This window comes from Alosa pseudoharengus, unplaced genomic scaffold, assembly GCF_046254945.1.
Source record: "Alosa pseudoharengus isolate Yale_2024_CS ecotype anadromous, Long Island Sound unplaced genomic scaffold, YU_APseudo_1.1 YU_APseudo_1.1_scf_13, whole genome shotgun sequence".
NCBI classification, from domain to species: Eukaryota; Metazoa; Chordata; class Actinopteri; order Clupeiformes; family Clupeidae; genus Alosa; species Alosa pseudoharengus.
In genome coordinates this window covers 32,165,185-32,237,273 of record NW_027468598.1, presented here as the reverse complement: position 1 = coordinate 32,237,273, position 72,089 = coordinate 32,165,185, and the positions used below count along the sequence as shown (strand labels likewise).

Sequence of the window (72,089 nt, the reverse complement as noted above, 5' to 3'; positions counted from 1 at the left end):
ACAGAGGTCTTCACGGTCATAAACCCTGCAGGTCCATTCAGAGGTGGAGAGGTCTCGTCAGGGAGTCACAGTGGCGGACCATCAGGGCCTTCACCTAACTATTTTCAAACGGATGAAAAAAAATTGTGTCTTTAATAACATTTTACTTTATAATTTATTATTTGCTTCTGCTTTTCCTTCCTGATCGTTCTTGACTACTACCAAATCCTAAACCAAAACCGCGTTCCGCTATGTGATCTGATTGACAGATTGTGTGAACAAATAGTGAAGGCGTGCGATACATTTTTATCCAATCGCATGTCTTCCCTTGTTAAGGCCCGCATCAGGCCTTCACAAGGAATCACTGCGTTTTCGGTACCTAAGCAACCATTAGAAATCATATGTTTGGATTCGGGTTGATTGATGGCTACATCTGACTGATTAGTCAATCAAATCGACCTATTATGGCAAGGTAGGCAGGACTGACTGCAGTTGGGCCTGCAATGTTCGAAAAGAATACCCGGAACCGTTCATCACAAATTTTGACTTGTGGAACTTCATGGGTATCTTCTGTCAGTCAGACTGATATTCACTGGAAAAGTATGTCACACTGACATGGCTATGGTTATAGTTATGGACAGTATATTGACCATTTTTGTTTTAAAAAATATGTATTGATAAGCCTTCATTAAGCAAAATTATATAATGTAACGTTAACGTTACAGTGTCAACTGGACTACATGTTAGCAAGATGCACATAACGTCAGCTAGCTCTGCACGTAGCTGGTCAGTAGCCTATGCAGGAATTGGTAAGTTTTGTTTCATGTTTATTTGATAACATAGACTTGTAATACACAGGGGCGCCTTAATACCACCTGAGGCCCCTGGGCTATATGTTTTTAAGGCCCCCCCAAACCGCAAATATTAATTATGATACCTGACCCGCGATCTGACCCGCCTATTTACATAACGTGCGCTTTTGGTTGATATAGCCTAACATGCAGTGTAGCCTATCATTATTGAGCCTATGTAAAACCTTTACATGAACAGGAACAGAAAGCCCTCCTTAATCACGTCAGCCTACCCATGACATCGCTTATCAAAAAGGCTAGCCTACTGCACGAAAACAACAGCGTTGAACTTTTACAACACTAGCCTATAGGCTAAGTTAAAAGATGGGTTACACATATGGACGTTTCAAGCCTTTCAAAAGTGCATGTTTGTCGTGTCTATATACGTGATTATATTGGCTACCTTATGCATTATCACTACACGTTAACAATCAGAAAACATAACATATGATAGTATTTGTGCGAATGGGTTAGCACAAACTTGGCTTTTGGTGAACGGAGATGCAGATCACTAATTCATTTCATGTTCACTCCAGTGAGACAAGTGAAATAGGCCTACATGTTTTTAAAGCCGTTTCATTGCCAGGCCTTCTGTTTTCATGGACAGTTACAGGAATCCACGTCATTCGTTTATCGTTGCTTCAATCCAACCCACGTTATCTCCATAGTTTGTAAGTTTGTCAGTCAATTTCAGCCTAACTCCTCTACTACACCCGTTGGGATTTATTACATTTTGTTACATTTTGTTACACTTTAGAAGAGAAGACACAGGGGGCCTCTGCATCGATGTCATTGTAGAGCAGTGCGATGTGCTCAATTATGTAGGCTAGCTCCAGAGTAGGCTAATGACTGACGCCGCGAATACGGACACGGCCGTTTATTATTATTGATTATCATTATTATTATTAGGAGGCCCCTTATTGGTCTAGGCCCCTGAAGCCCAGGTAAGCCCCTGCATTAAGGCGCCAGTGGTAATACATGCTTGTAATCTGGCCCTTTTTTATATAAAAAAAAATGTTTTTGTGCTGCTTGGAAACCGCAGTGCTTGGTTACTACTAGATGCTACAGTAGCTTGAAGTTGTGTGTGAGTTGATGTGACTTTGGTGAAGCTGTCTGGATTGGCATCTGTGTGAAAATTGTCATTTGCCTTGGTTTTCCTGCCCTGCTAGTCAGTCTGACTTTTTATATATCTACGTTTTGTGGACATTATTGGTGAAATCCATGGCCATCAGACATTCTGAAATAGCCAACAAGCAGTAGTAGCAGCATAGGGCAATACATTAAGACACTGTCTTGTTAAGACACTTTCTCATAAATACGTTTGGCAAACAGGATAGCCTACTGTAGTTCCACATTAGCTTTTGAGTAATCACAGCAGCAGCACAACGTAAAACGGTTGCACTGTAACGTTAACGTTAAAACTACAGCTAAGGAGAGCCCTACAAACAGTCTGAAGCAAGTTTGCTGATGTCAGATTAAACTATTAAATGATTTGGACACATCATTGTAGACCTGTGACAGTGCCATATGTGCGTGCAAGTCATGAACATAAGTTGGGCAATTGATAGCCTAAATATTTCAAAATAGTCTGCACAAACCCATACTTGAGCGCACTTGGTGTTCACTTTCAATATGACATGGACTAAATTGCACGTCTTCACCGGACAGTAGCAGACAGCAGATTGTAATGAATATAGGTGGTATCGGAACTCCCCCTATTACCGTCGGTCCCGTATTTCCGCCGTCTTACGTGTATGTGTTCTATACAAACCAAGACGGCGGACTCCTAAAGAAACGCAACCACCCACACCATAAGTGTATCTAAATTAGCTATGTACAAAAATGAAATTTTACCGTGAATCGAAGAGCTGTAAACAGTGTTGTAAGGCTGCGTGTACACAACCGCTTGGAGCTCCAGTGGAATTTTAATTTCATGATGAGAATTCTCGATCTAACCGTTCATGTGCCGTTGAAACGGCGTAAATAGGCGACCCATCAGGCCAGCACTATAACTCCGAGCGTGGTAAACAAAATCGGATATTTCAGGCAGTAAATGCTCCCGTTAAGAACCAAACCAGATTTTGTTCAAATCTACACACCTATGGCTACTAAAAAAAAGGTAAGGTTAATTTAGCAAATGTTATTTTGAAGTGTTAAAAAACATTGTTGTTTTAGAATTTCTGAACAAAAGTGGTGATAATTGGGGGTGTTACGATAAATAAGCAGCTAGCAGCCTATTCACTTTTCGGATAAGGATGATGGCCGGGTAATAAAGATCTAAGCAATGCGGAATTCAGCTCTAACGAAGATTCTAGAGTGCTACACAGATTTGCGTAAGAAAGAGAAACCTTTTCCCCCCACCGTGAAATGCTGGGAAATTGCACATTTTAACGCTAAAATCTTCGGGGGTATCCCCCGTGGAACGCCCCCCTATTATTATTTTTTGTCAAAAAATAGTCATCATTGAAGGCCTAACCACTGAACGCACGGTCCGCCACTGGCGAGTCACAATGTCACACACACATACACACACATACACACCTGGAGTCAGTCTTCTGCATAGGCGCTCAAACGAGTGCAAGCCTGACTCATTTTACCCTCCGTCGCCCCATTGACTGAAGAGGGCAGCTAAGCAGAGCAACTGGCAGATGAAGGGTCTTTAAGTAATAATAATGAAAAGCCGTGGTCCTCACCCTCTATGCCCTCTATGCCCTGATATGCCCCTGATGCAGCATTTTCTAGCACATACATACAGTATGTAGTACCAGCCAGGTTAGGACTGGTAGTGCACCAGAGAGAGGTTTCAGGGCTTATGTTCCAATTATCATTTACATCCCAAGGATTTTATCTAGCAATTACCATTCACATGGTTGGATATGAATTGTATGAGAGTTATTGCAGTATTGATCTACAGACGAGCGAACATCAGAACATCCCAACTTGATGGTTTTTTCATTAATGTTTTACTGGCGCTACAGATTTTACAGGCAACAATCTAATTTGCAGGCCAGCTCTCTTCAGCTGTAATCTCAACATTATGTCATGGACCAAGTTCCAACATAATCCAATTTTGCTACAATGTGGTTCCTTCCAAAATAATAAATGATTTAGAGAGCAATCTCAGCCAAGTATTGGAGTAGCATCAAAGTAAATGTGGGATCACTTAGTTGTTGCTGGGGTACAGAGTTATATTTAGAAATTAATTTGAAAAGTAATACTCCGAGGCTGATTTGGGGTTAAAGCGTAACCCCAGCAAAAGGCTCTGAGCACCTCATAGAGTTTGGCTTTGAAAACGTGACCAGTATGAGAGCAGTTTCAGGAGGTATTCACCGCACCCCAATCCTCTGCTTTTGCAAAGTACCGCACCACAGTGTGAGAGCAGTTTAAGGAGGTATTCACCGCACCCCAATCCTCTGCTTTTGCAAAGTACCGCACCACAGTGTGAGAACAGTTTAAGGAGGTATTCACCGCACCCCAATCCTCTGATTTTGCAAAGTACCGCACCATATTCTAGAACAGCGTTTCTCAAACTTTTTCAGACGAAGGACCACTTAACCAATAAAAAAGAAACGAACGGACCACCTAAAATGTCAGAGGATTCATATGATTTAAACTGGCATATCTTACATAGGCAGTGTTGCAGAACTGTTTGGATTTACATACAAGTTAGTTCAATATTGCAAACAATTCATCTATATTATATTTTACCACGTCTCCTCGCGGACCACTTGGGATAGCTTGCGAACCACCAGTGGTCCCCGGACCACACTTTGAGAAATACTGTTCTAGAACATTCTCAAAGGGAAACATAGGATGGGAGCTACAGCTGTTGCCATCCTGCATTCTCACGGCACTTCCAACAAAGCCAAGTCTCCCATCTTTTAGTCATTGTTCAGCCAGATTATAACACGATATGCAGACAGCCTTCTAGATATCCATGCTGTGTGGTTGTCAAGAAACATCAACAAACCATTCGATTGGTAGGTGATGGCCATACTCAATAATGCCCTCTGCAATTTTGTTGTGGTTTTACGTAAGGTTGTTGATATTTGTGTTCAACAGCCAATCAAAATGACAACCCTCCCTCTCATGCTTGTGTGCCACCGTATTGATTATCTGGAATTGGCCACAGCTTGGCCTATGTGACTGAGGACTGGCTGCCACTCTGTTTTCAATTCATACACAGAGGGCTGCAAACAAACACCACCGTTTTTGTTGACTGCACAGATAGCACTACTGCACCTTGCAGAGCAATTAGCTGGATTTGTGTCAGGGGTTTATAATCACAGACCTAATTATATACATAGTAATACAGAAAATAAGGTAGTTCCAATGTAAGTCAATATTATTTTGCCACTAAAGCTAACCAAGAAACGCTTTCCTTGAAACCTTAAATCTTGCAAAAGTGATCGAAACAAGCTTTAACTACACAGAACATAGGGCTATGGCATATCACATTGCATAACGTTTATCGTAATCATTCTTGTTTATGGTAAGAGTTTTTCATTGCATCATACTGTATCATAGTTGCATGGCTTTGTGTGCAGTTTGTTGTTTCCAAATGCAAAACAGTGCCTATGTGCATTCATTTTGTCCAGAGCTGTGAGTCTTTTTTCAATAGAACACAACTAACATGTATATGTTAATTTTATATAACTATATACATTTTTCTACATGATTTTATTATATCAAATTTATCATTATATTGCATATCATGCCATTCAATAACAAAGTGGGTTCCAAAGATGTCTTTTCCTAGATTAGCTTTTCTTTCTTTTTCTTTTTAAAATGGTTCTGTTCCGGTTCCTCTGTGGTTCTTCTGTTTTCATGGTCTTCAGCTCAGGATTCCAGCCAAAACCAGAGCGTAGCCAAGCAAGCTCTCTCTATTGGTTTAGCTCCTGCAGAGTTATCCCTTCCTCAAGGCACCATTACATGTTTATGTGCCTTTAAACTTCCATCGTTAAACTTGGTTATTAATTATACTGACTGCGTGCTGAAAGTATAAATCTTATTTCTACTTTTTCCTATGTTCACACAACAATACTGTGTAGGTGTGAATATACTGACAGATAGCACTTGTGTTGAGGCATCAATAATATTTTGGCTGTATTGATAAATGTAGCTTCTACATTAGTTAGTCCAAATGGGTGTATTCAAGTGTTCATTTACTCAAACCCTCTTGGGCTGAACTGAGAAAATACGAGAGTTCATAGTAAATAGGTAAACAAATAAGTATTAAAAAGTAGCTTTACCGGTTGACTGAACCATATGCAACTTTAGTGTTATGGTTTGCCTTGGAAAGCATTTCTCCTTGTTCAGTCTGCTAGAAAATAAAGATGAGCCCTTGAAGTAAACACACATTTTTGTGTCTGATATTGAATTGAACATATTTTTCAATTCTCTCAAAACATTGCCTTTCCCTTTTCTCACAAGAGCCAGGCAGCCTAGTGTGTTTGTACTCCTGATAATGACGACAGGAATTTTCAGGTATCAGGAACTTTTAAGACTCAGACATTAAACGGTTCCTGTTGGGAGTTATTCAATTATCCTTGGCCCGCTGCCAAATAAAGGATCCACATATAGGAACTAATACCTTACTGCAACGCATAACTCTCCCTGGTAGGTTGGGTAATTGAGTAAGGTGTTGCCCTGCTGATGATGTGATTTTCTACAGGGTTTCTTATCCACTTAAGGTCTCTGTGATTCACCAGCAGGGCCTGCCTACCAGGAAGCCAGAGAAGGAGAGAATCAAAGCCTGCCTGCTCTCGTGTGAGTTAGAGGGGGACTTGGGTTTTGCTTTTTATTTGCTTTGAAGCACAGGGGGGGGGGGGGCTTTCTCAAAGACCATAAACAAAATGGGGGGGGTGGACTAAGCTGGTCCAGGAGCAGTGCAAGATTATATCAGTGGGCTTCTCCTGTGATGGGTGCTTCACCTGAAGGTACTTCAGATCAGCTCAGTAAACACACACACACACACACATGCACATACAGTATACACTCACCCAGATATATGTACACACACACACACACACACACAGATACATAAACACACAAACACGCACACACACACACACACACACACACACACAGATACATAAACATACAAACAAGCACGCACGCACGCACGCACACACACACACACACACACACACAGATACATAAACACACAAACACGCACACACACACACACACACACACACAGATACATAAACATACAAACAAGCACGCACGCACGCACGCACACACACACACACACACACACACACACACACACACACACACACACACACACACACATACATACATACACTGATACACACACATATACAGAAGTATTACATCAGACAGATCAAGACTGTATAAACCTCCCACAAGTCCTCTGCCATAAGCCCAGTAGCGGTTTTTGGCATGGGCGAAGCGGGCAGCTGCCTTGGGCAGCATTTTTTCACGACACATGGGTGGCGGCACAAGCACTTGAAAAAAAATAAAAAAAATATTAAAAAAAATAAAAATTTTAACAGCTTTTTTAGAATGTACAGAGTCTTTCACAAAATCCAAGCAAAAAAAAGCCAAACAAGTTACATTTAGCTGCAAATACGGCCGCTTCGGACCATTTACTGAACTCCGGTTAAGTGATGTAGATATGATGTTCCCTAGCTCCCTACACACTTGGGGGGGGGGGGGTGGGGGTGGGTAGGCGGTTGGTCGCCCAGGGCATCATACAACGTCATACATGGACATGATCTGCTGGTTGTTCTGGTTCATTGTGGACATGATCTGCAGCAACTTATGACGTGAGGTGATGAATTTCTATAGTAAAACTCACTTTACACATGAAAACCGCTAGGATTACAAAACTGACAGCCTTAAAGGAACACGCCACCCAAAATCAGTAGTAATATATGTTCTTACCTTAACTTTCACGAGTTGAGTCATACCTCTCCCGCGCCGGTAGGTGCACTCAAACGCTCTGTCGCGCGGCGCGAATGTGTTAGCATGTTGCTATGCTAGCGGGCTCTGCCGTGGCCGTAGAGAGAGGAACATAGCAGTAATCAAACACCTCCACGTTTTCCCTACTTAAATACAGTTGCACGAGTAGTTGATAAAAATGTGTACGTCACACAACATGAAACGTGGCGATTTTCCAAGCGAATAAACAGGAGAACTACAATGTGTGGCGCAATAGCACTTGGGAGTACTTCGACCTAGCGTGGTAATATTATTAACACCTAATTGTAGATCCTATCCACCACAGAGTTTAGAATCCATGCTGGATCGACCCTCAGCCTCTCCCTCCCCTCTGAGCGAGAGAGGCACACACACTAGAGATGCGCTGATGGGCTATTATTTCAACCATAACTGCATAGCAAAACTTATCATCCATCAGCCATCCATCAGCACCAAAGTTTGTTGACCAATTTTCAAAACTGCACCCGCCCACCATCCGTTGGTTGTTTTAATGTAGGCTATATGGGTGATGCAGCGCTGCTGACGTGAGGCTAGAAAGCCCTTGCCTGTTCTAGAAAGACTGATCTAATGCAGCAAATATATTAAAAGGCAAAAGTCGTACATTGGCTAGGCCTATCCCCAGAATATCAGCAGCAAACTCAGTCTCTGTCGCGCAAAACAGTCTCCAAATAAAACGCACATCGGCATGTTGCCTATTCTGCCAGCTTGTGACAATATATCGTCCAAAATGCTTGATTGCATTGCATTCTCCACATTTTTAGCTAAATTTTCATGTACCACATCAGCATTTTTGTTCAGTGAATCTTTTGTAAATTGCTTTACAATTACCGTCAAGGTAAGAACATATATTACTGATTTTGGGTGGCGTGTTCCTTTAAGAAGAATGGTTTTCTATTGTTTATTGTTTTTTTTATTTTTTTCTCTTTCTTGAAACTCTTTTTTTATTATCTGGTTTGATTGTTTGATTGTTGCCATAGATTTTAGTTATCGGTTTCGGTCTCTGAAGTGGTGAGCATTGTCCGACTCTACCCCTGGAGCTCCAGTCTGTGCTCAGCTGAGCTCTGAGGTTATTGATTGGTTTTGAGGTTATCTGAGTTCCTGTGTCACAAGTGATTGATTGTATTTGTAATCATTATGGCGAACCTGATCCCCCAGGCTAGCTGGATCACGTTCAGTGTGAGTCTGCAAGATGCTCTGCTATCTCCAAATTTACAGTGTCATTCATTCACATCATTCACAGTGGACACCGCAGGGATGAAATATTCCCTTTTTTGATTGGATGACATCTGTCCAATTTGTTCGTGTGGGGAAAAATAAAAATGATGTCCTTAGAACACCATTATGCCAAAAAGGTGTAAGTCTGATAATGGCCCTCAAAGTGTCTCAATATAAAATAAATAACAGCTTTGCGAGGGGGGGGGGGACTCTGCCTCTACCCTGCCCATCATTTTTCCAAATTAGAAACATCTCATTTATCTCTTGTGTTGGACTGGGTGCTAGGATTGCTTGCTAGAATACAAGCAAACTTTGAACAGAGTTATTAGATATATTGCAAGCTTAATATTGCAGGGCCATGTCTGGACTGTTTTTGTGTGGCTTGAAGCAGGTCATCAGTGGCCTCGTCCAGAAGAACGCATCACTTTGGACAGCAGGAACTTTTGTAGGATCTGGCGAGGTCAGTTGGTTGTAATGAATAGCAGACGCCACTCACGCCTCTGTAAGGTCAGCCTAGTTACTTCCTCCCTCTCTTTCCCTCTGCCTGAGACCCAACTCAGGGCTCTTATCACACACACACACACACACACACACACGCACACACACACACACACACACATACTCACACTCTCTCACACACACACACACACACACACACACACACTGATGGAGCCTGTCAACCCAATGACAGAACGAGCTGTTACCCCTCAAATGCCCCTGATGGCCAGAGCTTATTTGAGCCAGATGAACAGATGGGAATTGCCCCCCTGCCCCCAGGTGTAGTGGCAGTTTCCGGCCCAAGTTTGGCCCTGTGGCGGCTCAGCTCCGAGCCGGAGAGAGAGAGAGTTCCTCACTAGCCAGTCACAGGGCACGCATGTGGAAGTGACCTTGTCGATGGGCACTGAACAGCTTCGGTCCATTAATGGGAGGCCTGGCCAGAACACATGAATGGCCACTGAACCAGTCAACACGAAACTGGTTCTGAGCATAGACTGACTACATATACAGTCTATGGTTCTGAGGGATGCAGATTGCTAACTGCTAGCCAGTCATTCATCAAGGAGGTGGTTTACAGATTAGGACGAGAAATGAGCCTCAACAAAGCAAAACAAAAAGTGGTGCCAATTCTTTTTAGCAGATCTTTTCCTGGCTTAGATTGTTCTTCAGTATGTGTTTGCAAATGTTCACGGTGAACTCAAAACAAATGAGAAACTGATTGAAAAGGTACGTTTGGCTTTTCTGAACACACTAAATGCAGATTGGTCTACATCTCAGCGTCTGTGGATCAAGGCCGACTCCGATCCACAGTCAGCTGCACTCTGGGTATCTTGTGAATCTCAAAACCCTTCTCTCGACGCCTCTCCCCCAATTCCATCCAGGGGGAAAAGTCTATTATAGCCCTGACACATGATATGCTCAGAGGAAGCGTGTTCCATTTGATTTCAAATAAATGCAGGGAGATTGGCTCATATTTACATTTTAATAGGGGAGAGGGGGGGGAGGCAGCGAAAAGCTACCCTGATTTAACCAGTTATCCCCGAAAGGCCTCCTCTAAAGGATTGTTCGCCGTCGTCGTCTTCGTGGCACAGAAATATCTCTCCACCGCTGCGAACGCTAATTCTGCGTGGCTTATCGGGGATCCGCAGAGCAAACACACAGAGTTGAGAAATTTTCACCCAGCAGAAATTAGGAAGAGCATATTTGAGAGCAGCATCTTATTTTTGCTTCAGTGTGCTCCTCCGGGCGTTTCTTATTTTTCCTTTTTCGCACCACGCGTAAATGTCAGTTCATAGGAGCGCTCCCCCTGCACTTCACATTAGATGCGCATGTAAATATGGCTTTTTGACAATGGGCTAGGAAGCCAAAAGAGCTGGGATGCCTAATCATATTAAGACCATCGCACAGGCGCCATGCCTCCAGGTCATTAAGAAACTGTATTAGTTCATTTGCTTTCTGTTGCCAAGTTCATGACCTTACTGTTAGAGCCAAAGCGATGACCCTGATGTTAATCACATTATATTAGATGTTATTTTATTAATGCAAGATATATATGTGTGTGTGCACATGTGCCTACATGTGTGTGTGTGTGTGTGTGTGTGTGTGCATGCATTATCTCTAATAGTAAGGTTGGCCGCAAGGTTTGTTTGTGTTTATAACAATGTTAGTCCTCTCTGTTTGACCAATTAAATCTGTTGAAGGTGTCCTCAAGTTGTTCATACACTCACTGGAAGCTCTAGCTGTGGGCTTCAAATGTTTCCCCTCTAATCCTATAGCCACCATCTTGCACTTGAACATATGTAGGCTAGTCAAACTTAGAGCCAGACAGTAACGGAGTACATTTACTTGAGTACAGTACTTGAGTACAATTTTGAGGGATCTGTACTTTACTCGAGTATCATTTTTGGGGAGTACTCATGACTTTACTCAAATACATTATTGTACTCTTTACTCCACTACATTTCTATCCATAACCGTGAGTACCCGTTACTTCTTCTAAAAAAAGGGAAAAAGAAAAATCTCGGAAACCCTCAATTTGTTGTTTCCCTCTCAAATGTGATTGGATTGTGCAGGTGCCATTAATTGGGAGACAAAACCATGGACGAAACAATGGATGAAGACGCAGCAGGTCCATCCCGGGAATGTGCCAACCTGTGGCCCCACCTCGCCAGACTATTTCAATTTTCTGAACAAGTTAATGATAGATTTCGCTTTGAAGTGTTTCAATTACAAAATAGTATTTTGTATTTTAAATACGTATTTTAAATACATGTATTAGAAATACTGCCCATCCCTGGCAATATTGTAAAAAGATGAAAATGACTTGATTTTACTTCCAATTCATTTTACATTCTCCAAGGTATCAACATTAAAAATTTTCATAACTCCATGTAGGACGTTTCTGTACATAAATGTAAGCACTGTGGCAGTAGTAATGCAATATTTAGAAAATGTAGGCTACTTTTGTACTCTTGATACTCAAGTACTTTTAAAAACAAGTACTTCAGTACTTTTACTTAAGTAGACAACTGACTGTTGTACTTTTACTTGTACTTGAGTAAAATTTAGCAATGGGTATCTGTACTTTTACTCAAGTAATGAAGCTGTGTACTCTGTCCGCCTCAAACTATTGGAGATGAAAGGCATCTGCATTACACACAGTCCTGGTCAGGTTCTGAGTGTTTAGCATGTGCAATCTGGATGTCTGCATGTTTACAATGTGTGATAATAAATAAAGAAAAATAATGCCTGCCTAATTAATGGAAATGGAAATGTGTAAATGAGTGTAAATGTTTTGGGACAGGTGGGTAAATATTTAGAATGGTTCTAGGATGAAATGAGTGAGAGGATAGAGAGAGAGATGGTGATGTTAATGATGATGATGATGGTGATAGTGATGATGAAGATGATGCAGCAGAAGAGGAGGAGGATGAGAGGAGAAACTGAAAGCAGAGAAGAAGAACAGTTGTGTTCAGATGGACTTCCCATTCCCACATGGTGTTCTCACTGCTAAACTGTTCCCATTCCCACATGGCGTTCTCACTGCTAAACTTCCCATTCAACTGCTGAGTTTTATCAGACTGAAGAAAAACTGGAGATTAGACAAATGCAAATACCCCAGTGTTATTTGAGTCAAGACTCTTTCCCACACACACACACACACACACACACACACATGCACGCACACACCACTGTCTCTCCCTTTTAGTCACACCAGCTTCTTCCCCCGCCTTTAAGTGGCCGTAATCAGCTAATTAAGTGAGCGTTGATGATGTTAACAGGGGTCAGCTGAAGGATTCTTATCTCCAGTTGCCTCCTGTGGGCCCAGACACTTAATACGGTGGCAGAAAGCTGCGGCGGGTTTTCGGGCGCCTCCTCCCCTCGTGCCAGGGTGCCAGGATACCCCGCGCGCACTGCAGCAGAGAGAGAGAGAGAGAGAGACAGGCCTGGCACGGAGCGGGCGCAGGAACGGGAAATGGCGACCGCAGGGCTCGTCTCAGCTTTCTGTCCGCGTGAAGGACGCGCTAAGTTATTCATCAGCATCGGCGAGAGTGGCGCGAAAAGACAAAAGAGCAAACGTTCCGTGTGGCACCGCCACCGCTGCCAAAACCAGGCTCAGTTACATCAATTTGAGATCGCGCACCCCCCCCCCTCTTTTCTGGAGATGTGTCTTCCTTCCTCCCTTCCTTTCTCCCCTCTCTCCTCTCCTGGCTTGGCTCGTCTCTTAAAGTGCATGAATAAATATTTATGAAAATTATCAAGCACTGTCAGGCTTTACATTTCATTATCATGCTAATACCAACACTGCATGGCTGTCTCTCCACTGAATATGTGTGTGCGTGTGTGTGTGTTTGTGTGTGTGTGTGTGCAGTGGAAATTATGACTCCAGTCATGTGTTTTACATCCCTAGTGCGTAGTGTAACCTGGGTGCTGTGTAAGGTGTGTTTGAGACTGCATGGGGGTTTGGGAGAGATTCTCTCCTTCACTGAATTGGATGTTGTTTCCCTTTAGTAATTTAATGAGTTATCTGGGCAAGCATCTCACACCTACTTACAGTCAGAGAGATAGTGTGTGTGTGTGTGTGTGTGTGTGTGTGTGTCAGGCTTGGGCTGTGAAGTGAGAATTCTTTCACATTTATTGGCCTGTTGTTGTTTACTCGTACCCCCCGGACACACACACACACATACACACACACACACACATACACACAAACACACATACACACACACACACACACACACACACACACACACACACTCCTTTCACCCTCCTTTCACCCTCATCCCCATCCTCCAAAGTAGCATTGGCCCAAAGATGTAGTTGCCAAGGGAATAGAAGACAAGGGAGGCTAAATAAAAATATTTTTTTGTGTGGTCGGTTTATGAAAGCAGCAACACACACACACACACATACACACACACACACACACACACACACACACACACACACACACACACACACAGCTATATAGGAAGGTGATGTAAACAGGCTTTAAATGGCAGTAAAATAGCCCATTTGGTTCCACTGGTTTCAGTGCTGCTCTTCTCATGCTGTTGCTTATTAGCAATATGATCATACTGTCAGCAGTCAGTGCTCTTTATTTTGCTTTGACTCTTTACTGCTCTTTATTTGTTTATTTGTTTGTTTACTTATGTATTTATTCATCGGTGGGCTGTGCTCAGCGTCCAGTAGGACGAGCAGGCTGCCCATAACAAGCCTCTGGAGAGGGACGAGCACAGCCCTCCACAACACACACACACACACACACACACACACACACACACATTCCGGCTGCTAGGGCGTGCCCATCTTCACCCCCCCCATGTGTGTACGTGTGTGTGTGTACGTGTGTTTGCGTGCACGCGTGCGTGCGTGCGTGCGTATCTGTGTGCGTGCGTGTGTGTGTGTGTGCACGTAAACACAAGAGGGAGTTAATCAGAAGAGGGAGAAAAGACAGAACAGGTGCGTGCGTGCGTGCATGCGTGCGTGTGAACAGGTTGGAGGTAAAGAGATTGGGGAGTTGATGAGTCCTCATTAAACACCTGCTGCTGTTGGAGTCTGTATGTGTGGATAGGAGAGGGCTAATGAGAGAGAGACACAGAGAGACAGTGGAGGAGAGAGAGAGAGAGAGAGAAGGGGCAACACTGATTGAGCTCCCCATCAAAGTCATATGGTTACATAACCAGGGGCTGTGAATGGCACCTGTGAGAGAGAGAGAGAAAGAGAGAAGAGAGAGAGAGAGAAAGAGAGATGGTGGTGACATGATCTGGCTCGGACAAGAAAGCAAATGGACTGAAACCTGCAAGAATACGGTGATGAACAGTAAGAGAAAGATGGAGAGAGAGGGAGAGGGAATTAAAAGGAACATGGATGACAGGCAGATAATTCAAAGGCTCAGAGAGAGAGAGAGAGAGGGATGGAGAGAGAGATGAATTCTGCAACAGAGGCAGTGTCAGGGTAGAAAATGGAGACAAGTGGGGGAATAAAGAGAATGTAGGAGATGAAGAGATAAAACAATGAACCTAGAGAAGGAATTAGAACAAGAGGAAGAGGGGGTGGAGAGGGGGGGCAGAAAGATATAGGGAGAGAGAGATGGGGATAAAGAAAAAGAGAAAAATAAATGCTGGACAGACAGAGAAGAAGAGAGAGAGAGTGAAGAAAGTAAAGTAAAAGAGATAAACCAAACTACAGAGGAGTGGGAGAGCAGGAAGAAGGAGACAGACAGATAGGGTGTTTAAGAGGAGAGATCATTTCAAGGGGCGTGAATTTCATAACCGCTACGGTGCAGAAATCTGGACAAGCTTGCTAAAGGTGAGGTGATGGCCCTGGGACACCCACAGTCCATCTGACAACAATACACAGCGGGTGAAATGCATCTGAAGGCCTTCATAGTCTACATGAGTTGAAGGAAAGCTAACCCTAGCCTGGAAAAACTGGACACACAAAAAACAGGTGCACGTAATAGGGCTCTCATATCACAGAAGCTTTTCTGTGCAGGCTACCAGGGGTGACTTTTATTTATTTATTAGCAGGCCGTTTGACGGTTGAGAAGCTCGCCTGAAAAACGGGGGGGTTGAAAAGCTGAAAGAAGAGAAGGCAGGGAAGAGTATCCTTGATACACACGCACACACACACACATGCACACACACACACACACACACACACTCGCACGCACACACATACAAATACAAAAAGAAAAGCTGCATGCCTGTCAGAGCCGGGTGTTTTTTTTTGTTCCAGAATGCCGTTCTGTCCTTCTCAGGTCAAATGATGGATTGAATAATTCTCACGGGGGGGGTCTTCTGTTGGTAGAGTGCCAGGGGATCACTTGCCATTTGTTGACATTTAATAAGTAAAAAAAAAACCTTGCTGTTATATTATTTAATGAAACTTAGATTGGCTACCTTGGGATTGTGATGGAGCGGAGTGGGAGAAACAAACAGACAGAGAGAGAGAGAGAGATAGAGAGAGAAAGAGAGACACGGAGCGACAGATAAACGATTTGAAGCAGACCTCCATTTAAACGTAACATCACCATTCTTAGTTCTCAACCCTTGGGATCAAGCACGACTCAAGGACAGTGAGGAAACGCATTCTGTTTCACAGTCCTGCAGATCACGTCCAAAAACCTTGGTCAAGTAGAGGGCAAAGTAAAATATACGGTTACACTTTACTTGACAGTATTGACTGACATGACACTGTAATGAATGTGTCATAAACGTTTATGACATAACGCTTCTGTTATTAAGTGACATTCTGTTTTTGTCATAACAAGTTAGGATTAGGTTTAGGTTTAGGGTTAGAGTTAGAGTTAGAGTTAGAGTTAGAGTTAGAGTTAGAGTTAGAGTTAGGGTTAGGATTAGGATTAGGGTTAGGGTTAGGATTCATGTGTCATGATGACAGTGCCATATGTTCATGACAGTGTCATGTCACTCTTATGCTGATACTGTCAAGTAAAGTGTTACCAAATATACTTCCAAACAATGTAGAATATTTACAGACTGTGCAAAATGTGAAATGTATTGTCGAAGATGCAGGTTGGATAGTGGAGGATTTTTTTCTCTTTTCCCTAAAAATAGTGAGCTAACTTGCTGACAACGGAGAGTCTTGTCTTACAACAAACAACAGAATCCCTGGCACTAATAAAAACCAGGCTAACACAGTAACCGTTTCATTAAAGTAAAATAGTGCCAATCACATTGTTATTTTAAGCAATCCAATGCAGGTTTTTTTGCTACTGGGTTCCCCCACTCAATTGCACAGTGTATGTTACACAACAGTCATGAATACAATTTATGCCAATTTCACGTATCCCCCTGGACATGGTACATGTGGATTTGTTTACTATCCAGCAAAGCTAATCCCCGAAGACCAATGTCAACTGGGAAGGTAACATTACATGTAATATTGCACCATTGAGTGAATAAAGTCATTCATAATGGCCTGGGTTGGGGAAGAGTAAAGCTGCAAGGCTGGTTCTCCTTAGACAGGTACAGTAGGCTACAGCAGGGAGGTGCATTTTTCTCCCTTTTACAATTTAGTTTATCATCAAAAGGACCCTGCAAATGTGCTCAGGACACAGCCTTATGCTTATTATATCCTGCGGTTTTTGTATTGATGCACGACAGTCTGTGTGTGTGTGTGTGTATCAAGCAAGTGGTAAACCTCCTACAACAAGAGTCCTATGGCATTGTTTTGTTAGGAGAATAAAGCCATACAGCTCTTCTATTACCACCACCAAAACATCATCAGTAACATGAGGATTACCATGGCTACCACAACCACAACATCACCAGTAACATGAGGATTACCATGGCTACCACCACCACAACATCACCAGTAACATGAGGATTACCATGGCGATTGGGTCCCAGCACCGTGCACGGCCTGACAGACAGCACTGCGGGCCAGTGGGGGATGGCTGGAGCTCGCTGAGGGATGCAATCCATATCAGCGCAGGCCGACGGTGAACAATAGTGATGCTGAAAGCAGTGATGGCATGCAGGGAGAGGCTGGATCAGTGTGCGTCATTTAATGGATGACATGGATTTAAAGAGGAGGGCCGTACATTGCGCTGGTTTGCGGATTGATTTATTAATTTCATTAATGCTAGGATTATTTAATTTCTATAGTTTATGCGTGTATGTATTAATATAAATTGTATTGTTACTTAGGGTCCCCTTTGCAATGTAGCTTGAATGTTATTCCAAATTTTGTAAGTCGCTTTAGATAAAAGGGTCTGCTAAATTAATAAATTGTTAGGTTTTGAAATCAAATAATTGTATGTTTTTTATGTCTTATATCATAGCTAATATGTTGTATTATCTTACACCTGCCTATCACTGAAAAATAGACTTGGCTCTGAATTAGTATTCCTGAATTAATGGCTGCCTGCCATCTACAGTACATCTAAATTCTGTCTATGTGGGACTCTCTAGAGTGAAAGGACAGTGTGATAGACAAAGTGACTATGTTGGTCTCTGAAAATGTACTGTACTTGTGCACACAGAATATAGATGTAAACCAAAGCAGAGCTGCCAAGAAAATAACAACAGGAATATTGTATTTGTGTAACATTCAATACAGGAAAAACATTTAAAAAAATACATGAGAATATAATGAGAAAATATCATGACAAAAGAAGTAAGTGGAGAAGCCAATCTGTACTGCTATGGCTGAGAAGGAGAGAGAGAGAGAGGCTTCATAAATTAGAATAAATATAATTATATATTGTTCTCATACAAATTTAGAAAGGTGTGTTGTGTGACATAATACAATGTAATAAAATATCAAATGATTCTGTTTACAACAGGGATTGGGCTACTGTACTCTTTTTCATATATTTCTTTAGTATTGGTGGGATTAAAGGGGATCACAAAATAGTTTGATGGGATCTTTTTCACAATAAGCTATATAGTAACATATCAGTGAGATCATCATAAAATAAAAAAATAAACACACATTCACACACACACACACAGACACACACACACTCAAAGATCAAAGTTCACACTGTAGTGACTCTTCTTGGGGTCTTAATGCTCTTGTCGCCAAGGGAGATGAAGTAGATCGTATTATAGGGTGAGGGGACAACATCTGGCATCTGCAAAGATAAAAAAAGAGTTTAAAACAGATATTTAAAAAATTAAATCAGATTGCTCTTGCATAAAATGGGTTAATGTAGATTAGGGGAAGGGTTGTCAACATTGTTACTTCAGAGGAGTTCTTTATGGGTCCACAGTAGGTCTACAGACATCTTATGGGAGAATTACTGCTTGATGGTTGCAGGAGTTCAGTAAACATAACATCCCTACGGCCGTTACAGTGGCCTTTTGTCCTTTGACTCCTTGATCAGGATGCCAGCGCTTATGCTGCGTTCCAGACACAATTTTTAGCCCGTAAGTTACATCTTCATGTCACGACTCAAGACTTAGTAGCACTCCAGGCAAAGTCATGACAAGTCACGACAAACCCTTCTGCGGCTGTTGTTCATGTGTGTGTGACGTCAAAAACGGTAACTGGGAGTACAGCGATCAGTATGTTACGGGTTTGACTGCCATTCCAGGGCACTTTCACGGGTAGAAGGTTGTGAAAACACGGATTCCGGGTTGCCTGGAACGAGCCGTTATGTGTAGGCGTTTACTGGAGCAACACAAGAGTGCTCAGGAGTCAGGACTTAAAAGGCTTCCTCTACACAATCACAGAAGAAACCAACCCACTGGCCTACAGTATTAATTAAGAGACATAAAGAGACAACCCAAGGGTATTTACTGTAAACAATAAATTGTAAACAACGTCCAGGTACAGTTTCTAGGTTTCATTGTATTGACGCAATAAATTAATATAATGCTTCTGTGTGCTCCAATGCATCCTATACATCTTAATTCTTTATCTTGGGTGTTCTTCCTTAACTGCACTTGCCATTCTTCAGGCGGGGAGCTTTTCTGTTTCTGCTGTTTGTGACAGCCAAAGCTCCATACCACACGTCTAAAATCATTTATTTTGGAAACAGCGCATCCTCCCGAGGCCTCTCAGGCTTACGGAGAACCCGGCTGCTCAGTTCAGGAAGGATTCATCTGCACGCCTGGCACAGTGGCTCTCCGCTGCGCTCCCCACCATCACTCTGTGTGCACACGCGCTAATCCAGCGTTAGCACTGCAGCCCGAGAGAGGTCGGCTCGTCTGGCCAGAGAGTTGCCTCTGTGCTTTTGAAAAAGCCTTTTCATCAATAGTCATCCAGAGACCCCTAAAAAACACCCTTGTGGAGATCAATGGTCCAATCGATAGCCAGGTCTCGCAGCTTCTTCTGAGGGTGCTCCGTCTGAAAAGGCCGGTTTCTCATTACCAGAGTGGGTAGAGCCGCACATGTAGTCAGCTGGTCTCTGAGGTCTGGTATGGACTCTAATAACTCAAAACTCCCCTAGGACTGTTAGCACTGATTAGCTTAACTCTCTCTCTCTCTCTCTCTAGCTTCTTATTATCTCATTGTATAGCAATAAATGTACAATAATTTTTTGTAATCCCTCTGCTTCCAATGGACCACAACATCAAACAGAATAATAGACCCCTTACCTGCAGTCATTTTGGATAAATGCATTGTAAAAATTAAAAACTGCAAAATGAAATCTAATGTTATCAGTCAAGTAGTTCCACATTCTCTGTGCGACATTCAGCTGCACTGATGATCCAGAGTTAATGAATAAAGCAGTAAGACATGTTATGCTAATGACAATGAGCCCTCTGTCCACTGCACTGAAAAACACTTGAACCCAGTTCCATAGAGATTAGCATTAGCTAAGAGGAAGGAGAGGGGAACGAGAGCTGCTCCTCTGTCCCGATCCGTAGCCTAAGCGTCTACTCACGTGGCAGATGACTCGGGAGATTCATTTTCCACAACGTCATTTCCCAAAACAGTTGCTGTGCTCCGACCATCATAACTAAAATGCTGTTAAGAATCAGAGTGTCTCTATGCTATAATGATCGTTGGGGAACAACAAAGTGTTTGGGGAACTAAAAGTTGATCCAGAATTGGCCTAATGGGTCTTCAGATGCAACACGGCAACAGCACTGCGGCACTCTGAAACCTATTAATTTCAGATATACTCAAGAGAGGCGCTACATTCCTAGTGCTCTAGGTAGGGGATTTCCCATAGCGGCTAATCAACAACCAAGCCTATTTACCAACAAAAACAAAATCACCAACAAAGCAACCTTTGTGAGCTAAAAAACATCACCAACAGAGCAGTGTCCAGTGGCTGGACCGCACAACATCGGTTTGTTGTGATGGCAACAACTATTCCGCACTGAACCCAGCGGCCAGCATAGTGCTAATCGATCTGTGTCTGAAAGGGCCTCAAGTCTGGTGGATCCATGCTGTGATACCAGGGCTGAAGCCTGGCCAAATCTTTGTGTCTGGATTGGCCTTCAACCATGTGGAAAGGCTAGGAGTGGTCAGATGTGGTGGCTACCTCCTCAGTGGTGTATGCCTCCTCGGTGCTGGCAGTGGTCCTCCGACTGTGCATGCTAACACTGGACTCGGTGTCAACAAAGCCTGTTGTGTCACACAAACAAACAAACAAACAAATAAACAAACAAATCAGCTGTTGCTCAGATATAGTGGTTGAGGCGGTTACAAACAGAGCATTTATATAACTGATGTGGTAAGTAAATGTTCACTCCATATCAGGTTATAGTGGAGCAGTGGGAAGTCATATTATATACTATATACTATATACAGTATATACTATAGTTTATATTATAGAAGTATATAAGTAAGTATAAGTATATATACTCTTTTGATCCCGTGAGGGAAATTTGGTCTCTGCATTTATCCCAATCCGTGAATTAGTGAAACACACTCAGCACACAGTGAACACACAGTGAGGTGAAGCACACACTAATCCCGGCGCAGTGAGCTGCCTGCAACAACAGCGGCGCTCGGGGAGCAGTGGGGGGTTAGGTGTCTTGCTCAAGGGCATTTCAGCCGTGCCTAGTGGTCGGGGTTCGAACCGGCAACCCTCCGGTTACCAGTCCGAAGCGCTAACCAGTAGGCCACGGCTGCCCCTATATACAAAAAGATATGATATACAGTACCAAAGCAAAAATATACTGTATACACTAGAACAGGGATTCCCAAACTGTGGTACGCGTACCCCCGGTGGGGGGGGGGGGGGGGTTATAGAATGTGTTACGTTTTTATGTGTTTATGTGTCGGATGGTGGGGGTACGCGAGCCGAGTCGGAATGTAGGCGGTGGTACGCGGGGGAGAAAGTTTGGGAACCGCTGCACTAGAACAATGAAAGAGAAAACACTGTATACATATATAACAACAACAACAATGTACATATATCACACATATAGCCTCCAACACACAAGTCCCCCTGAATCTCCTAACTGGGGTAATTGGACCATATTGGAACTGACCCTCTTGCCCAGGTGCGGGGGAGCAGAGGCCACAAGGGGACTGGGCGATGCTGGGTAACGTTTAATTTCCCAGCGAATTATACACTACGCTGCGCAGGGCGAGCAGGGAGACATTGCAGGGGGAAAAGATGGCATTTCAAGAGAGGCTGTGTCAGGGTCACCATCATTAAGCCAAACTGAGATTGGCCAGGAGAGCTTCTATAGTGGCAAACACAGCAATACTCCACAAAGTTCAGACCAAAAGTATTGACAAAATGGCACCAGGAACCCGTACAAAGCGGATTGATAATAAATTATGTTAAACAGAGCGAAAGTCTGGAGCTCACAGTCAAACGCATTTTTCGATTTACTTTGACCAGACTTTTCTGGCCTTTCTATTTCAACAGTGCATATCCTTATTTGACTTTGATAAAAGCTTTGCAGTTCTTTTGACCAGGTTGTATTTCCAAACCTTTGGGCTGTGCTACAATGGCATCCTTGCGCACTAGAGAGACACATCACTTATTCTTTAAAGAACTCTTTCCTTCTCTCTCTGTTATGATGGTTGTAGTAGCTCCACCAGTGCCTTTTTGGAGACACGGCCCTTCTTTCTTCGAAGCCTTATCTGCTGTTGTGCTTCGTCATTTCATTCTGCCCATGCGGTTCCACTCACTTGAGCTGCATTCTGAAGAGTATCCAGCATTCACTCTGCCCTCTGTCTCCTCGGCAACAGAACTCTGCTGGCTCCGGTGTTGGTCTATCCTATACGAAGCAGCAGAAAGAACAAAAGAGAGAACAAAAAAAACAAGAAGCATGAGAAAATTAGAAAGGAGAGAAGAGTGCTTTCAAGTTAATTTCGTTTTTTTTTTTTTTTTTTGGGAAGTACAACATGAGCGACATGAATTGGGTCACCAAGACAAAAAACCGGGCGCCTTCTGTGAATCCTACACTGTGCACACAGACCATTTGCAGCCTTCTTTTTCTCTCACAATGCCACGGAAACTGTCCCAGTTTGGTATTGTGCATTTAAAACTGCACATTAAGCCCCTGGCATCAGTAGTAGGCAGCCTCTTTACCATGTAAATGATATTCATGACATTCTGCAAATGTAATAAACATTTCATTCGTTTTTGTCAACTCAGCGCTCACGACGTCTAATCGTGTGTTTTAATTATCGTGAACAACACACGGGCTAATGTGTGGGGTCTCCATGATGGAGAGGCTCGTGCTCGGAGAGAGCGAGCCGCACGGAGAGAGACCATGTGTTCCTCTCAAGAGCAACATGGCTGCTGATCAATAGGACGAGCACAGTTTCATTTCCTCGCTGACGTGGTTCCTTTTTTCTTCTTTCCACAGATTGTTTCACAGATGGTTAGGCACAATCTCTGGAGAGCCAGTAATGGTGTCGTTGTGCAAAACTGATCAGGGTTTTAGCTGATTAAGACTGGTTGAAATCAAGAGAGGCTTAGAGTGAGGATATCATAAGCTGTTACTGACACACTATTACTAAAGAATCAGATCTACATGGCTTAGCGTTTACTGCTGAAGGACTAGAAACAACAACAAAAAGGGTGTGTGTTTGTGTGTGTGTGTGTGTGCGCGCGCATTTGCTGGGGCAAGAGTGCTGTACTTTACATCTATGTATATACGATTATCTATGTAATAACACAAACAGTGCAGCTATTTCACCCCATTAGTTGTCTAGAGTGTAGTACAATCAAGCCCGAGCTGTCATCAAAGTAAAGTGGTTGACAATGCAAAGGGCTACCAAGCTATAGCTGTCCAGAGTATATTATGGAGAATATCAGCCATTCCTTCGGGAGTTGTGGCTGTTTATTTCTGGACTGTGCAAGGCAAGGAGCGAGAGAGGAAAAATAAACAGACTTTATACATTTCACCACTGTCATTGAGCTTGCCATTGTTTATGAAGCAAAAATAGCTACAGCTTCCAAAAATGCTATGCAGAACTCTCTAATTGATTTAAAGCATGGACACTGTGTATTTTGTTTAGCTTAGGGAGAAGTGGGGGGCTATGTTACAGTAACATGCTTCACATGTAGTGCTTCCTGTGTGTGTGTGTGTGTGGCATGTGGCATGTGGGGTCTTACCTCTCAGTCTCGGGAATAGAGGACTCTGAAAGACAGTGAAAAATGACTTTAATAAAAGGTGAAAACATACTCACACACGCACACACACACATACACACACACACACACACACACACACATACATACATGCAGAACACACTTGCACACTGAAGAAAGACACTTGAATTTTTAATGGAAGAACAGACTGATGGCTAAATGGCAAATGTGACGGACTAACTGTGTGTGTGTGTGTGTGTGTGTATGTGTGTGTGTGTGTGTGTGTGTGTGTGTGTGTGTGTTTGTGTGTGTGTGTGTTTGTGTAACATACTGCTGGAGCTGTGGAGAGAGAGGAACACACACACACACACACACACACACACACACACACACACACACAGAGGGCCCAGAGGGGTCCCATGGCGTGGAGCCAGAGAGTTGGCTCATATGAGGCGCTGAAGCTACAGCCTGAGGTCACGTCAACATGCTACAGCAAACCGCCAAGCAGGGGGCTAATGATTCTCAACAAAGAATATTGCAGCTAGAGAGAGGGGGAGGGAGAGGGGGAAAGAGGGAGAGAGGGAATGAGAGAGGGAGAGAGAGAATGAGAGAGAGGAGAGAGAGAATGAGAGAGAGAATGAGAGAGGGAGAGAGGGAATGAGAGGGAGAGAGAGAATGAGAGAGAGGAGAGTGAGGAGAGTGAGGGAGAGAGGGAATGAGAGAGAGGAGAGTGAGGGAGAGAGGGAATGAGAGAGGGAGAGAGAGAATGAGAGAGGGAGAGAGGGAATGAGAGGGAGAGGGAATGAGAGAGAGGGAGAGAGGGAATGAGAGAGGGGAGAGTGAGGGAGAGAGGGAATGAGAGAGGGAGAGAGAGAATGAGAGAGGGAGAGAGGGAATGAGAGGGAGAGGGAATGAGAGAGAGGGAGAGAGGGAATGAGAGAGGGGAGAGTGAGGGAGAGAGGGAGAGAGAGAAGGAAAAAGGGAGAGAGGGAACGAGAGGGAGAGGGAATGAGAGAGATGAGAGAAGGAGGGAGAGAGGGAGAGAAGGAATGAGAGAGATGGATAGAAGGAGGGAGAGAGGGAAACAAGAGGAAAAGGGAGAGGGAGGATGCTTGGAGTGAAGAGGAGAGAGGAAGCAAAAAATAAATGGAGAAAGGGATAGAGAGATAGGAACAGAGAGAGAGAGAGAAAAACAGAGAAAGGGATGAGAGTAGGAACAGAGAGAGAGAGATGGAAAGGGATAGAGAGTAGGAACAGAGAGAGAGAGAGAAATGGAGAAAGGGATAGAGAGTAGGAACAGAGAGAGAGATAAATGGAGAAAGGGATAGAGAGATAGGAACAGAGAGAGAGATGGAAAGACAGATATTCAGGCAGAGGGAAATAAATATAAGTGGAGGGAGCAAGAGAGAGAAATGGAGAGAGCGAGAGAGAGAGAGAGAATGAGAGGAAAAGATAAATATCAGGAATGGAGGAGAAGGCTACTGTATAACAGTGGCCCCAGATGGAGAAGCCTGAGGGCCTTATGGAAAATGCCCTCCTCAGGGTGTATGTGTGTGTGGGGAGGGGGGTGACACATCACTCTGAACCCTCGCCGCCCAAAAGTCATTAACACGAACCCAAATAATCACCACTCTCTCCATAGTTCATCAGTCAGCGAATTAACATTAAACGAAACACTACCTACCTACATGTCCGTGGGGCTTTGCCATCGCATAACCTGCGCTCGCTTCTGGTTATATGACCAACAATTGGTGGGTCTGCAAGGACTGCTTTTTTTGTAATTTTAATTAAACTATTCCAAATGAAAAATTCATGCCATCTGTTTACAGAACATGGGCTACGTTTTATTCTGATCAACTGCTTACTCTAGAATCCTTGATCGGAATGGCCATTCTTGCTTTACTTCTGCTGAGAAGATACAGCAGGCAATCCGAGAGCAGACTTTCATTCCAATTAAAATTCTAATCGGATCGGCAGTTTTATTCCGATACTGTATGTATCATTTTTATTCCGATTGAGCCATTTTTCCGATTCTAATCGGAATAAAACTGTACATGTCAACCCGCCTATTGATGACTTGACACAGGCAGATGAACAGGACAGACGGCAAACACAAGGCAGAGAGATGAATAGTGAGGGGAAAACACACCCCAATATACAGAACTAGGGAGGGGTGTTGGGGTGCACCTGTGTTAAACACACCCTAATATACAGCACTAGGGAGGGGTGTGTGTTGGGGTGCACCTGTGTTAAACACACACCCCAATATACAGCACTAGAGAGGGGTGTGTGTGTGGGTGTTGCGGTGCACCTGTGTTAAAAACAGTCCTGAGCGCGGCCCTGGATTTGGCTGTTCCCTAATCTGTCACAGAGATTACAGGACTCTAATGTGCCACTGCAGGGCACTCTATGGTTATCGCGTGCAAACAGACCCACGCAGGGCCAAGAGTGGGGGCACACGCAGAGCCCACGCATGCCTCCAAGATGGCTACCCCCACCACCACCACCACCCATCAGAACAGAAGCCTCTGAACAGCCTGTCTGAGACCCCATGTAGCCGTGGCTGAGTGTACGGCTGGTCCGGACTAGCCTGGATAATGCGGAAATAACCGGAAAGTGCCATAAAAAGAGAAGAAAGAAAAAGTTTTAATATCAGATCATAGTCTGAAACTCGCCTTTGGTGACCCACTTAAGGACGTTCTGAAATGGAACAGTGAGTGAGTGAGCAGAGCTCTCTATGTGATGAAAAGAGATTTCCATAAAGTCCTAAGTCCTAGCATGATTACCACCAGACGCCCTCTCAGATCTCAACTGAAGAATGAGAATGGTCTGGGTACCCTCTATTCACTTCTGATGTCTAACTGTACGTACACACCGCCACCGACTTGAGCTTCCAAAGATTCAGGAAGTCATTCATTTTCAATGGAAGCCGGCTTCTCTCCGTCGGCGTCGCGTTTTGGGCGTCTTGAGCGACTTGAGCGTCAAGCAGAAAGTTGAAAGTCAGTCAACTTTATGGTAATGAGCTATGACGCGGTTCAGCAACCAATGACCAGCAACCAATCGAATAGAATAAAGTATTAGGATAGAACATGATCGAACGTAAAATGATGTCACGCCAGAGCGGCCAAAGCGTCCAAAGCTTCCCTGGACTTTTTTGACAAGCGTCCTGGACAGGGCGACCAGAGCTTCTTTGGAAGCTCAAGTCGGCGGCGGTGTGTATGTACAGTAAGGGGCATAACCAGCAGTGGAATTAAACTCAAATTGCTACATTGAACTCTTACTAAAACTTTTTAGAAGTACAACAAACACATTTTTCTTGTAAACCAAGATCTTAAAAGTAATTGTTGCACTCAATTCCAAATAAATGACACGTCCATATAGTTTATCACTGACCACAGACTGACATTGCAGCTATTGGTTGTGTTGAACAGCACTGCTAACTTAACTCCTCTGTCTGTCATCATATAAAGCCCGCCCCATGCCGTTATGATTGGTTCTTATGTATGAGCTACACCAGGCGCGTAACTGAAGCGGTCCGTTCGCGTAGCGTCTGCTGCAACAATTAGCTGTCACTATAATCAATGGAAGTAGCTACACCAGACGTGATAGCGGCGCGTACATTCGAAAATGGATTTTACGCGTTGCGAACGGAGCGCTTCAGTTACGCGCCTGGTGTAGCTTATACCTTAGGTTTTGGGTGATGTGGAAAGACCTTCGATGGGAAGGTCTCCAGATGGATCTGCAGATGCTTACATGTTTGCCCAGGCTCACTCAGACAAATGGGGCCCACTCAGTCCAACACCGCTTTCCAAAATCAGATCAAAGTAAAACAAATGATGAACCAAAGCACGGAAACATATCTGAAGCACTGGGACAACCAAACCAAATTGCAACCACAATTGGAATGCTACTTATCTCTAAAAACAGATTATGAATTGGCAGAGTATCTCTTCACTGTCAAAGATATAAAGCAGAGACAGATCCTTATCAAGTACAGACTAAGTGACCACAGCATTGCCATAAAGAAAGTCTGGTAAAAAAAAAGCATGGCTTCCAAAAGAGCAGCGGACTTGTGGTCACTGAACGACTGGTGAGGTTGAGACAGAGATGCACTTTCTCCCATACAGTCCAAAGTTTCAACAGATAAGAAACATTTAACACGACAAAATACCACAGTTTAACTCCCTAAAAGATAAACCATCCAACCTATTAGGAGAATGACTGACTGCTGTATTGGCTGCACAATGCGTAACATAACATGAGAGACAGTAAGACTGACCCCAAGCCACAATAACTGACTTAACTTAATACTTCTTTATGCTTTGACAAAACTGTATGTTGTCATACTGACAAAGCAACATTACATTTGAATTAGAATTTTAGTGTAAAAAAGCTTTACAGGTACAATGTAAAAACATTAGGATACAGAGACATCAAAAGGCAAAGACATGCAGTTACTGTATTTTGTGCGCGTGATACATTATTAACTAGTCTACATTTCCTGACTGTATTAATGTTTCATTGGCACACCTTTGACACCACTTTGAAATGGCCACGCCAATGAGGCATATTTCAGTTTTGAGTTAAATGGACAAGAGAAAGAGATAGCTAGAATAAGAGAGAGAGAGAGAGAGAGAGAGAGAGAGAGAGAGAATGAAGGAGAGATAGAAAGACAGTGAGAGTACCCCACTTTGTCTTTAAACTGCTCAGGCCAATGAAGCATATTTCAATCTTGAATGTGAAGACAAAGTGCATTGAGCGAATGAAAAAAGAGACAAAAAGAGAAAGAAAGAGAGAGAGTAAGAGAGAGAGAGAGTAATAAAGATAGAGTGGCCACTGCATGAGGGCGTGGCCTGGTGAAGGTGTCTCCTCTCCCCTCCTCTCCTCTCCTTTCCTATCCTCTCCTCTACTTTCTTCTCCCTTCTCCCCTCCTCTCCTCTATTCTCCCTTCTCCTCCCATCTCCTCTCCTCCTCTCCTTTCCTCTCCTGTCCTCTCCTTACCCCTCCTCTATCCTCTCCTTCCCTCTCCTCCTCCTCTCTTCTCTCCTCAACTTTCTTCTCTCCTCTCCTCTCCTTTTCTCTTCTCTCCTCTCCTCTATCCTCCTCTCCTCTCCCCTCCTCCCCTCCCCTATCCTCTCCTCTCTTCCTCTCCTCTATCCTCTCCTCTGTCCTCTCTTCTCCTCTCCTCTCCTCTCCTCTCTTCCCCTCCTGTCTCCTCATCTCCTCTCCTCTCCTTGGCACTTGCTCCTCTATGCGTCTGCACCCCATGACCTCCCACGAGCAGTAAAGTGAGGCACCTCTCTCTCTCACTCTCTCTCCACACACACACATACACACACACACACACACACACACACACACACACACACACACACGCACACACACACACACACGCAGGCAGTTAGGCAGAACCGTGAGCAGCACTTTTCGAGTGAGTGCCCGTTTTCTGCTGACTGGGGGGCAGCAAGGCTTGCCCTTGCTGATGACTGTGTGTGTGTGTGTGTGTGTGTGTGTGTAGCTCTGACTATTCACAGTGTGTGGCCATCACAAAACCTCTTCATTATACTTTAATCATCAGCAGCAACAGCTGAGTGTTTTAAAACCGAGAATGAGACAGAGAGAGAGAGAGAGAGAGAGAGAGAGAGAGAGAAAGACAGAGTATGACAGTGGAGTAGAGAGAGTTTCAGAGAGAGAAAAAGTGTGAGAGAAAGATGAAGAGAGGTGGAGATAGAGAAAGAGAGAAAGAGAGAATGAGAGACCCAGAGAGTGATACCTTTTCTTAAGCTTCTCCTCCAGAGGTAAAGCATTATGCAGATGGTTATGAGGATTACCAGAAGCATGGCCGCCACATAGGAGACTGCTGCTATCACCGCAGTGTTGTCCTTAGCTTGAACTGCACATGGATAAAACCCACAGTAAGTGATAATACTTTAGCCTAATACTCACAGAAGATTGGTAAACACAATACTGGTGCCGCTGCTTATTTGTTCACTCAGTTCCAATTAAAGGAAGACAACAGCTTCAGGGGATGATGGCTTAAACACCTTGTATAAGTATAAGTATATATAAGTAAATATATATTCACACTTTTGATCCCATGAGTGAAATTCGGTCTCTGCATTTATCCCAATCCGTGAATTAGTGAAACACACACAGCACACAGTGAACACACAGTGAGCACACACTAACCCGGAGCAGTGAGCTGCCTGCTACAGTGGCGCTCAGGGAGCAGTGAGGGGTTAGGTGCCTTGCTCAAGGGCACTTCAGCTGTGCCTACTGGTCAGGGTTCAAACCTGCAACCCTCCGGTTACAAGTCCGAAGTGCTAACCAGTAGGCCACGGGTGATATTGTGATGTTGTGGTGCTGTGATGTTGTGGTGTTGTGAGTACCAATAAGGGAATTTGAACAGGAGAGTGTGTGGACGAAGCTGACGTTCAGTGGCCTTAGAGCACAGAGACTTGTGAAATGTCTGCTGCTTAGATTTGCTCATAGAGAACAGCAGCATTCAGGCATCCGTATACAAGACAGTGGATCGCCCTCTAGTGTATTCTTTTAGTAGTGCACAAACCTGAGACTGGTGTAGCCAAGCCTCATCTCACAAATCTCACAAATACCATTTTAAAAAATCTAAAACAAAAATCAGCCAAATTAGAGGGGGGGGGGGGTGATGACAATGCTTGTTGTATTAGACTATTAACTATATCTCAGCTATGGCCATGAGAAAAACCATCATGATAATAGTTAAAGCGTGCCATCATCGTGCCATCACCGTCTTCTGTGACGGCTTTCACAGAAAATTGTCTCCAAACTAAACATCAGTAACTTTGTACACCCTAAAGATGGAAGTTGAAGTTGAGCGCAAATTGTGCTCCCTCTTGTTCCTCTGTGCTGGGAGGACACTGACGCCATCTTGTTAGTGAGCAATCACATGTCACTGCTGAGAGGTGTTAGTGTGGTGGAGATGGATGCTCTACCATCTGGGCTGCACTGGATGGTGGTGAAAAATTATACACCGTCACATGAGAGTATTTTGTTGAAGTGACGAAACTGCGTGACGTGATCAAATGCATTTGTCTGTCTGAAAAAAGGGCCGCACTGATAACACCGTCCAGACGGAACTGGACTGAGGCGTGCCTGGACTGAGGGGTCCAGGCATGACACAGATGAGATGGATCACTGCTATTTGGCACGTGTTGGATTACATCGTGTAGTTCTGAAAAACATTTTTGTAAGGATGATGAAAGTCCATGTCCAGTTCACATTTGCTGAGCCTTGTGGGCCAGTGGGGGTTGAGGGGTCTCTAGGCTTCTGAGGAGTGTGGCTATAGGCCAGAGATACACACCCAAACATCTCTTTTAGATTCAAATTGTTTTGAAAAAAAGCTACACATTTGGTTGCAAAATCTACAATTTATTTCACCTGCCTTCTCTCTAAGTGTCCTAACTAACACCCATCCTGACCCCAGAACTCCTGAGGAGTTCTTACTGACACAGAGACTTGTGTGCTGGGGATGAGGCTTTGGCAGAGATGGGCGTTAAACCCATCTGCCCAGTGTTGGACTGTGTTGTGTAATTATTTATGCAAGTCTTGTTTTGGAGAGATTGATGATGAACGTGCCTATTGTACAAACAAAAAAGGAATGTTGCCTCAAAACCACCGCACAAGCACACATGTCTTACCAACAATGTAGCAGGGTTGACACATCTCCCACTTGACCATCTAGTTTTGAGAAGAATTGTGCCATATGGCTTGAGTTGTGTTGAATTCTATTTGATCATATTTTATTTGAATTTCCCCTAGGGATCAATAAAGTATTTATCTATCTATCTATCTATCTATTTTAAGTTGATGAAAATGGCATGAAATGGAAAAGCATTTCTCTGAGCCTCACTGACTTACCGACGCTGAGGTACGTGCTCGCGCTGAGCGGGGCAGCCATGGCGGAGATCGACACCCGGCACTCGACGCTGCCTCTGCGTCGGGCCTCCAGGACCAGGGTGCTGGTGGCGTTGTAGAGGGCCCGGGTCCGGTCCAGCTCACTGCTGGTGTTGAAGGAGTCGCGGCCAGGAGGCTGACCGTCCAGGAACCACTCCACACTGGGCTCGGGGAACCAGCCGAGGGCCACGCACTGGAACTCCACCGTCTGACCACTGGACACGGACACGTTCCCACCGGTGACCACAACACTGCCACTTTCTGGGTAAGTGGAAGAGGAAGGAGAGATGGAGGAGGAGGAGGAGGAAAGAGGGAAGAGGGAGAAAGAGAAAGAGAGGGAGATATTTAGGGTGTAGAGAAGAGAGAGAGCAAGGGAGAGAGAGAAGAAGGAGAAACTAAAAGATATAGAGAGGTGAAGTGATGGTAAAAATAGAGAGATTGAGAGAAAAGAGAGAGAGAAAGGGATCAGGGAGACAGAAAGAACAGCAAAGAGGGGCAATGGGAGAGAAACATTGAAGGAGGGAGAGGGAGGGAGGGAAGGATGGAGGAGGGGGATGGAGAAAGAGTGTAATTAATATCCACAGGCATTTCACTGCCTCTGACACTGCGCCAGGCGGGGGACGGCTGTGTTGCCCTCGGTCACCTCAGCTCTCCCTTTGCCTGCATGTGTGTTTATGCTGTGGACACTAAGCACCGTCTCCCAAGATCACACACACGAACACACATTCATACACGCACACACACATACACACACATGCGCACGCACGCACACACACCACACACACACGCACACACACAAACACACACCTTTTCATGTGGCCAGTGAAAGAAATGGTGATTGTTTTGACACGTGAAGATGGAAAACACCGGAAACTACTGCCTGTTCCCTCACAAAATTGGGCCCTACAGCTGGACTTTGCTACCGTTCATTACCGTTCCCTTCAGTTGTCAGCCCAATAGCCCTTAAGTTCTCAACCTGCTGGCTCTCTGTCTGCTCTTTGCTTCTCAACTCTTTGGTTCTCGGCTTGGTTCTCTGTCCTTTGATTCTCAGCTCTTTGGTTATCTACTTTTGAATCTCAGCCATTTATTTCCCAGCCCTTTGGTTCTCAGCCCTTTGGTTCTCAGCCCTTTAGTTCCCAGCCCTTTAGTTCTCAGCCTTTTAGTTCTTAGCCTTTTAGTTCTCAGCCCTTTGGTTCTCTGCTCCTTTGGTTCTCAGCCCTTTAGTTCCCAGCCTTTTAGTTCCCAGCCCTTTAGTTCTCAGCCTTTTAGTTCTCAGCCCTTTGGTTCTCAGCCCTTTGGTTCCCAGCCTTTTAGTTCTTAGCCTTTTAGTTCTCAGCCCTTTGGTTCTCTGCTCCTTTGGTTCTCAGCCCTTTAGTTCCCAGCCTTTTAGTTCCCAGCCCTTTAGTTCTCAGCCTTTTGGTTCTCAGCCCTTTGGTTCTCAGCCCTTTAGTTCCCAACCCTTTGGTTCTCTGCTCCTTTGGTTCTCGAGCATTCACATCTCAGCTCGATCAGTGTGGCCCGAGTGTCGCCGGAGAGCATGTGGTGATCGTGACACACCTGTGACCAACTCGGCCAGAACGAGGCTCGGTCCATTCCAGAATCAGTAGAGGTTTGGGATGCCACCTCAGTCTCTGCGGCCAAAGACAGGGGCCCGGAACTTCCCACTGTGTGTTTGTGCTGTTTTCTGTGATTCCAAACCATCTGTGTGAGTGCGTGTGTGTGCGTGCCTGCGTGCGTGCGTGCGTGCGTGCAATAGAGAGACAGAGAGAAGTATTATGATCTCTGTTCTGGTATCAGACATGACTTCATTGATTGATGTTGACTCATACCCAGGAAAGCTCTCAATCACACTTAAATGATGGATGTTGGTCATCGTGTCTCAATTGGCTTACAAGATGCCCCCCTCCCCCCTTTATTTCACCAACACGCCAATTCAAACACACGAGGAAAACGCCAACACCCGGACAAGTCGCTCCATCTGCCACAGAGACAGAGGAGCTGTGCTGGAAATTGGTATCGATGGTCTGGTAATCAGTCAAGCTTTTGTCACTATCCCCTGCAAAATTACACGTCAACTTTGATTTACTGTGCTAAACCCGGAATATTCTGAATTCATTGTCAGCTGCAGAGAGAATTTCTGTCATTCATTTCGAAATGGTTCTTTTGTCACTACTTGTGTAAAAATGTAAGTGTTTTAATTGAGAAGGATCACACAAATGTACACCAGCATTTCCCAAATGCAGAAACTCCAGAGTGTGACTGAGTTCAGTTCAGCTGTCAAGAGATGAACTCCATCGGCAAAGGAAATCCACAGCATTTCACAGTGATCGCTTTCTCTACGAGACGGTTACCCACAATTACCCACTTCATAAGCGCCCGGCCGGCCGGATGTGTGATCACTCACGTTGCGCAACGTGGGCAGGAGGGGGATGTGCTCTCTCGTCTCCTCCGACAGGCCCGGCGCTACTAAATCTGTCCTGAGACAATGTTATTGGTGGGACGTCACATTGTCATCTCTTCCTATCTGTCTCCTTCCCTTTTGTCTGGTTCCGTGTCTGTTGCAATCTCTCTCCTCCTCTTCATCTCTCTCTTTCTCTTCCTCTCTCTCTTCATCTTTCTCTCTTTCTCTCTCTACATCTCTCTTTTTCTCTTCATCTCTCTCTCTTCATCTCTCTCTCCTCCTCTACATTTATCTCCCTCTCTGTTCATCTCTCCCTCTCTTTCTCTTCATCTCTCTTTCTGCATCTCTCTCTTCATTTCTCTCATTCTCTCCATCTCTCTCTCCCCCCCCCCCCACGCCTTCTCTTTCCTAGAATGTCCTCTGTCATGCCACACCATTCTTAATTCCTGTGATCTGTCATTGGGGCGGCCTGTGGAAATTGCGCTCCTGAAGAAAAGCGTTTAATCTGCAGGAGGTATGATGGAGCACAACGGCACGCTCATATAAACAGCTCCATCCGTGCCCCCACCCCAACACCTACCCGCCCACACCCATTCATCTCACGTCCTCTCCTCCATCAGCCCATGCTGATTTACATGACGGGACAACTCCACCCTGGTCTCTTTCTGTGGAGCTGGGTAATAAGACCTAACTGCATATGTGGTTGATGTGTGTGTGTGTCTGTGTGTGTGTATGCATATATATGTGTGTGTGTGTGTGTGTGTGTGTGTGTGTGTGTGTGTGTGTGTGTGTGTGTGTATATATATGTGTGTGTGTGTGTGTGTGTGTGTGTGTGTGTGTGTGTGTGTGTGTGTGTGTGCATATATATGTGTGTGTGTGTGTGTGTGTGTGTGTGAGTAGCGTTGTGCAGCTCCGTGCAGCGCGCATGGCCGGCCGTATTTGTGGCTCTCCTCCAGCGCTCTATCTGACCTGATGCGCCACAAATCAGCGGCCAGAGTTGCTGACTGTTAACTGGAAATGCCAAGATGCACAATTAATCGGGCGGCCCTGACAGGCCTCTCAGCCACTCTGCATCCCCCGGCCGGGCCTGATCCGCCATACACCAGCCTTAATGGGAACATATGTCAGTGGGAATTTGTAGCATTGGCGATAAAGAGGAGCGCCGCATAATATATTGAAGGGGATGGGTCATTGCTTTGTTCCCAGGGTTTTTAGCTGAGCTCTGGCTTTGCGGCCAGAGGCAAATTAGTGGGATAATGATTTGGAGTAGTTCTCGCTCGGCAGGGTGGACGATGAAATTGGGGGTGCGAGGGGGTCGCACTGTCACCTTTGTCCATTGTGTCTAGCCTGTGAGATTTTGTGCCATGATTGATGTATAATTTGTGTGTGTGTGTGTGTGTGTGTGTGTGTGTTTTCTCTCATGACTATTTCTTATCAACTTTCTTTTTTCTTTTTTCCTCCATTTCTTGCGTGGGCTTTAAACGTGACAAGAGTGAGCTTCGCCAATTTCACTCTGTCCGATAGGCCTCCTTAGAGCCTAGCCCAGGGGGAAATCAAATCAAATCAAAACTACAGGCAGCGCCAGGAGAAAATCCCCCCTCAGCATGACTTTGCTGTGCGTGTGTGTGTGTTAGTGTGTGTATCAACTGATCCATAGCATGAAGTTCACCGCATCTGGCAACCTCTCACCCCTCACTCCACCTCAGCTAACTCCATCAAACTCCACCTGCAGCCACCCCCCATACACACACACATGCACACGCACGCACACGCAACCCACCACTTTCAATACCCCCCACTACACACACATATATATATATATATATCTATATATAAGTAAGTATATATACTCTTTTGATCCCGTGAGGGAAATTTGGTCTCTGAATTGGTGAAACACACTCAGCACACAGTGAGGTGAAGCACACACTAATCCCGGCGCAGTGAGCTGCCTGCAACAACAGCGGCGCTCGGGGAGCAGTGAGGGGTTAGGTGCCTTGCTCAAGGGCACTTCAGCCGTGCCTACTGGTCAGGGTTCGAACCGGCAACCATCCGGTTACAACTCCGAAGCGCTAACCAGTAGGCTACGGCTGCCCCCAACCACACACACACACGGGCCACAACCTGCAGCCACCCACCATACACACACACAGTTTAGATACTTTATTCAATTCCACATTACAAGTAAATTTTCATTAGGAATCAAATGTTTTGAATGATCAAACACACACACACACACACACACACACATTACTTTACATTTAGCAGAAACTTCTTGACCAAAGTGACTTACATATGTCAGCTATATTACAAGGGATCACATTGTCCCCAGAGCAACTCGGGGTTAAGTGCCTTGCTCAAGGGCACACCGGTGGAAGCCGGGAATTGAACCGACAACATTCAGGCTAATGCACGCAAGCACACACACACACACACACACACACACACACACACACACACACACACACACACCCCACCACCTTCAACACTTGAACATGGGCCTCCACTATTTCAATCTCTCTAACGCTTTTTATCTCCTCTCCTACTTTGGGCTTCATTCCTCTGTTCTGTTGTAGCAGACACTTTTTGCACCGCGCAGGCCGTGTAGGGAGCACTGCCCCAGCGGCCCCGTCAAGTGTGTGTTGTTTATGATTGACACTGACTGGCCAGAGAAACACCTGGGAGCCATCCTGAAGGACTTTACAAATCACCCCGGAGGTAAAGTGCTGCTCCTTGCCTGCAGTCTGTCACCCCAGCCCAGCACACGGCACAGTCTGCCACTTACTTTGACTTGTTATGCTGCCCCCTTATTTTCTGAGAGAGAGAGAGAGAGAGAGAGAGGAGGGGGGAGAGAGAGAGGGAGGTGGGAGACTTTTTATGCTGCCCCCATCTTTTCTGAGAGAGAGAGAGAGAGAGAGAGAGTGGATGGGTGAGAGAGAGAGGGAGAAAGAGAGAGAGGGAGGAGGGAGACTTTTTATGCTGCCCCCTTCTTTTCTGTCACAGGAACTTTTTTAACAACTCTACATCAGCATGGAGGCTCTATTCTGGCCATTTGCAAAGTTAGAAGTTATGATTGATGGCCTGAGAGAGAGAGAGAGAGAGAGGAGGGGGGAGAGATAGAGAGAGAGGGAAAAAGAGAGGGAGGAAGAGAGAGAGAGAGGGAGAAAGGAAGAGAGAGAGAGGAAGAGAGAAAGATAGGGGGAGAGATAGATAGAGAGAGAGAAGAAGAGAGGGAGAGAGAGAGGAAGAGAGAGAGAGAGAGAGAGAGAGAGAGAGAGGAAGAGAGAGGGAGAGAATTGGCCGGGGAGCGTCTGAAGGACAGCGCAGCTCAAGGTTGGCCTCACGGCCACTCTCTGCCTGTCCCTCACGCTGGCGAGACAGAGAGAGCAGCTGCCCACCCCCAGGGGTGTTTATGGCGGTGCCCAATCGATACCTGTCCAGGCATCCCGGGCGCTGGCATCAACAATGTCATATGCCCCAGCGAGAGGCACCCCTTGCACAGTCAGTGGGGCTAATGAATGCCCCTGGCTGAGGAACACCCTGGTCGATAGGTGCACCTAAATCAGCTACAGTGTGGGGGGAAATAAGCCGGCCCAACACACACACACATATACACACATAAACGCACGCACACACACACACACACACACACACACAAATACTGTACACACATACACACACACACACACACACACACACACACACACACACACACACACACACACACACACACACACACACTTCTGTGAAAAACGAACCTATAGCATGCATGTTTCAATGCATGTTTCAGGTGGTACCACATCAAGAAGTCTGTGTTAGTTCACCCCCACAAACTGACTTTGGCTTTAGATTCATTTCTAGTTATACCCAGAGGTGGACAGAGTACACAGCTTCATTACTTGAGTAAAAGTACAGATACCCATTGCTAAATTTGACTCAAGCACAAGTAAAAGTACAACAGTCAGATGTCTACTTAAGTAAAAGTACTGAAGTACTTGTTTTTAAAAGTACTTGAGTATTAAGAGTACATTTTCTAAATATTGCATTACTACTGCTACAGTGCTTACATTTATGTACAGAAACGTCCTACATGGAGTTATGAAAAATGTTAATGTTAATACTTTGGAGAATGTAAAAGGAATTGAAAGTAAAATCAAGTCATTTTCATCTTTTTACCATGTTGCCAGGGATAGGCAGTATTTCTAATACATGTATATAAAATACGTATTTCAAATACAAAATACTATTTTGTAATTGAAACACAGCGAAAAACTATCATTAACTTGTTCAGAAAATTGAAATAGTCTGGCGAGGTGGGGCCACGGGTTGGCACATTCCCGGGATGGACCTGCTGCGTCTTCATCCATTGTTTCGTCCATGGTTTCGTCTATTATCTAAATCTGACCATGGAGTTGACTTTGGTGGAAAGCTGAAGGTGATTGCTGATAGGCTGTCCCAATCAGTGGCACCTGCACAATCCAATCACGTTTGAGAGGGAAACAACAAATTGAGGGTTTCCGAGATTTTTCTTTTTTCCTTTTTTTTAGAAGAAGTAACGGGTACTCATGGTTATGGATAGAAATGTAGTGGAGTAAAGAGTACAATATTTGCCTCTCAAATGTACTTAAGTAAAGTCATGAGTACTCCCCAAAAATGATACTCGAGTAAAGTACAGATCCCTCAAAATTGTACTCAAGTACTGTACTCAAGTAAATGTACTCCGTTACTGTCCGGCTCTGGTTATACCGCAGATATGTGAACATTTCATATACAATACTTACATGTGGACAACCACTGATCCTACCAGTCTACCAGCCAGACAACCAATTAATCAACCAATCAACCAACCAACCAATCAATCCATCTTTCAACACATCCATCCTTTAATCAATCTATGGCTTACCAACAATCGTATCTTAAATATAGTAACGTACCAAAACCATTTGATTTTGAGTGTGTGCGTGTGTGTGCGTGTCTGTGTGTGTGTGTGCATTAATTCATGTGTGGGTGTGTGTGTGTGTCTCTCTGTGTGTGTGTGTGTGTGTGTGTGTGTGTGTTTATGTGTCTGTACAGTGTGTGCAGGTGTGTGTGTGTTTGTGTGTATGTATGTGTGTGTGTGCGTGCGCGCATGTGTGTGTATTTAGTGTATTTATTGTTTAACTGTATAGTAGAGAGTACTATAAACTGATGTAAACGATGAGGAGCAGACCTTGGATAGTAGAGAGTAATATAAAGTGATGTAAACGATGAGGAGCAGACCAGTAGAGAGTAATATAAAGTGATATAAACGATGAGGAGCAGACCAGTAGAGAGTAATATAAAGTGATATAAACGATGAGGAGCAGACCTTGGATATGCAACTCAGCTGCCATTAGTAGTCCACCCAGAGTTTCACAGACGACCCGGTGGGGTTGCGCTGAGTTGCTGCGGATGACCCTCTCCATGACCAGCTCCCAGCAGGACGTCTGGGCCGTGGAACAGTTTACTGCCTTGTACAACGTGGTGTTTGTGGGACCGTTCCCCGCTGAGACGACCATCACTGAAGCGTCATCCAGACGCCATATCATGATGGTCCACGGTTCGGTTGTGCTGCAGTTGAAGCGGGCCGATTGGCCAGTGAGCACCGCCAAGGATCTGGGCTCCAGAACCATCTCCAACTGACGCAGTGAAGAGGAGGAAGAGAAGGAAGAGGAGGAGGAAGATGCATCCTGACCTGGGACACACACACACAGTCAGAGGTCAGTGAAAAATGGTGTGATGATGATGATGATGATATGAATGTAGACAGGCAGGCAATAGTAACTGGACAATAATGTGGATAACAAAAGCCTAATTTTAACAAATACAATATTATGCTCAGACCATAAAATATTTAGAGGCTAAATAGTGAAATGTTAGGGCATTTCAGTGATTAGGTAATAAAAACTGCAGTGACTCAGTGTGAAAGGTAACCAGCCCTCCCAAGAACTGAGATGACTGCAATGTCTAAACTAGGCTGAGCTGAAGGCAGACCATAAACCGGTGGGGTGTTTAAAAACAATATTAAAAACAAGTGGACTCCCGCTAACCAGGCGCGCCAACACATCTGTGTGCCCGGGAGGAGTCGTAGAAACACCTCACAGGGTGCAGCCATCTGGTGTGTGTGAGACTTCAGCCGAGATAGACGCCCCGCAAATACAAGTTTAGTAATAGAGAACTAGATGCTTCTTTTTAACAGAGCAGTAGCCCACAGGACCCCTCCGTTTACCTGACCGGGCCAAAGGAAAGTAATCTTAGTTTTAGGCCACTAGACATTCTTAGTTTGATAACATGTTTTGATAACAAGTCTATCAAATGCCTATGCCTAATATACAGTATAATTACAGCATTGATAATTTGGTGATATGGTAATTTTTTTTATGCAAATTCTGGTGTCATTGAGTAGCAGTTTAATATACTGGAATGGTTAATGTTCTGATATACCGGTATACACTAAGTTATACAGTACAGTCAGTGACTACTGGTGTAGTAGTGTAGACTACCGTGTCCTACTGGTTAGCACTTCGGACTTGGAACTGGAGGGTTGCCGATTCGAACCCCGACCAGTAGGCCCGGCTGAAGTGCCCTTGAGCAAGGCACCTAACCCCTCACTGCTCCCTGAGCGCCTCTGTTGTTGCAGGCAGCTCACTGCGCCGGGATTAGTGTGTGCTTCACCTCACTGTGTGTTCACTGTGTGTTTCACTAATTCACGGATTGGGATAAATGCAGAGACCAAATTTCCCTCATGGGATCAAAAGAGTACTTACTTAAAAAAGCCTTTTCTGCCCGATTGGTTGGAAAGAATATATCTCATTTGACCTCATAACCAGAAGCATTGAGTCTGATCACATTTCTGTATGTTTTGTTATGTTCTATGTTCTGCTAGTGAATCTAGATCTCTGTGTTATGTTCTATGTTCTGCTAGTGAATCTAGATCTCTGTGTTATGTTCTATGTTCTGCTAGTGAATGTAGATCTCTGCCTTTCTAATCCCATCATGCTCAGCTCTGACTGACTGACTTGCTGCTGCTCTTGATTTATTTTTTCTCGCCGTGGGTTAATTGAACCTGAGGCGAGCTGTCACACGCTTGTCAGAGCACGGGGAAACACCTGCAAGATTGCAGGCTAGACAGGCCGCACACGCACGAGGATGAGGGAACGTGAGGATAATGAATCGCGTTCAGAGAACGCAGTAAATCTCCACCAGCTAAAGAGTGCTTTTTTTTTATCATCTATCCTCTTCATTAATAGGAACGTAAATCTAACTGTCATGCATCCCAGAAAAACTGCCTTATGTTCTCTGTAGACTTCTTTTTTTTTTAACATTTTGACATCATTGTACTAACACACATATACTGCCCTATGGTTTTAACTGCAAAGCAATTTAATACGGAGCCTGGGCCCAGGAGGGGTCATTGCAAGATGTTTTGTATACTGAGAGAATGTGTGCTCATTTTACTAAATTGTGGTGGGATTCAGTGAATAAAACATGGGAACGAAAAAAAAAAAATACTGCCAACAATAAACAAAAATCATAGCAAAGTTAGTGTAGGCCAGGAATTCACACTAAATAATATTTATTTGTGATACGTGTCTCCTTCTCTGAGTTGTAAAGTTTCAGTAATATCCTTGTTTGTTTCTTTGTTGACCAGATCAGGTGCTAATAGACATTAGCCACAGGGAGTTGGCACTGTGCTGGAGAGAGATGCTAGTGTGTGGTTTTCTCTCACCTTGAGTAGCAAATGCCAACTCTACTAGCAGGAGGGCAACACACAACATATTGCCAAGGTAACAGTCATGCCTTTGTTGTTAAAACCTGCAAGGACACACACAGACACACACACACACACACAGACATACACACACGCACACGCATACGCACACACACACACACACACACACACACACACATTCTCAAAGACATGTGCACACATACAGAGAGAGACAGAGAGACTATGATGCATACATATGCACATAAAGTGATACATTCCAATAACAATGTGCATAACATAACGTTTTAATTAACTTTTACAATGTTATTCTTGGCCACTTTGAAAGCATAGCCACCACTCTCGTGGCTGTACACGCTGTGTAGTAGTTTTATAAGATAAGGTTATGGTTAATCAATTTACCATTTCAATTTATCTCCTCAGGAAAGATCATCATGCTGTAATGAGAAATGACCCATGGACAGTTCATTTTGTGCAACAGTGCTCAGCTTCATTTACAAGAGCTGAACAGATTCACTTATCCTCCGATTAGATCATCTACTGCAGTGACTGAACCTCATGCCATTGATGTGGAGCCGTCTTGCAATTTTACACATGTTGAATTAGGCTTTGATGAGCTAAACTGAACTAAATCTCTCATATATATTGTAATATCATTTCTAGGTAGTTCTGCATATAGACCTTACATAAATGCATCAACATATTGCCAGAGGCGGACAGAGTACACAGCTTCATTACTTGAGTAAAAGTACAGATACCCTTTGCTAAATTTTACTCAAGTACAAGTAAAAGTACAACAGATGTCTACTTAAGTAAAAGTACTTGTTTTTAAAAGTACTTGAGTATCAAGAGTACAAGAGTAGCCTACATTTTCTAAATATTGCATGAATACTGCCACAGTGCTTTCATTTACAGAAACGTCCTACATGGAGTTATGAAAAATTTTAATGTTAATACCTTGGAGAATGTAAAATGAATTGGAAGTAAAATCAAGTCATTTTCATCTTTTTACCATGTTGCCAGGGATGGGCAGTATTTCTAATACATGTATTTAAAATACGTATTCAAAATACAAAATACTATTTTGTAATTGAAACACTTGAAGCGAAAACTATCATTAACTTGTTCAGAAAATTGAAATAGTCTGGCGAGGTGGGGCCACAGGTTGGCATATTCCTAGGATGGACCTGCTGCGTCTTCATCCATTGTTTAGTCCATGGTTTCGTCTCTTATCTAAATCTGACCATGGAGTTGACTTTGGTGGAAAGCTGAAGGTGATTGCTGATAGGCTGTCCCAGTCAGTGGCGCCTGCACAATCCAATCACGTTTGAGAGGGAAACAACAAATTGAGGGTTTCCGAGATTTTTCTTTTTTCCTTTTTTTTTTAGAAGAAGTAACGGGTACTCACGGTTATGGATAGAAATGTAGTGAAGTAAAGAGTACAATATTTGCCTCTTAAATGTACTTGAGTAAAGTCATGAGTACTCCCCAAAAATGATACTCGAGTAAAGTACAGATCCCTCAAAATTGTACTCAAGTACTGTACTCAAGTAAATGTACTCCGTTACTGTCCGGCTCTGCATATTGCTTACAACCATTATGTCTATATTACAACATAATGAATAAATCCTCACCCACACCCACCACAAATGCTTGATTCTTAGACGTACAGTACATTGCTGATACCATTCTGAGGATGAGCATGAAGGCTAAACTTGATCAAATTGAATGTGAACTCTCTGCATCTTGCTTCTGATTAGGGCATATCACAGCTTTTACACATTACGTTTTTCATGAACTGAATAATGCCAGGATGCATAGAGAATTTGAAAGCCCCGATAAGAAACTGCCTAAAACAAAGAATTTACATCAGCAACAACAGCTAAGTGTGACTTTGAAGCATAAACCTAAACTCCGCTGTTGAGGGTTAAGAAGTATGTATTGGCATCTCAGGTTAGCGGTCTAACGGTTTTAGGAGAGGTCCCTCATTCTCTGACATTGTCACTCATAAAACCACATTTTTCCCTAATGAGAAATTTATAACACGGATATTCTAAACCATATGACAAAGAAATCGTACCTTTTAAGCTCTCCAAACAGGATCAGCCTGTGAAGTCATAAGAGGGCCATCTGTGAATGCAACATGTGTGTGTGCTTTCTCTCTCTCTCTTTCTCACACACACACACCTCTGTGTAATGGGTAAGTTTTTGAATCAGAAACTCACTTTGTTAAACATTACCAGGGCCCGAGTCAGACTTTGTTCCCAGCCCTGAGAGCCTGTTGGTCTGGCATGCGTCACCACGGCACACAACCGCTCAGAACAATGGCTCCCAGCATTCCTCAGTCCCAGGAGAGAGAAACTCAACTTCCCATTGGCATTTATTCATTCTTCAAGTGAAATACATAGACCTCTGGTTATTATTAGGAGTAGCATGTGCATTGTCTGCATGTATGTGTGTGTGTGTGGGTGTGTGTGTGTGTGGGTGTGTGTGTGGGTGTGTGTGTGTGGGGGTGTGTGTGTGTGTGAAATCAAGGACAAGTGAGGAGCGCAGGAGTAGAGTGGCACAATGTGTCCATTTTGTGTGTTACTGCCAAGGCCTCTCCTCTGTTGCAGCGGGATCGCTAGTGCTAACACCTGCTCAGCTCTCTGTGGTAAAAGCATCTAAAGTCCACGCCTCTGCCAGTACGAATGGACACCTGTCCAACAACCTGTCGATGTGCTGCAGGCTTGCCATAGGGAACACACCGAGTGGGGTGGGATGGGGGGACCCTACACAGGAAATATTTAAGCAACTGCTGTACGTACACAAAGTAATTGACCTATTTTGGGGATCCTATAGAATTCCATACACACAAACACATATTAATGCACACACACACTCAGAGAGAGAGAGAGAGTGTGTGCTGTATGGTCAACCCCTCACTCTCCTGGGAGTGTGCAGCCTCACTTCCTGTTTGTTGCCCCCCCCCCCCCCCCGTCCACATATTGTGCAGAGCTCCCTGAATGCACACAATGCATTCAAAATAGAACACGTTACGTTTTCTAATGTTTTATTGACGTTTAGAAGGCCGCTTGTTTATTCACCTCTGCCTACTACATTCAATAAGTGCAATAGACAAACTGACAAACAGACAGACAGACAGACAAGACAAGACAAGACAGCCTACATAATCATATGTGTGTCTATATGTTAACATAACTGTTAGTGATTCTGTCTTTACTTCAGTTTAAAAGTCACGTCATTGTCATGGGTACAAACCTGACGGGTTGTTTCTCTACACTCTCAGAAAAACCAAACAATTACTTAGAACCCTTTGAAGGTACTAGAACAGGGACACCACCAGAGAACCGATCCACAAGGCATCACGAGACTCATGTGGATAGTTCCCCAGAACTCCTGACCCTCATCATAAGGTTCTAAGCATATAAAAACAAATGTCGAAAAGAAACTTTTGTGGGAGTGTGTACCAACAGAGAACTTGTAATGTTATTTAATACTCAGAACCTAGTGGTTGTGGTGTAGGGACTGTGTTTGGCAGTGCTATGATCACATTCATTCACAGCAGTATAAAACACTCATCAGAACAAAAGTAAATTCAAGTGAGCTAAAATGAAGGCCTGTGTCCAAGACAATAACCGACTCAGATGTATGATGGCTACCATGGTAACAGCATTATTGATCAGACAACATAAGGGTAAGAAACACTTTTTTTTTTAGAAAAATCTATTCTATTTTTTTTTTGTATGTACAACAAAGAAAGTGTTCTAACAGATTTGAAAGTCTGATGTGAGATTCTAAGTATGAGTTATTGTCTGTATTCTTCTGGATTAAACCCAAAAGCTGGAAGCTGCCACCGGCATCATCAGCAGCAGAACAATCTGTGTGTGTGTGTGGGGGGGGGGGGGGGGGGGGGGGGATCACACAGCAGCAACAGCAACAAAAGAATTGAGTTTTCGTTTGAGTTTTCGTTTTTCTGTGTCCACTGGGAGATCTCGAGGGTCCAGAGGTGTGAAGGCCTTCATTGGTCAGCAGGGCTTCAGCCAGGGCTTGTGTCCAATGAGGTGTGTGTGTGTGTCTGTGTGTGTCTGTGTATGTGTGTGTGTGTGTGTGTGTCTGTGTGCGTGTGCACGTGTGTGCGTGTGTGCATGTGTGCGTGCGTGTGTGCGTGCGCGTGTGTGTGTGTGTGTGGAGGAGGGGAAGGGGATCTTGGAGTTTCAGCGAGGATGGGGCACAGGCTAGGTGGGGACGGGACACTCCAAGCTGTGGGACAGAGGGAACAGACAGTGAGGACACCGTGCCACCATGACCCTCCACTGGACAGAGTAGAAATCACAGACAGTGAGGACACCGTGCCACCATGACCCTCCACTGGACAGAGTAGAAATCACAGCAACTTCAACTCTTCTGACAGGTCAATCATGGAGCAGTTTTACCACAAAATATCGGCTACAATAATATGATCTCACCAGTACTGAGTTAATCTCTATTAGACTCTGTTTTCTATTGCATCCTTTAGTGTGTACCATCTTTGGTCCTCAGATTGAGTCTGCTCTTTTAGCTGAGGGGGTGTAGTGAACCTTCACAGCATATCTTTGCAATGGCAACTAGAGACCTCAATGCAGGGACTCTTTAAAAGCCCATTTTCTCTCTGAGGTTACAGCAAGGACATATCTGTCCAAGTGACGCAAGACAAGGCAAATAGAGAGAGAGAGGAAGTGCAGTGGAATTCCAGGAGGGCCACAGAGTAAACATTTATTAGCACCTCACATTTGTCTTGCGCGCAACAATATGTTGGGGACGGCAAGTGCTGCAACAATGTGGCAGCAGAAGAAAAATGACCCTGAGCACCCATCTGCTCTGTGCTCTCAGGCAGTCTGCCACCTCATGGGCGTGCACACACACACACACACACACACACACACAAGCTCATACACCAAACACACACACACAAGCTCATACACCAAACACACGCACACACCAAACACACACACCCACACACAGGCTCATACACCAAACACACACACAGGCTCATACACCAAACACACACACACAAGCTCATACACCAAACACACGCACACACCAAACACACACACCCACACACAGGCTCATACACCAAACACACACACACGCACACACCAAACACAGACACAGACACAGACAAACACACACATAGAAAACACACACAAGCTCATACACCAAACACACACACACACACAAAACACACACATGCTCATACACCAAACACACGCACATACACACACACACACAAGCTCATACACCAGACACACACGCACACACACACAAACTCATACACCAGACACACACGCACACACACACACAAACAAGGTCATACACCAGACACACACGCACACACACACAAACTCATACACCAGACACACGCACACACACACACAAACAAGGTCATACACCAAACACACACACACACACACACACACACACACATCCTCCACTCACCCCCACACCACCTCGGCTGGCTCCGTCTGCTCATGGAGTGTTTTTCGCTAGTATTATGATATGACATAGAGGCAGTGTTTGGCCCTCAGAGTGCATGGTGAATGTGCTCGTGTCCTCCCAAGACCCTCCTCTCCCTCCCTCCCTCCCTCCATTTCCCATGCCGAAAGAGCAAACAGTTCATAAATTCCGTGTTGAACTATAAGAGCAACAAGGTTTGGCAGTGTTATTACATGGTGTTGTAATTACTATTTTATGACCAGTGACCGAGTAAAATGAATGGCCATCTGGAAGGGGGGAGAGGAAACAGGTACTCAAGCAGAGTTCTTTATTTTAAAGAACCAAACCCTTAAAAGAAGACCTGCTAGAACCTACAAGCACCTCTTAGCCAGGGTACATGAAGAGAGCTTGGCCTTTCCCCACTATCAGCTAGAACTGCAAGAAACTGGTGTAACTTTGAGTTATATGAATTACAAGACACAGGCAGTCTGATTTTGTTGCTTTAGCTTACTGTTTTCATTATTTGATTAATAAATAGATATTAAATTCATTATTTTGAAAATATCCTTACATTACAGACTCAACATTGTTGCATGGTGCTTTATATTTTACACATTGCATGGTTAGACTCAACATTATGGCTATGCAGCAGTCCTCACTCAGCAGTCATGACCTGCAGCTCCACCTGCTGGTAGGTAGTGAAACTGACAGAGCAAAACCAAAATGAGACAAACCACAGCTATTTATTTACCTTGACGACAAAATCAGAAATCCTTATCCACTCCAGGTCGTGACCTCTAGTCTTCCTCCTCCTCCTCTTCTTCCTGATGTGGAAAGACAAAGCTGTGGCATTACTGGCCCATTTGATTGGCAGGGTAGGTCTAGAATATTCACTCTATAGTCTGAGGAAATAGTTCAAGTTCACTATATGGGGGCAAAAACCTGAAGTAATAAGCAATGCAATTAATTAAAAAGAAGACCATGTCTAATGATACTGGTCGTGTATTGTAAAATCGTTGATTACTGATCATGCTGTGCACATTGGCTTTTGACCAGATTTGGCAGGATCAATTCTAAACTCTTACGCAATAAGTAATCATCAGTGCAGTTTGTAAAGAAATGTTGGACAGTGCTTTTGGATAAGACGGAAAGAGTTCAAAATTATGGTAGGAGTCACCCCACTCATGGAATGAGAGAAAAAAATAAGAGCCTAGCTGTCACCCCCAAATAGCAGCTGACTTGGACATGAATCTGATCTAGATTTGGACCCAGACGCAGACCGGGATCAGATCTGGATCAGATCTGGGAAAGCACCGTTGGAACTATGCAAGTCCGTAGCCAGTTCCATTCCTGAAAGAGTTGGTATATGGGGCTGAACGTATTTTGGCAATGACACCTTTACAAGATGCCTAGCTAAGGTTAGACGTGTTAACATGGTAAGGTTGGACTGAGAATAGGGAAGAATCATGCTATGAGAATGGAGATTCTGATGTGTTTGAAACATACTAGCCCATGTCTTAAGAATCTGACGTGTTTGAAACATATTAGCCCATATCTAAAGACTCATGTGTTTGAAACATATTAGCCCATGTCTAAAGAAACTGATGTGTTTGAAACATATGAGCCCATGTCTAAAGAAACTGCTATGAGAATGGAAACTCTGATGTGTTAGAAACTAATAAATACTGTATTAGCTCATGTCTAAAGAAACTGGGGTGGCTTTGCACGTGTGGGTGCACAATTCAGGCGAAGATCATTTAGAATAAAAACATGGACATCACCACCATGCTACAGATGCAACTCGCAGTCCATCCATGACTAAAAGACAAGAATCACATTGTGACATCATGCTAACTTCATGGCACTGCTATCCGGCTATGTTTATCAATTCCATAGTGCAGGTTGCTCAGGCTATGTTCTAACATCTAAGTGAAGAAGAGAGCTAGACATCCACAAGTCAAGAGCAGGCAAATGACAAAGAGTCGGCCAATTTCAGCCAAAGCCAAAAACCTGAGTGTTCTCATGTCCGAGTGGCAGGCATCTCTCTATGAGGGCCTTCTGAGAGCAGGTGCCACCCTGACTTTGTGTCTTCGTCATTCTACTTTATAACTAAGCACATGGCTAAACAAACACATACACTGCACACGTTTCTTCATTTCTGAAGAGTTAATGGGAGACAATAACTTCTTATAAACTGTTCATAAGCAGCCACATAAAATCTATGCACCAATCAATGAAAAGCTAGACATCAGACCTCCTGCAAAGCCTCTTCTCAATTAACCTATTGATCATTTCTCTTCCACAGGCATCTGCACAATGTATCCCTTTTGGGCAGGGAAAAAACACAGATAGGCAGGCCAAGAAGCAGTCCTTGAACAGTCACTCTCTCAGTAGATATGTTACTGTAGGTTAAAGCACAGAGAAGCTTCACTGATACACTGATTTTGTGGAAGAACGAACACCTTGCACAAAGAAACACAACAGAAAGACAATCACTGGTGTGGTTCAAGGGAGCCTAATGGTCAGGTGTAAGCCTGCTGTTTGACTTTAGTCTGGCCAGCCCTGCACCCTAAACAGCCTTCGTGTGGAAGAGGACTGCAGGGAAACTCAGACGAGCGGTCAGCCGCCCTGTCGCTAATGTTAGCCGCGGCAGCACAGCTGTTCCTGACTGTCTCACTGTGACGCAATGGGGTCGAATGTTTGGAACATGATTCAGCCGCCAGCCAACACCACAGACAGCACATACAGTATGAGGCGAGAGAAAGAGCCTCCGACCGCACACTTGCACTTCTGCCGTTCACAGAGGAGACTCTCTGCTAGCCATAAAGCGGCTAAATTGCCAAGAAATGGATGTCATTATCAACGTTACAGCCATTCCAGTGCCGTTCAAGAACAACAGGATATGTTTTCACAACATAGGTGGATGAAAGGAGAACAATAATAAGCATGTGGTAACATGTGCAGGGGGGAATTCAACACAGGGTACAACTCCACACCCAGACAGGAAAATAAAAACAAATCCACAGTTGTAGCAAGATCATGCATACATGTACACAACTTCCAACTACAAGGATCATCCAACCCATGACTGTAAAGCAAACATGCAGTGCTCTCCCACACTAGTGACGGAGATAGGATACCTCGGACTCCTGGGCCTCTTCTTCATCCTAATATGGAGGGGAACGGAGTCATAATTGCAGTAATTGTTTTTGTTTGGAATAGGTCAGAATTGTCAAGAGACCTGGGAATGTCAAAAATGGCCAACTGTGCAGACTGTAATCCTCAACATAGATAAACAGAGAGAGAGAGAGACAGAGAGAGGAGTATGTGTATGTATGTGTGTGAGAGTGTGTGTGCGCCACTGAGCGAGTGAGAGAGAGAGAGATAGAGAGAGAGGGAATCTATGCATATGTGTGTGTTAATAAGGTGCTGTATATTGTAAACATGTATGTGTCTAGCACATAGCTTTAGTCATAGGTGTCTTGTACTGCATGTAACAGACTTGATCATTTTGTGTGTATGGTGGGAGCCGAGTGAAAACCTGTGTTCATTTCCTATCTTCATTTCACACTGGACAGTAGGCTAGCAAAAAGGTGTGTGTGTATATGTGTGTGTGTGTGCGTGTGCCTGTGTGCGCGCGTGTGTGCGTGCATGTGTGTGTGTGCGCGTGCCTGTGTGTGTGTGTGTGTGTGTGTGTGCACGTACGCGTGTGTGTGTGTGTGTGTGTGCGTGCGTATGTGTGCCTGTGTGTGCCTGTGTGTGTGTGCGTGCGTATGCCTGTGTGTGTGTGCGTTTGTGTGCGCGTACGCGTGCGCGTGTGCGTGTGCCTGTGTGTGTGTTTGTGTGCACGTATGCGTGTGTGTGTGCGTGCGTGCATATGTGTGCCTGTGTGTGCCTCTGTGTGTGTGTGTGTGTGTGTGCCTGTGTGTGCCTGTGCGTATGCGTGCGTATGTGTGCGTGTGTGTGCGTGCGTATGTGTGCGTGTGTGTGCCTGTGTGTGTGTGTGCGTGCGTATGTGTGCGTGTGTGTGTCTGTGTGCGTGTGTGCGCATGTGTGTGCGTGTGTGTCTGTGTGTGCGTGCCTGTGTATGTGTGCGTGCGTATGTGTGTGTGTGTGTGTGTGTGTGTGTGCCTGTGTATGTGTGCGTGCGTATGTGTGTGTGTGTGTGTGTGTGTGTGTGTGTGTGTGTGTGTGTGTGTGTGTGTGTGTGTGTGTGTGTGTGTGCGTGCGTGCGTGCGTATGTGTGTGTGCCTGTGTGTGCGTGTCTGCGTGTGTGTGCGCGTGTGTGTGTGTGTCCTGCCACACACACCATCCAGCTCCTCTAGATGAACACCAACCCATGCAGCATGAAGGTGGAGCCGAAGAGAAGTGAGAAAAAAGGTGTGAGTGTAACAGGGGGGAAGAGGAAAGGGGGCCGGTGTGTGTGTGTGTGTGTGTATGTGTGTGTGTGTGTGTGTGTGTGTGTGTGTGTGTGAGACCAAGGAAACTGTATGAGAGAGCTTAGAAGAGAAAGTGCTGGATTACATAAGGACACGTTGAGAATGTGTGTACACACACACACACCACACACACACACACACACACACACTATCGTCTATATTTACACACACACACATGTGTACTGTTCATGTGTGGGGTGGAAAATGGAGGAGTTGATGGGGAAGGAGAAGATGGTGGGGGGAGAAGATGTCCAGAGCTACAGTACCTCACTGGCAGGATCTTCTTGCTCCTGCAACCAAGAGGAAAGATGGGATGGCAGCAAAGATGGGAAGAGAGGAGGAAAGAACAAAGGGATGGATGGATGGATGGATGGATGAAGAGATGAAAAGTTGGAGAAATGGAGAGATGACTAAAGCAGAGCAGTCTGAATGGGTGTGGGACAAGGGGAATGTTTTGGGAATGCGTGTTTGTCCAGTTCAACTCTGAAGTTCCTCTTTGGAGAAAAAAAAAAAAAGTCTCTTGAGTGTGGAGCTTTTGCTTGGTCTCCTTAGGAGGGCTACATTTATCTGGATGTTTTACTGGTAGCCATGGCAATAAGCGTGTAGAAAATCAGATATACATGACCACTAGATTTCTTTAAAATGAGTGTAAGTCCACAGTACAGTGCATCGTAAATAAAGCAACATTTCAGTACTGAATCCTTATACAAATATGCGGCTCTGCCATAATGTAACAGAGATTACTCCTATTAAGCACTGCTAAAACTGTAACATGAGACAGATTTGTTAAGCTCAGCTAAAGGCCACTTGAGAAAGAGACAACATATGCACAGGTTTTAGCTGACTCATCTCAAGATGCAAACATGTTGATGTACCCTGCGTGTTAAGACATGGTGGTGCTAAGTGCCTAGCCGCCTTCACTGGCTAAGTATTTGGGCTAAAAATAAGGGGTCGGCCATTTTGAGTGTTGGCAGTTGGGTGGATGCCAGGTAAACTAATAAACCGCAAGCATGGGGCATGGGGACGAGAGAGGAGGCAGGATCAAAGGCACTACAGAGCAGTAGCGAGAGAAAATGTATGGGTGGATATATATGTGCCGAATGTAATGTGAAAAGGAATGAAAAATAATAATAACAAAAACAAGTAAATAAATAAAAAAAAAAAAAAAACATGATGTCAATCTACCTCAAGCTTCCGGAGCTCTTCTTCTTCCTAGGAGAAAGAACAGACTGGGTCACAGGTTTGGGAGGGAGGGAAACAAAGGTAAAAAAGAACCATAGAGAGAGAAAGAGATAGAGAGAGAGGAGAGTGAGAAAGAGAGAGAGAGATAGAGATGGAAATAGGGAGAGCTGGATGAAGAGTGCAATATGGAGTGAGTGAGAGATAGAGGCATGCTTTTGGAAGAGTGTTTGTTTTGTTTAATGGAGTCTACAGGGATGTATCAGGCTGGCAGGAAGCAGCTACTAAGGAGAGATGAGGAAGAGGAGGTTAAAAAAACAGAGGAGAGGAGCGAGGGCAGAGGAGAGGAGAGGAGAGGAGAGGAAAGAAGGTCGGGGGGGGGGGGGGGGGAGAGAACACAGACTCGAGAACGACGGCAGATCACAAGGCAGGAAAAGAAAGAGAAAATAAAACAACACAACAAAAAACTGAAAAAAAGAACAACAATAACAACACCGGCCATCCTTCAGCTGATCTGGGCAAAGCACACCCACACAGCCTAGGACTAAGGGACGGGGGGAGGGGGCAGGAGCAGGGCTTGGGAGCCATGTTACCTCGGACATCAAATCCTCTTCTCCCTGCGAAAAAGGAAGCGGAGAGGATAGGGGGTGGGGGTGGGGGGGGGGCAAAGAGGGGTTCATTGGCATGGAGTAGACATAGAGGCACACATGGGGACAGGGGGTGGGGGGGGGGGGCAAAGAGGGGTTCATTGGCATGGAGTAGACATAGAGGTACACATGGGAGGAGAGAGTTATCAAGGAGGAAGATATATAGGCCTATATGTTGGGCACTATCGGAAAGCTTATTAGCGATCAGTTAAACTCATTCATACATTACGTTTGTTCTAATTTGGCCTGGTGTCATCTTTGATGACTATCACTTCTCTACGTAAATGTACTGCACAGTATGTAGAATGTCATGCTTGCACTTTCAAACATTTGCATTTCCATGGGAATATGGTGACATATGGGAGTATGTCAAATGTTATGCTCATACTTTCAAACATTTATATTTAACGGGGATGTGTTTTGTATTCTTTCTAAACAGAATAAATGAGCTGTGTGATCTGTTAATGCCATGTATTTCGTTAGTTGACTGGAGAGACTGACTTTGACAATGTTGTTTTATATATATATATATATATATATATAGATTTCTCTTAGCTTTTAGATCTTGCATCTGAATTAATATCTGATGGAATTTTTAGTCAGTGGTATGAATCAATGCACGAGAGTATCCAATTAATCAATGTATCCAATTAATGCATCCAAGTGGGCAAAAACAATCCATCTGCGGAAGATAGAAAAGGGGCAGTAGTGGTAGTCACTGGGCCTACAAAACGAGGCGCACAGGTCACTATGAACAAAGAGAAGTAGGGGGGTTAGCGTCTCTGTGGAATACTAATAGCAGCCAGAATCACAGGGATGCACACCACACGCAAAATACACAACAACAAAGTCCAATCAAATCAAATCCAATTCAATTCAAGGAAATGTTTTAACTTATAATACTTTTTCTCACAGACACAGTGACTACACCAGCAAAGAGAGGATGAGAGAGATAAGTACTACAGCTACACAGAGCACACTCCAAGAGTCAAATCTACCTCGGACATGGGTTGATCGTCTTCACCCTAAAACAATGGATAGTGATTATTAGCGTTTGACTTAGCATAGCTGATCTATTCTTTAGCAAGTCTTTGTTTAACATTCCCACCATACTCCGGCCCTCTGGAAAAAAGAGGACAACAGTATTGTGCATCTATCGCATTCTGGCAACATCGTATCTTAACAGGTCAGGTCAAACAACATCCCAATGTCAGAACTCAAGGCGATACATCCCATATCTGGTGGTTGTAAAGAATAAGGTTCAGTTAACTGTCAGCAAATGTGACATGATGCAAAAAAGTGTAACTCTGAATATCTCAACAACAGCGCCCCTGGAACCCGAAAAGTCACCATTTCTGTGATCTAAACATTACTTTGCTCATGGTGGCTTTGCCTCTATCTGCAGTATCTATTTTGCTTTCATTTTAGTACCGGCCTTAAAAAATTGCCATTTCAATACATTTCTGTCTGTGCACTTGTCAGAGCAGTTGACATTAGGATATGGTGCTCCGATTAAAAAAAATAATAAAATCACATCACATAATGTAGGAAACCTTAATGTGCCTAGTTGTTCTGTTCATAAAGCATCTTTGGCCTCATTCTGCATTCAAGGCCACAATGCTGCAGCTGACCATGAGGCACTGGGCAGGCAAGCAAGACGCTGCTTTGGTAGATTCCTCATATTGCCAGAGGGGAAGGTGCTAGCAGGACAGTAGCGCGCACACACACACACACACACACACACGCACACACGCACACACGCACCATCTGGGCATAAGCATGTGGAGTCATGTGGTTCAACACACAGAGCATAATAATGAGTCCACCAGTAGCACAGCACCTGGATTAAAAACACCTCCAGGATTTAAGAATTGTGAATTTGGCCTTGATGTGAGCCAGTACTAGTGGACAGCCTGGCTGATATAGAGGTCTTATACTGCTGCCATATTAAATCCAGGTCAAACCAGAGGCGCTGTTGTTGCACACAGCTGAAGCTGCCCTACGTCATGAAAAATGTTACACGTCCATTACGCCTTGCAAGTGTAGGAACAGTTAGTCATACTCATCAAATACAGCACACCTTGTTTATAGACCCCAGACTGCCATGTTAACATTATTTTTGCCATCAACATCACTGGCGACAACAGGACTGGCTATGACAATGTTCAAAGATCCTTATCTATGATTAATGTAAGAATATGTAGGGCTTCCTTCCACGCTAATAATGGGTTTCTTTGAAGAGTTATAAAATAGTTTTACATGTGGAGGAAAGAAGTTATTGTTTCTATCTTACCTTTTCATCTTCGGCTTCTCCCTCAACCTCCTAGAAGATGGAGGGACAAAACAGAAGCTCAGACAGGTCATCTCAGTACTGTTACTACTTTAGCAGGATAATCAGACTATTTAAAGGCATTATTACCTCTATCAATACTTGTATTGTATGGATAACATAAGAAAAATACAAAATTATAAATATTATTTTTCAAATATGTTTTCAGTTAGAGATTTACCTGGGGTTCCTCCTCTACACCTCTTTTCTGAACAAAAACAAAATAAAAAGAAAAGTTGAATTAGACACAGCAAGACATGGCTCGTCATGGCAACACTTGACAAGGAAGAGACAAAAGACCTCTAGAAACTCCACTCGTGCCGATCTACATTAGCACAGGACATCACTCACGGATCAAACCAACCACTACCACTATGACTACACAACCAACTACGCCACTACTACAGGGAACAGTGTGCCAAAGACTTGACTTGAATGAGACCGACAGGGGCAGTATTATCATCCACAGGACAACACGAGGCTGCAAACAGGAACACTGGTGAGGATGGAGTTAGGAGGAAGGGGGGACATTTATGGGAGCGGACCAAGGTAGGAAGTGAACAACATGGGTGACCCCAACAATCAAACAGTTCTAGAATGTCAACACAACCAGGAGAACATGGAGAAGGTAGGGAAGGGTAAACTAAGGTTTACAGTCTATGGTGTGCAGAGGAGAGAGGAGTGAAAACACAAACCGCCAGGACAATAGTGAAGAGGAAAAAAGGTGAAGATTAACAGGGGAGTGCACACAGGAATGGGAGGATAAGGGACGTGAAGTCAAGATCAAAGGAGAGGCGACATGAACAAGGAAGGATTGAAGGAGAGAAAGGGTTGATGCAAGCCCAGGGAATGAGACGGAGGAAGGGAGAACACAAAAGGTTCTAAAGGTTGGGAGCAATTACACTCTCGTCTTCCGCTGCCTCCTCTTCCTCTTCCTCCTCCTCTTCCTCCTCCTCCTCTTCGGCGGCAGCTTCTGTTGTCTCCTTCTCAACCTCTTCTGCCGGAGCGTCTGCAGGAGCCTCTTCCTCGGCCTCCTCTTGCGCTGCGTCCTCCTCCGCGGGAGCTGCCTCCTCCTCCTCCTCCTTCACCTGCTCCTCCTCAGCATGTCCGTTTTGCTCCTCCGTTGGCACCCCCTTTTTCTAGAGGAGGAGTGAAGGGAGGGGCGGGGAGGGGCAGCGCGATCCCCAAACGCAAGGACAAAGTGGAGTGGAGGAAGAGGAGAGAAATATCAAACATGTTAGAATACATGACCATCAATGTGTGTGTGTGTGTGTGTGTGTGTGTGTGTGTGTGTGTGTGGAAAGGAGGGAAGGATGCTTGGGAAGATTAGGGAAGACATTTGAAGGAGAAGAGGAAAGCGGTGAAGCATCCTCCTCCTCTGGCGTATCCTTTAAGGAGAAGCCACCTGCTCCAGCTTCCTCCTCTATCACTCGTTATGTGTGTGTGTGTGTGTGTGTGTGTGTGTGTGTGTGTGTGTGTAGGAAGGGTTGGAGGGAGGATGTGAGGGGGAGATCGGGCACTAGAAGGAGGGGGAGAGAAAGGTAGAGAAAGGTAGTAAGTACAATTACAAACAGCAGGCCAGGAGACAGGATCAGAGACTCCTCCGACGTGGAATGTAGAAGAGTGTGTGTGTGTCTGTCTATAAGTGTGCATGTGCATGTATCTGTGTGTGTGTATGTGTGTCTGTCTGTAAGTGTGCATGTGCATGTGTCTGTGTGCATGTGTGTGTAAGTGTGTATGTGTGTATGTCTATAAATGTGCATGTGTATGTCTCTATGCGCATGTGTGTGTATGCATGTATCTGTGTGTACTGTATGTGTGTGTGTGTCTGTCTGTAAGTGTGCATGTGCATGTATCTGTGTGTAAGTGTGTCTGTCTGTAAGTGTGCATGTGCATGTATCTGTGTGTGTAAGTGTGTATGTGTGTCTGTCTGTAAGTGTGCATGTGCATGTATCTGTGTGTGTAAGTGTGTATGTGTGTCTGTCTGTAAGTGTGCATGTGCATGTATCTGTGTGTGTGTAAGTGTGTATGTGTGCCTGTCTGTAAGTGTGCATGTGCATGTATCTGTGTGTGTAAGTGTGTATGTGTGTCTGTCTGTAAGTGTGCATGTGCATGTATCTGTGTGTGTAAGTGTGTATGTGTGTCTGTCTGTAAGTGTGCATGTGCATGTATCTGTGTGTGTGTAAGTGTGTATGTGTGTCTGTCTGTCTGTCTATCTGTAAGTGTGCATGTGCATGTCTCTGTGTGTGTCTATCTGAAGAGTATGTCAGAGATTTTCAAGAGCTGAACACAGCAGACTGTACAGACTGTATGACATCATATGCCAGCCACCCTCTGGATGTACTCTCATTACGAACTGGAGAGAGACATCTGTGGTTACAGCAATACTACACTCCGTGCTGACAAATACAAATGTACTGTATGCATTCATTTTTAACAATGAAAAACAAAACTTTCTGTTGGAACTGAAGTTTGAATTAGTGAATTTAACTAGTTACTTGTGAAACAATCAAATCAACAAAGTTGAATTTTAACAGTATAATAGAATGCTTTAACAACTGTAGGCCACAACTATGCCATGGACATGCTTGACAAAACATACATTCTAATGTCAACACAAAAAAAAAAAAACACAGCAATAGATATTCATTATAAGTTAAACATGTAAAAAAGAAAACACATGCAAAGATTATTAGTCACACAACGGACAACATGGCAACAAATGGCCTCAGTCATGACGAACAAAGCACGGGAACAGAGGAGGTAACTGATGGAGAAAAAACACCACACAGGTCGCTGGGGTCAAGCATGACTGGACAAAGATATGATAAATGGTGATAAATAAGTCAGGGAATTACTGTCGAGTCATCATCCAGGGGTTCCTCAGCATTGGTTCCGTTCTGGAGAACAGGTTCTACCACCTGCTGAGCTGCCTGTGCCAAAAGAGATGTGTCCGATTTGATGAGTCAAACCAGATGGACTCCCAAGAGCCCAATGGACTGTTAGAAAATATCAAATCACTTGCCATATCAATGAAAAAAAAAATCGACTTCTAATCCTTAACTTTTTAATTAACACCAATATCAATACCAATACCAATACCAATACCAATACTGTCAAATTAAGCTAATGACTCCTCACAATCATTTAACTGTCGGTTCAGTTCTTTCAAAAAATGAAAGGAAAAAAAAACCCTCTGCCGTTCTTATGCAACCTTGCCTCTGTAAATTGGAAGCAAACAGAGCCTCGGTCCAAGCCATAAGCAATTCCAGACAATCAGCACATAGCTTCAGGAGGATGATAGGGAGGGATGTCATTTCATTGGCTGTTGAGGTTGCATATCAGCAAGTTTTCACCAGTATTATGGGCTTTAATACAGGCATCATATATACTATATTTCCTATACCATCTGTGCAATGCTGAGGGGCCTTATGTGTACTATATTTTCTATACAGTCTGTACAACGCTGAGGGCAAAATCAAGATTAAGCCACATCCAAACAATCAACACACCGTTCTAATCAAAAACCTTTCCGTATCAGGCATAACCGAAAAAGGGAATGATGTCATCAATTCTACAATTACAGGGAGTGGCTACAACCAAGAAAAAATTATAAACATCTACATGGAAGGAAATTATATAATATTTTAAGCCAAAAATTTACAAATATGATACAAATATTACGATAGCTACCAAGAGCCTTAAAGAAAACATAAACAAGAGAATGTTGATTAGTTTTGGTCTCACACCGACCTTTAATTGGCTTAGCTAAATTCAGGGACATAAGAGTGTGCTGTTACGCATTACCAATTTCCATCCAAGCATAAAATCCAATGGGTTTCTTTCATGATCATCCACGACAAAATAGTTAACTTTAAGTCATAGATCTTAAAGGCAGCCGTTATTAACGTTATACTTTCCCACTGCATCATTGCCATGCAGTTACAGTAGCCTAGCTGACCTTCTGGCTCTCATAAAACACCTAAACTACTACTGTTATCCAAGGAGTTTAGCTTTGGCCCAACAGAGACGTTTGCATAATATAAGCTTACCAACTTAAACAAACAAACACAAAAAAACGTTTAACTATTGTAATGATCATATTCTGTAAGCCGCTTCGGACAACAGCGTCTGCTAAATACAATAACCATAACCATAGTTTCTGTGAAGGAACAAATCAAAGACTTTAATATGCATGTCCTATATCAAAACAGAAAACAGATTATTTAAGAATTAACACATGGCCAGTGAAACATTTAAGATGTCAAACAGGAGAAGTCAAATGCAGACAAACAACATAATAACAACATCAGTGACACAGTGAAAAATAGGATCCCAACCTTAAAGCCAAGTGGAGGTGGAATCCCCAGGAAGGTGTAGACATCGTTGTCTTCCTTAGCATCAAAAAATGTTTCATAGTCCTATAAAATTGAAAAACATCATATCACATCATTCATATTCATATATATACACCGCCATTAATCCATTCTTTTATTTTGTCATCGATCCTATATGTGACAGTCAAGATATGACATCAGGTCTTTTTTAGAACTTTGCTGGACATTCCTGACATCAGTCAGTGTGGTTACATGCAAACAAACAATCAGATTTCACTCTGATTTAATTCTTTATTCCAATCTGATTTCACTCCGATAAATTTATTTACTTTAATTAAAAATGTCATGTAAACTGAGTTCTCCGACTGAATTCCAATTTTATAAAATCGAAGAAGATAACCTGGAGAATTTGATTTCACTCCGATTAAATTTGTCATAACCAAATAGTCCATTTACAGATGGAGTTTAGAACATTCTATGGAACCTTACATTGTTGTGGAATGTTATTTGAATGTTCAAAACTCTTCTGCTGAAGGGTACTGGGAATCAGATTTTTACTTGTTCACTTAGCATGTAAACTGAAGTAAAGAGTATAGAAGTATAATATACTTCTATACTCTTTGAACTGGAGTATTCCAAATTCTGATAATACTCCGATTGGTGCTTTACTCCAATTGTTTTGCACATGTAACCGCGCTCACTGACAGTTCCTGACACACTGTGTAGGCCTATCAAGCACAGATCCTATACTCACTAGTCTCCTGGGTTAATCTACTAATGTGTTAGATCAGGGTACAAACATTCCCAATTTAGACCTGGACTAGTCAGGTGACTGCAGACACTCAACCTTATGTCACAGTGTTAAAAAACGGGAAACAATTCCAGCATCCGAATCCTGATCCGGATCTGGATGAACATGTTGGGGGACCAAGATATGGCAACTTAGCTTGTATGGCGCTAAAAGGAAAATTTGGCAATTAGAATCCTCAAAGGTGTCCTAAGATAACGGCTGTCGATAAGATGGAAGTATAGACGCACAATATCATCGTTATCGGTACAACATTAGTATTGACAGATAACAGCTGAAGAATTGTATTATGGGCATCAGCAGATGTGATTTCTGCAGATATTCCTAGCAAATGACTATTATTGGCACAACCTAATTGGGATTCAGATACAAAATGAGTTTGAAAACATGGACATATTGAATATCAGCAGATATCCAATATTGTGCATCCCTATGCCTTCTCTCCGATAGCCATCAGTCAAATTCATCCATTTAGGAACAGATTCTGTAATGGGAAGACAGCTTCCTTGCCATAAGATCTTCAGATTGACATTAACATGAGACAAAGAGTTCTGATGTTTTTGGCTTTCTGTACTGAGGTCTCTGATATCTTCCAGAGTGCGCCTGAACTCTACACACCCCGCAGAGTGCGCCTGAACTCTACACACCCCGCAGTAGCTCTCCTCGTTGAAGATCTGTGGAGGAAGAGGAATGCCGTTCTCTGGCTTCTTTTCTCCAGGGACGTTCTCCCTCATCCACCTGCGGTTCTCCTCGTTGCAGGCGATGTCCAGCTGTGTGTAGTCGATTTTGAGAGCTTCAAGAAAGCCCAGAACATCCTGTTGCTTCTTCTTGATCTGAGAGGAAAACATGTATACCCATTTTGGCCCACTGAAACAAAAGCTATGAAATGTGTGTCTGTTTAATGGCAACTATACTGGATTTTTTTTTAAATAAACATGAACAGACTGTAGCCTAACTAAGACATAAGATGGATAACACGCATTATTGCATTATTAATGATAATGTTTTTGGTGAAGGTGAAGTCATAGGCTACTCCAAATTCGTTGTATTATCATTCAATATTAGCAATATTTATTATAATACACTGGTAGGTGTTGAAAGTTAGAAGAAAGTCTGTGTTACAGCTTTGTGTTATTTATTCAATAGTAGGTTCTCGGCGTTTTTGTAAGGGATTGCTGTTGCAGGTTTGGAATGTCAGCGACACTGCCGAGATATATAAGGAAACTGGCAGGGTGGCTTCTTGGCTACACGTCTGACCCACAAATTAGTGGCTCAGCCTACTGACAAAACGCTTTTTAAGGTGCCCTACATTTTTCCACATTATGCGGCATTAACTTTTGCCAAACTTTTACCAAAACCAACAAGTATTTCTTCGTGCACATTCCTACATATTGTCCAAATAAAAAACTAGTTTGCTAAATAAAAGTTGCACATGACAAGTCTTGAATTTGCTTACCGCTGTGGATCCCGATGAAGAGGCTAGAAATACTTTAATAACCATCTTGATGTTAGACTGTGATTTGTGAAGAGAGCCAACTAAAGTTCTCTTAAAAGACACAGCCTGTAACGTTAGCCTTCACTCTCGTTAATCGAAACGCACAGGGCAGGCTGTACTGCGTGCATCAACCACACCAACGAGGCTATTTTTGTCCCCAAGCACACCTCTGTGGGATTGGTGGGTTTGGTTCAGGGGTTCACTGGTGACCAAATGATTGGCAACTTCAGCTGTCTGTTGACTTTGGGGACACCAAGTTAGACTGTAACCGCGCAACTCATTATGCATATAAGGACAGAAATAGCCACCAGTGCATGGTCGCGAGTGAACAAAGACGTCAAGTGTTACATTGCAACAATGTAGCATATGCCTAATGTAACCAATGTTCTAAGATCAGTGAAGCAACGTTGCAAGTTACTTACCGTTTCCTAACTAACCTACTAGGGGAATTCAACCATCAGGTTTGTTTCGGAGGACTGTTTGTTTTGCCGCATGACGATTGTCGCCAACTACATTTCCCATGTTCCCTTTACAAGAACGCGTTTCTTGTTTCTATGGTAACCAAACCATAGCACATAATTTAGGCTAATCAAAACTACGCTCTCCGCTATGTCGCCAAAATACCGTTGACCAGGTGAAAACATATAAGTTAGCGTAGTTTATGTTGTTTATCAGATCGCTTGTTCTTGGTAACTACAGTTCTTCATTGTGCGTTTTAAAAATAGTGTATCTTGTCATGGACCAAGTTACTGGTTCAGATCAGTTAGGCTAAATATAGATATCGTTTAAGTTAGGCCTACGGACAGTTAACGTTAACTTAAGTTACCTGATCTGATATCCTTTCATTTATCTACTTTTGAGTGGCTTGGGTTAAGTTCTTGTATTTCTATCAGATGTCTAAACTAAATTATCAATAACACAAGCACTTATCTTTAAAGATGTCTTTTCAACACATCGATAATGCTGACTATGAAGGTGGACAAGGAGATGCACTTTCCTGCAGTAGCTCTAGGTCTAGCAATTCATCGGCTGAGTCCACCACATCCAACAAGAGCAAAGATCGTGCTTACAGCAGTCGAGGAAGATCTCCAGCATCTTACTCTCAGGATGATTTCGAGGATGATAAAGACACATCCTCTGTGCTCGAGAAATCCCACGCCTCGCCAGTAAAGAAATCTCTTAAGAAAGCAAAACATTTTAATCTCAAAGGTAGGCTAGCCTAGCCTACTAGGCTACTACCTCTTCAGAATACAAAAGTGATTTCAAGTGTGTCACTTGATAACGATGTCAAATCAATAAGCAATAACGTTAGGCTCAGAGCTAGTTTAACTTAAGTTTAACTTCAAATTAACTTAAAGAGAGACATATTATAATATGAAAATATAGTGCAAAATATTAAGATGATAAAATAGTCTAAACGTAACCAATAAGAGGTGTGTGGGTGCGGTTACACTTTTTAATTTTGAAATGTTGTGAAGTAGGCCTACTTACAGTGTGTTTACTTATTGTGCCTCAGGCTCACTCTTTCCTTTCATCCTCAGGCCAAAAGCGATCAGGTGTGCAGCATCCACACCAAAAAAAGAGCCTCCGCCCTGGCCGCAAAGCGCCGCTTTTCCCCCCGATCCGGCCCCTGGACGCCGTTGGCCAGCGGGTGGCGTCGGCGCGCGAGCACCGCATCAAGGAGCTGAGTAGCCAGGTATGGGAGCTGCAGCGCCAGCTGGACGGTGCCTGGCAGGAGAACCGGCTGATGCGCCGCGTGCAGAACCGCCACACGGCGGCGCTGCAGCACTTCCAGGACTCCCAGAGCGGCCTGCCGCAGGTATGCATCCCTTGTTTGCCCGCTGTCTGGCTCTGTGCAAGGTGGCAGGGCAGTGGTAGATTACGAGGATAACTGGAAGAGGGGAAGACTTGGGAAGTGGATGGTTTGAGCTCAGTGGGTCCTGGTTGTAGGATGACCTGTGTTTGAGCAAGACACTTGACCAACCTGCAATCACTCCCAGTGGCAGAGTAGTAGCTTCTGTAGTCTCAGCCTTTGGCAGGTCTCAGAGCACCTGTGAAACCCATTTGGGGCATGAACTGACTAAGCGAGTTTCTCAAAGTAAACACAGCAAGACTTTTAAACTACTGAGTGTGAAAACTGTGTGATTTTGTTGAGATCCGTGAGACATTAGTTACACAAGAAATCTCCCTGTCTCCGTCTTGTTAATTGCTGTCGATGTGTCTTGTTAAACTGCATCGATGTGTCTCCCATGGCTAACGGGTCAGATTCTGCTGAAGCACGGGAACGAGGTGCACGCTCTTCAGGAGCTCCTGCGGAAGGCGCGGGGCCAGAGGAACAGCATGGCGCAGCGTCTCGCCTCCATGGAGGACCACCTGCGGCAGGCGTCGGAGGAGCGGCGCCGACTGCAGCTGCTGTGTCGACAGCGCCATCTAGGGGAGAGAGAGGAGCTGACACAGCAGCTCAGCAAACTCAGCCTGGAGCTGGAAGTCAAGACCAAGAGGCTAAAGGTGGGGAGGAGTACAGTGTGGGTGGTGATTCACAGTGTGTGTGTTTTCTGTGTGTGTGTGGTGTGGTCAGGCAGTTAAAAAGCAGTCATATGACGGGCCTGTAAATAAATGTCGATATGACACTTAAATGCCAAAATGCCAATCACAGATAATTCCCATTGTATAAATCTTGCCTTGCCTGTCTTTCAGGAGCTGGAGAGGAACCTTGAGTTGAGTAATGCATGCTTCAGCCGCCACCTGAGCACGGAGATGAGGAAAACTGTGGAGGCTCGAGACCTGTCCAAGTTACTCCAGGAACAAATCGACCAGCTGACTCAGAAGATCAGGGTAGGGGTTTAAAGGGAGTTCTGACTTGTGATTCTAATGATATGAAAATGTGTGTCAACTATATTGAACATGTAAGCACAACAGTTTTCCAGCGTATCAGATCAGTCTTTTGAAAACAAAATACTTATTTCTCTCAAATTTTGTTCACAAATTCATGTTATGGGGCACTTCACCTGTCCCAAGATAATCCATCTTCCTGGCAGTAGTGACATAAGTGAGTGGGGCAGTCGTAGCCTATTGGTTAGGGCTTCGGGGCTTGTAACCGAAGGGTTGCCGGTTCGATCCCCGACCAGCAGGAATGGCTGAAGTGCCCTTGAGCAAGGCACTTAACCCCTCACTGCTCCCCGAGCGCCACTGTAGCAAGGCAGCTCACTGCGCCGGGTTAGTGTGTGCTTCACCAAACTGTGTGTTCACTGTGTGCTCTGTGTGTTCACTAATTCACGGATGGGATAAATGCAGAGACCAAATTCCTTATATACACAAGTAGGCCGAGAAACCTGATTTACATTTACATATCAAAAGATGCTGATTAAAAAACATGCTGAATTCACAGATGTGCCTTGGACAGTTGATAATAAAAAGGCCACTCAAAATGTGCAGAACACAATGCCACTGATGCCAACAGAGTTGGCAATAGAGGCCGCAGAATTGAAACAATAGCTGGGTCTCCATCCAACCTTTTAATGCATATTTTGACCATTCAAATAAGAAATCCTGACTGTAAACATTTGAAATGCGCAGTCAATTTTCTAATGCACATAGAATTTGACGGAATTAAAGTTGATTGAAACAATTTACTTTGCATTTGTTGCATTTCTACCCGTGTGTTTCGGTAGATTTTGCCCTGACACTACAGGTGATCAATGCTCTTTCCTAGATTAGGAGAATGTCCATTGTTAACTCTGATAACACAGTGGATAGAAACGCACAGTCGCAGGTGCAGATACTCTTGAGACAAATTTTCATGATTGCTCATAGAATATCCTAATGAGCTGATTCTGAATGGAAGGCCATGCATGCACAGTGTAGCAGATGCCTGAATACAAATGTGTGAGTCCTGTGCGTGTGTGTGTGTGTCAGCTTGGCTGATAACTAATCTGTGACTCTCTCTGCCCGATAGTTCACTCTCCTGATTAGAATCATGCACTGTACCTTTAACACCGAGTGCTGAAATTGCCAGCTAAACACATGTTCTGTTTCTTCTCTTTGTGTAATCATCTGTGACATCACAGGAAAGGGAGCGGAAGTTGGAGAATCACAATATCTACTCACACAGATTCCCAAAGGCAAAGAAAGGTATAGAATACACCACCTATGTGCACCTCTATGGAATACATCACCTCTGTAGAATCATCACCTAAAGAATATATCACCTCTGTAGAATAATCACCTGTAGAATACTCACCTGTAGAATACATCACCTCTGTTCTAGAATCATCCCCTATAAAATACATTGCCTCTGTTCACCTCTGTACTGTAGAATCATCACCTACTGTATACAATCACCTCTGTTATTTAGCAAACAAGCAAACAAACCAATTGAGTCAGTGGATCTTCTGGCTAGTCCATCTGTTTCAGAATCTTGACAAACAAAAAGAGAAGGATTCGTTGATTTTAATTTTAAAATGCAAAATCGGAACATGAGAATCATGTAATTTTCCATTTTCTCCACTGGTTTCAGGTATGAAAGTACAAACTGGGAAATCATTTTTTTATTTTTAAGATTCATGAGCCCAAATTTGAATTTAAATATATGCGCTTGGCCTTTACGGTAGAAAGTTTTGTTTGCTAGGGAGAAAGAAAATGTAGCTTATGTAGCTCTATGTCCCTCCCCAGAGGCTGTGTAATCTGTCCATTTTTATTTAGGCACCCATGTGAACAGATTTCACACTGCCATGGTGTTTTCCACAAAAAAGGCCAGCATGTCAGAAGCAGCCCTGTGAAAAGATAGTGAAAGATAACAGCTCCTCAGAAACTTATCAGACACCTCCCTGTCTCACACTCACACAACCGCAACACAGTGGCAAAGGCTGTTAGATTCAAGATATTGTAGTTGCTTAGTCCTCTGACTCAAATAACTGCAATATTAATGCTAATGTAGACATCAATAAATAAACAGGAGGAACAAAGAGAAAAAAGGAGAATAAATGGAGATCTTTAGCAATTGAAAGCCTATACACTTGTTACTTTCAGGGAATAACCTCACAATCTGATAGCTGTCCTTTCTGTGTGTCCAGTGTTCGGACATAACCCTGGCTCTGTGAATTGAAAACAAACACAGGGGTGCACCCACACACAAAGTGTCAATCAACAGGTGCGTGCTGATGCACAGGACTGAAGGGATGTAAAAACTGCTAGGCCTGCATACTAATGCATGGACCTAAACTAGCCTACCCTTATGTACTGTATGCTGTTCATTGTATTTGTTATTGTGGCCAGAAAATGCTTAAAGGCTTTCTAACTTCCTATGCAAGGGTAGCCTGGGTTTTCCCATGCCCGTGCGATTTTATTCACGCTGCTAGGCAGCCTGGATTCTATGGACTTCGTTTTCACCTCAACGAAGGAACCAATCACAGAACGGAGGGAGGGCAGCAAGACGATGGCGACACACCGAAGCCGTTATGAGCTACGTACAGACGCATTTGATAGACATTCGTAGCGCCCAATAAACGGCTCTGGGCATTCGTAAACCACGTTTCAAATACGAGAAAATGAATGTCTAGTTCCCAGACCCCATCTCAATGAGATGGGGTTTGGCGTTAGCCAGGCTAATTCAAGGGAATAAAACTACAAAACTGGGTTGGAAGTAACAGCAATCAACCAAAGTGGCACCAGGCATGATAAGGTCTACGTAGGCTGGCCTGTGATGCATTGTACAGGCCCAAATCGACAGCGTGGGGGGTTTTGTATTTTATGAAATGAAAATAAAAACAATCTTTCATTTTTTGATAGCCAATTTTTTCAAAAAGGGGAATGTTCTCACATCACATCGCCTAAAAATGGGACTACAGCCCATAACCAAAAAGTCCGCCGAAGCTATAGAAGCTAAGTGAGGCTCACCCATACTTGTCTTGAAGGTCACAGATTTTGACTTATGACTTTCACATAACAAAATATTTATATGTAAGGGATAATGGACCACACGGTGGTCTGTTAACAGAAATGAATGCACGGTCAAGAATGTACGCGCAGCTGAGGGCCGTTTAAATTTTATAATTTAAACGTTTTAATCGCTAGAACTGTCTTGTTTGTAGAACTACTTTTCCCTGCCACATTTCAACTAATTTCTCAACTTGCAGGACAAACTGTCGTTACTAGTTCTAAATGGATGGTTGCTACGGACAAAGGCCAGTCGTTAGTTCCGTCTCTCCCGTTGTCAAGCGGGCATATCCCAGGATTCTGGTGAACTTTAGCTTTGAAATTCACTATTTTAGGCTACTTTGCCCACTGCCATCCATCTAGCTAAAAGAAAAAGTTCATTTAAACTTCACAACGAGTTCGGCGAATTAATATACAAGTTTAATACGGCCAAAAAATGGATCTACTTCATAGGTGTTCAAATAACATAATGTTAATGGTCGTTCTAAATTACGTAGAACAACGGGAAATTCATCCAAGCAGTGGAATACATATATATATTAGGGCTGTCAAAATAACTGATTAATTTCGATTAATTAATTTGAGAAAAAATAACTGATTAAAAAAATGCGCAGATTAATCGATTCTGTATGACCTTTGACCCCGAGCCGTTCTAGTCGGTAACCATTAGACTGTAAAATGAAGCAGAGAGAAGAAAATGTGCTGCCTAGATCATTGATTGAAACATTTACTTTTAAAAAACGCCTGATGGGCAGTGGCGGAGCTAGGGGATGGCTTACGGGGCTTAAGCCCCGAATCTTTTTTCAAAAGCCCCGAATCTTTTTTTAGTGTTTTAAATTCCCGGCAACTCTTATTTCCAATATAACTCCCCCTCGGTTTCTCTATAAATGTCACCAAATGCTCTATTACTAAGGAAATATATCCCTTATTTTCAAAGCCCAATATTGAAAAATTATTTGACTTGCTACACGATCTATGCCACGTCTCTGGGCTATCCGCTATGGTGATTTCAATGTTTAGATTGATTTGTTTAGATCCAGTGAAAATGCTGCCTTGACAACGCTACTCGGTGTTCCAAAAAGCCTCTGTCAGAAGTCTGTCACTTTAACAGTCTGTGATAAAACACTTTGTGTACATGTTGTTGAAACGTTATGGATATTAGAAAGTTTTTCAAAAGACCACCCAGCTCCGTTCAAGCAACAGCATCGCCCAGTGAACTGACGGATGGTGTTGTTTCAGGTTGGTGATTTCACGTTAAGAGCTTTCAGTCAGGCAGGCTAACGTTAGGCTACTTGGCTAGCTCCCTAACACTGCTTTTAACGTTAACGTTAAATGTCCTCGTTCGTCGGCGGAAAAGGCAAATTCAATACTCTCATAGGCTAGCTAAGCCTACTGCAGAATAAGAAATTCCAGCTCCCAAAACAAAGTGATCCTCGTCTTGTAATAAATTAGGCTACACTGTTTTGAAATGTCAGAAAAACCCATTAACAGTTAGCTGCTATCTGCCCATGTCAACTTTTCAGTGTCATATGTTGCACAAAATAATGTTAACTGTTAGCCTACCTTAAAACCTTGTTGATATCCTATCCACCACCACAGATCTTATAATCCAAGAGTCCACATAAATATAAAAGTCATGTTATGTTGTTTTGGCTGCCTAACTAATTATTAACTAAAAAAAAAACATTACAATGATAGATTGAGAGGAAAGGGCCCTTTCCATAAGTGTGTTAATCAAGCACCATGCAGTCTGCATTCATAATCTAGGTGCTTGATTTTATGCACCTGTGTAAAGGGGCCTGATGAAACCTATGAATAATCTTGCTAAATTACAAAATTAATATAATTTAGAAACGCCTATGTCAAGATGATAATGCATTCCTTCTAAAATACCCTTGTATCATGATGACTGGCCATACTGTAATTATATCATAATTTTATGTATATTATAGTATAAGATATTCTATATATTTGTCACACAGATGAGATCAGGGAAGAGGAAGAAGGAGAATAGCAATAATAAACAATAATGTCATATCAAACAATAGCCTAATGAAAATAAACAAATACTATAATATACAAACCATAAGAAATGCTTAATTAACTAAGTACATGCTAAACAGATATGAACAGATATTGCCTCTTGAAAGACCCAAAACTATAATTTTACACAGTGTTGTGCGGTGCCAGTCAGATACCTTGAATCTGTTGAATGTTAGTTTCACATTTTTTAAGTCTCAATGTGTCCATTAGTTTACACAAAATTCACTAGAAGTCATTATTTAGGGGGTTATTTAAAAAAATAATTAAATGGGCTAAGCCCCGAATGTTTACAATGTCTGGCTCCGCCCCTGCTGATGGGGTTGATAAAAATAAAGTGTTGATTAAAATAAAGTCCTCTGCAATGTCTGCAGCAAGGAATTTGCATATCAACTATAAAGTCCCACATCAATGCAAAGAAATAGTGTTGACATTGAGGTGAGTGTTAATTTATTTTCATTGTGTCCCCTAGGTTAAATATGTCGCCTGAAATGCCTTGTATGTGAAAAAATACTTCTTCCCGAAGCACTTTTGAGTTTATTTCCTCAGCATATTAGTTCATGTCATAGATTATTATGGCCATTATTTGAACAGTGAAAATAATAATAAAAGAGTTTTAAAACTTTAATGTCACTAATGCTGATTATTCAATGATTCATTTGAATTTAAATATTTAAAATACTTTCACAGCAAAAATTATATATGTGATTAATTTAGATTAATTAATCACAGAGTATGTAATTAATTTGATTATTTTTTTTAATCGGCTCTAATATATACTGTATATATATTGCATTGTTTTTGATAGATAGACAGACAGTTAGTTAGTTAGTAAGTACACATTTGTGTAATGTGATCCCTGGTGCTGATGTATACTGGTGAACCTGTCCCTCTTGTCTTAGGAACAAAAGAGACCAAGGGTATTCAGACTGAGGGCTTCTCACCTCTGCCTTTGGAAGCTCCCAGCTGTAAGCTAGAGATCGAGTATGAGAGCGAGGAGCACCTAGAGAAGCAGAGAAGCAACAGGAGCATGGTACATAGCTTAGCGCTACACGGAATGGGGTCAAAGGTCATCAGACAGCACAACACATCACAGCACAATAGTGTCACTGTACAGATTCTGTAACAGGGAGCAGCAGACTCGGCATTCCAGCTGCTCCAGAGCGGAGCTGGGGTGCAGGGGAGATCAGGCCAGATCTGGGCCAGAGTTGTTATTCGAGAATCAATCATTTGAAAGAATCAAATAATTCCACTCAGAAATCCTTAGGGCCAATACCTATTTCGACAGTCAATGTCAGATGAACAGATGAGTTTTTATGAACAATGCTG

At 43.6% G+C, this 72,089-nt stretch overlaps 2 protein-coding genes across 5 annotated transcripts; both read right to left on the bottom strand.

Moving 5' to 3' along the window:
- Positions 1 to 18,136: 18,136 nt before the first annotated feature.
- Positions 18,137 to 44,234, bottom strand: igsf5b (immunoglobulin superfamily, member 5b). The gene is made up of 9 exons (XM_076281624.1): positions 44,158 to 44,234; positions 42,078 to 42,163; positions 39,678 to 40,043; positions 31,897 to 32,193; positions 29,771 to 29,890; positions 24,022 to 24,046; positions 22,587 to 22,675; positions 20,980 to 21,062; positions 18,137 to 18,615 (listed from the first exon to the last, which is right to left on the bottom strand). The coding sequence occupies exons 2-9, from the start codon at positions 42,124 to 42,126 to the stop codon at positions 18,520 to 18,522; spliced, it is 1,125 nt and encodes a 374-aa protein (XP_076137739.1). The 5' UTR covers positions 42,127 to 42,163; positions 44,158 to 44,234; the 3' UTR covers positions 18,137 to 18,519.
- A 1,760-nt stretch (positions 44,235 to 45,994) lies between these two features.
- Positions 45,995 to 62,882, bottom strand: sh3bgr (SH3 domain binding glutamate-rich protein). Of its 4 annotated transcripts, XM_076282855.1 has the most exons (10): positions 62,748 to 62,882; positions 61,939 to 62,124; positions 60,487 to 60,567; positions 57,049 to 57,285; positions 56,328 to 56,354; positions 56,111 to 56,140; positions 54,816 to 54,842; positions 53,177 to 53,203; positions 48,304 to 48,376; positions 45,995 to 46,340 (listed from the first exon to the last, which is right to left on the bottom strand). In XM_076282855.1, the coding sequence occupies exons 1-9, from the start codon at positions 62,790 to 62,792 to the stop codon at positions 48,350 to 48,352; spliced, it is 687 nt and encodes a 228-aa protein (XP_076138970.1). In that variant the 5' UTR covers positions 62,793 to 62,882; the 3' UTR covers positions 45,995 to 46,340; positions 48,304 to 48,349. The 4 variants fall into 4 exon arrangements, with proteins under 4 accessions (XP_076138970.1, XP_076138971.1, XP_076138972.1 ...); XM_076282856.1 differs by lacking the exon at positions 54,816 to 54,842; XM_076282857.1 differs by lacking the exons at positions 53,177 to 53,203; positions 54,816 to 54,842.
- Positions 62,883 to 72,089: the final 9,207 nt, after the last annotated feature.

Bases quoted from the DNA above. Each gene is read 5' to 3' on its own strand.
- igsf5b (XM_076281624.1), bottom strand. From the start codon at position 42,126: ATGTTGTGTGTTGCCCTCCTGCTAGTAGAGTTGGCATTTGCTACTCAA. The intron at 29,891-31,896 runs GTAAGTCAGTGA...ATCCATGTGCAG, and splicing joins GAGCACGTACCTCAGCGTCG to TTCAAGCTAAGGACAACACT. The intron at 24,047-29,770 runs GTATCACTCTCT...ACTGTCTTTCAG, and splicing joins GAGGAGAAGCTTAAGAAAAG to AGTCCTCTATTCCCGAGACT.
- sh3bgr (XM_076282855.1), bottom strand. From the start codon at position 62,792: ATGGTTATTAAAGTATTTCTAGCCTCTTCATCGGGATCCACAGCG. The intron at 62,125-62,747 runs GTAAGCAAATTC...TTTTCCTCTCAG, and splicing joins CTTCATCGGGATCCACAGCG to ATCAAGAAGAAGCAACAGGA. The intron at 53,204-54,815 runs GTAGATTTGACT...TCTTTCTCCTAG, and splicing joins ACGATCAACCCATGTCCGAG to GAAGAAGAAGAGCTCCGGAA.